This window comes from Thalia democratica, chromosome 4 (genome assembly GCF_965202585.1).
Source record: "Thalia democratica chromosome 4, ktThaDemo2.hap1.1, whole genome shotgun sequence".
Lineage (NCBI taxonomy): Eukaryota > Metazoa > Chordata > Thaliacea > Salpida > Salpidae > Thalia > Thalia democratica.
In genome coordinates this window covers 56,094,463-56,166,551 of record NC_139168.1, presented here as the reverse complement: position 1 = coordinate 56,166,551, position 72,089 = coordinate 56,094,463, and the positions used below count along the sequence as shown (strand labels likewise).

Here is a 72,089-nt window from a genome sequence, read left to right as displayed (position 1 = left end):
TTTTAATTTTTGTCAAGATTCGCAGAATTTATTTTGTTAATATTCCTCTACGACTACATTGTATTGCAATACTAACACTAAAAAATTAAATATGGTTCATAATTTTAAGGTTTTCAAAAACGCAATCGAAGACCAACAAACTATAGGAGGAGTAGGTCGAAATTGACGAAATCCACCTTACCTCTAAAGCTAAGTACTATGTTGGAAGAGATGTAGTGAGGGAGCACATGTTGGCGTTCGGGGGCATCGAGAGACACACGAGCCGAAAGTTTTGTGTGTCTCTCGGGCCTGGCGGTAGCCGAAGCATGCCAAGACAATAGTAGCTCATTAAAAAACATATTAGAAGAGGATCTATTATAATGAGTGACTGCTGGCCCGCCTACAACAATATAAGTAATCTTGTCGACGCAAACGGGGCGTCGATTGATTACTGCCATTATACGTTAACCATAGCGTCAGTTTCGTCAAACCTTTAAACCGTAGGGTTCATACCCAAACGGTAAGAAGGTTGTGGGGAGATCTGAAGGATCGCATAAGTGGTTGCGGCAAAGGGTTGAAAATTGAACAAAATGTATTTAGATACTTGTTTTTGAAAAAGAACAAAATAAACAAGTTTCATTATTTGTTACTTGAGTGCGGGAAGTCATTCCCGTACGAAGAAGAAGAAGACTAATTTTTCAGATAACTATAATTAATATATTTATAGTACTTAAAAGGTTTTAGTTTATTATTCGTTTTTTAATTACATTGCTAGTTGAGTGCGGAAGTCACTCCTGTACGAACAGAATGATGTTTTTAGTAGTTAATTTAAAGTAGTTACTTAAAAGTATTAAAGTTTTTCGTTATTGTTCATTTAAAGATATTTTTCTATAGTTAAGTTGTTGGTATTATTGAAATGGTTTTTGTAAGTAATAAAAAGCGTTGATACAACAGCAGCATAATTATTTTTATAAATATATATATATGTTTAATCAATAAAAAAGTAGATTTCTATATAACAGTTTATGCAATAATTTATGTTTTATAGGATTTCTTAACTATATTAGAAAAAATATTATGTTTTGCTAAAGTCAAGTCAGTCATACAATGTAGTAGTTACGCTTAAAAGATAATCTTTAGTTTCCAAAACTAGTATGAGTTATAGGTAGAAACTTTTTTTAAACAAAAAAGGTTAAAATTAAAGTATTTTTGAGGCTAAGTGTCTTATACAAATAGTAGTTCTTTTTGAAATAAATTAAAATTTATATTTAAGATTGTTTGTTAGTTTTTTATTTTAAACTAATTTAAACTTATTATTAAACTTTTTTTTTTGATTTTATTTGGTTTTAATTTAATCAAATGCATGTTTCATAAAAAAAATAACTTTTAAGTTTTACACACGAATCGGGGCACACCCTTTTCAACATTTTTGCAGGAACTTTTTACTATTTTACATGATATTCAATATATATTTACTAACAGGTCCAAATTTCTGTGATTTCAAAAAGTAAAGACGTCGTAAGGTAAGAACTTTAAGAGGTACGCACCCGCGTAAGGTACGCACTATTTGTTATAATTTTTTTTAAACTGTTTATAATTTGGACCTGGTAGTAAATATATATTGAATATAAATAAAAAATAGGAAAATGTTCCTTCAAATATTGTTAAATGTAGTGTGCCCCAATTCTTGCGTATAACAACAGATATATAGTTTATTTTTTTATGTCTTTTTTTTAAAGTTACTTAAGTATATTCTTATTTAGTTGGTTTTAAATTTAAGGATTTTATATTAAATAGTTTGGGTAGTTTTTTATTAAACTAATTGAACAATTAATATAAGTAAAACTGATTTAGAAAAGTCAGGAAAATTTTGGTAAAAAGTCAGGAAATTTTTCTCAGCTTGATCAGTGGCAACCATGAATGATAAAGTTTATTTTTTTGGTTAAAGTGGGTTAGAGTTAGGGTTGAAAAAAATAAATAATAAAAATTGCTGACTCAGCCAATATGCAAATGATTTAATGATTTTTGAGCTATTCATAAACAGTAGTGGAAATCTGAAGCTACCCAGTAGTTTGAACATGAGGCAAATTTTTTTTTTTTTAATTTAAAAATTAAACTCATGATGACTCGTGGCAGATTAAGGTTCATCAGAATAGTTTTTTTGACTCAAAGAGTAGTAACCCTGAGTATAGTTTATATGACTTTAAGGGCATAGGGGGGTTCCACCTTTTTCACAATTCAGTCTTATTTTATTGAATTTCAAGTAAGCTACAAGATGCTTTTTACAGATTTAAAAAGTTCAAAATAATTTTTGAAGTTTAGCTGGTCAAAGCTAACAGTAGGTTCCTTATGGGAGGCGCAAACTAAAACAGCATTAAATTAGAAATCACTAAAAATCTAATTCCTCCTACGTTTTTTGAGATAAATACCTCAAACTTACAGGAAATGTTCCGTGGAATATTTAGAAAATTCTTTTAGAACTAAATTAAAAAAATGAATAAATAAAAGTTTTCTGACAAAATCACTAAAAAAAACAGTTTGATAGATAGTGCTGGCATCAGCAGGGTTGCCACTCGGTCAGGAAATCAGGAAAAGTCAGGAAAAATTTAAAAAAATGACAAAAGTCAGAAAAAAATGGGGGGTTTTGAAAAAAGTCAGGAAAAGTCAGGAATTTGATAAAATTAAAAAAAAATCAGTTTAAACTTACAAAATTCCTTGTTTTCCAAAGCCTTTAATAAATGGTAAAAATTAATTAGAAGTCTATTAATTAATTAGAAGTTTATAATTTGGATTAACAGTGTTTTTAAATTTATTCACACTCTTTAAACATATTAAAAAAAGCTTAAGTTAACCTCAGGCTGGCTCTTATGATTCAAAGAGTAGTAACTCTGTTAAAACATGATTAGACAATAAATTTACAAAGTATTATGTCTTTAATCACATTAACTAGGAGTTTTTATCCAAAAAATAACTATTTTGGCTCTTTGCAATAAAACTATTTAGCTGAAGGCATTCAATAATATCAGTTTAGCTAACAGAGCTAGGAGTGACAGATTGAAATAAAAAACCTAGTTAGGATATTCTTTTGTGAAGTCAAGTACATTTTTAATTTATTTTTAAGTTATTCTGGTGTATTTAGATTATAAATACTAATATTGTGAGAGTTTGTAAAGATGAAATTAGTGAACAGTACTGCTACTCTTATAATTGCTTATTTAATAAGTAAATTTAATATTTCAATACTGATTTCTTTTTTATATAATTTTTAAAACCCTTCTCCTATTTATTTTAAATCAAAGAACTAAAGTTAGAGGTAAAGACATAACAGTTCATTGTAATCAGTTGCAATTTTATCATAGGTAGTTTTTAAAGTTTGAAATAATTGAAAGATTTTATTGCAATTTATGATAATAAAAAGCTAATATTTGTACTTTATAGCTATTTTTTTCTAAAATGATTAACCTGCTTTAGAGTTCCTCAAAAAGATAAAAAAGGTTTAGTTGGCAAATCAAAAACTTAAGTATAGATATTGCATACATATAAAAATTAAGTAGTAAGAATTATATAAACAACATGCCACTAAATGTTTTAATGAATTTGTGTAGAAAAAATAATTAAAAAATTAAATGTTCATTATGTTATACTAATATATTTAAATGAGTATAATACATTTTCAAAGATATTAATGCAGGGTTGCCACTTGGTCAGGAAATCAGGAAAAATTTAAAAAAATGACAAAAGTCAGGAAAAATGGGGGGTGTTGAAAAAAAGTCAGGAAAAGTCAGGAAATTTTATAAAATTAAAAAAAAAGTCAGATTTTGTCAGTTTAAATTTCCAAAGCCTTCAAATGGTAAAAATTAATTAAAAGTCCTTTAAAGTCAGAAAAAAATTCCAAAATTTTTCTAGAAATTTACAAACATATTTAATTTCATTTCCGATGCCTTCACCTGGTATAAATTAATAAAATATCCTTTATAAAACTGCAAAAATTTTCTATTAACATATTGAACAAGTACCCTACTTGAACAAGTAGATTTTGTAAGCTTCTTAGTATTGATTATCTGTAGCAAGGACACTTCCATAGTGAAACTCTGATATTTACACAAAAGTTTATCTAGCATAATTTTAGAATGAAAGTGTTTTTTGTTTAAATAATTGAGTTCTTTATAACTAAGCAGTTAGTTTAGTATTTTATGTAACAAGTTGCTGTGTATACTTTACCTCTTTATAATTTTTTCAAAGTTGTTTAAATTTATAAAATAAGTTATAAGAGAGGTATATGCCAAGATTACTTATTCTTTGTATTTTTTGTAGAGTAACTTAAGTTTTTAAAGTAAATAAGAGTATATTTATTTGATAAAAGTTTTATACTAAATGACTAGAGGAAATATTTTATACAACAGATATATAGTTTACTTTTTTATGTCTTTTTTTTACACTTACTTAAGAATATTCTTTTTTAATTGTTTTTTAATTTAAGGAATTTATACTAAATAGTTTGGGTAGTATTTTATTAAACTAAGTGAACAATTTCTATAAGTAAAACTGATTTAGAAAATTCAGGAAAATTTTGGTAAAAAGTCAGGAAATTTTTCTCAGCTTGATCAGTGGCAACCATGCATCAGGGTTACCACACTCTCAGGATAACTCACAATATTTTGAAATTTTAAAAATCTTATGATGATTCAAGACAGTGCAGGTTATTTCAATTAGTTTTTTTTTTACTCAGGCTAACTCAGGATATTTTTGTTTTTTTATATACTAAAAATTGATAAACAAACTTGTGCTTTCAAAAACCTGCCAGAAACTTAAAATAAATTACATTTAGTGACTCTGCTATAGGTAGTTACAGTCAAGTTAAGTTACAAAAATGATAGAATAAGGTCAAAAGTCCTAAAACTAATGATAAAATCTGGAATTAAATCTGATTAAAAAAGTTTTGAACTCTCTAGTTCTATAGTAATTTTATTTATCCTTATCACAGGGTTGCCACTTTACCTGGAAACCTGGAATTTGACAATTTTTTGAACAAAAGACCTGGAATTTTTAATTAACAATTTTAACATTTTCAGTAGTAACATTTTTAAATAAGTAAATTAAGAACTTAAATTCTAATATTTATAGTTTTTAGAGTATAAAACGTAGTATGTTTAAAGAGTTGAATAGACTAATTAAATCAGCATCAAGTCCATGTGTAAATGAAAAAGTTAAAGAAGAGTCTGTTTTATTAACTGATACAGATGGTGCAGACTGTAGTTTTCTTCTGCATCATTTTATTTCAGATTACGTAAATAGACGAAAGCAAGTAATACTTGTTACTCTTGCTCAGTCTTATCAGCACTATCTTGTGGCTAGTTCAAAAATGTTTTCATCTTCGAAACTAATTGATTCATCATTTATAAACTACATAGATATTTTATCAAAAGGTCCTACTGAGTACTTGTTTGGAAAAGATGGTCATATTCTAGCAAAAGATTTGTACACAGATGTTTTAAACTGTGCTACCAAACTAACAAAAGATAGCTTAGAAGGTGGTGTTATTATAATTGATGATCTTACAAACTTACTGTGTGTAGGTTGCCCTAGAGCTGAAGTTGCTCACTTAGTTAGATATTTATCTGCTTTGTGCAAAAGATTTAAGTGTAGTTTAGTTACAGTTATTCATAGAGAAATAAGTGATGATGCTGATACTAATGATGACATAAGTTTGTTTGACTGTTGTCGCTTGTATTTTAACTATGAAATTATGGTTCAGGGCTTGGAATCTGGTCATAGTAAAGATGTAAATGGTCATATACTATTGACTAACAAGGAAGTTTCCCCATTTGGCCGTACTACCTATGTTTGTGCTCCTTTGCAACACTATAAAGTAACTGATAGAAAGCTTTATTTATTTGCACCTGGTACATCAAGTGCTGTACTCTGAAATTTAGTGTGTTTTTTTTTGGAAGTAGAATTGTATTGTCTAATAGTAAATAGTAAAAATTAACTTAAAATTTCAAACAGTAAATGATATTTGTTTCTTTAACATTGTACTTATTTAATACATTTTTATGTCAGTTTTAGACGGAATTTTGATTTTTCTGTTCATTTTTTGAACAATATCAAGTTCAAGTTTTATTCTATCTTTTCATTTAGACAGTTTAAAAAAACTAACTATACTATTAAAGTTGAAAAAAATTGAAAAATCCGTGCTTTTACTAACACACAACTATTTATCTTAAACTTATGAAATTAAATTTTGAATGTTAATTTAAAAATTCAGCTTGGTATTAAACCATTAAATGTTTTATAATAGCATTTATAATTTAATTAAGTATATTTGTTTGAGATTATTTTTTATTATCTAAAAAAAATAAAAAGTGTATATATTAAATATATATTTTTTTGAGTTAGGTGTTTAGATATTGACTGTTTAGTACAGTATTTTCTATTACTAAAAAAGTTGATGATTTTTGCGAAATTGTGCCAAATTTTGTATGTTTGAAAATATAATAATATTTTATTATAGGTATTCAAATTGATTTATGCTACAAATAAAAAGTTATATAATGTTCTTATGAAATTAATTAACTTTAGTGGAAATTTTTTGTATTTCTTTAGAGTTTTGTAGTTATATAGAGATTATAGATACAATAAACTTTTTTTCAATTTTATTTTTTTATATAGTTTAAACATTAACAATATTATAATATTGAAAATTCTCAAATCGTTAATAAGTATATCAATTATTCTTAGTTATTTTTTGACTTTATTTAGTATTATATATAAAAACTATTTTAGTTAAAAAATATCGTCTAGCTTTTATTTTACACTTATTATCTTGTTTGAAGTACTTTCAAAATTTTTCTTCAGCAAACAAGTTGAATATATAGTTTATAGTTTAAAGAAAGTCAAGCAGCAAATATCTACCTATCTTCAGATAGTTTATATATCTACCTAATTTTGACCGAAAAAAACTAAAAAACGAATCTTTTGTATTGGTTTTGAAGCAAAAATTTTAGCTAAATCATCATAAATGAAAAATACAATTAAGTGTTAATAACTGTTATTCTCAAGCATTTTTGACACAAATGCTGAAGTTTAGTTTTTGTCAAAGTAATGGATTTTCTTAAATTTATAAAATTTCCTCCTCTCCTAGATTTCTATAATTTTTATGAATTAAACTTGAGTTTTGTAATTTAAAAAAAAGAATTGTATTTTCCTGGAAAAAACTGAATAAAAAAAAAAACTGGAATTTTTGTACGTTTTCCTTTTTTTTTGTCTAGTTCTAGACTAAGTTTTAATAACTTATACAGTTTTGTTTGTTGATTTTTATTTATTTTTTAATGAAGTGTACTAATTTAAAGACTATGAGTTTAAAATCAAAACAAATCATGTGAGAAAATGAATAAAATTAATGAAATAGAGTAAAAACACTAGTTTTTTTAGGGTCTAATATAATATCAACTACCAAGTTTCGTTAGGGTATTAAATACTTGAAAAAATTTCAATTTGAAAAAAAAAGAACATAGTATGGCAATTTTAGTTCTAGTTTTAAAAGTTCTACTAAAATATTTTACTTAAAAAACTTGATATGTAACAATAGCACACGTTTTTGATTATTAGTTTTAAACATCATTTATATAACCTATTTTTAGACGTTTTGTTTAATTTTGTACTTAAGGAAAAGTGTTTATAAGAAACACCTTAATTTTTATTTAATTTATCTCCAATTTTAGTTCTAATAAAAAAGCAAAGCTAAAAATATTGTCCTGTTTAATTAAGCATTTATACTATCATACATTCAGTATACTCTTAGCTCTAAACAAATTCGATTAAGAGTTTTTGGTTGATTTCGATAAAAGTTTATTGTTTTAAGATTTTAAAGACTATGCGTAAATAAACATTCGATTAAAGATAATAAAACCAATAAGTCAATGTATAAATATACTATGACAAAACAAGTATAAATATGTTTCAAATACTATAAGTGGATGCTTATTCGTCGCTTAATGTGTTTAACAGTTTCCTCCAACCTGCTTTCATAGTCCCAAGCACGTCGACATTTTTTAAGCTCTCTAACATTTTAGCCCCTGAACTTTCTTGCTGTATTAATTGAGAATATATTTCTATGTAATGTACAGAAAACTGTTTAAAAAGTTTTTTTTTTATGAAGTAAGTTACTATTGGGTGAACGACTATTCAATTTTTAGTAATTTGAGTCTTATATAAATATCTCTTTTTAATTAAAGTTCTTAAACTAAATATATAATTTTATAAATAGTAGTAAAACTCCGAGAAAAAATAAACTCACCCAAGTCGTTTTTAATCACAAAGTAACATATCCAGCTAAGAACTTGAAAATCATTAGAAACCGTTAACTTTAAAGAGTATTTTTCTAAGGTATTTGCCAAAAAACCTTGTAGCTTGGTACTATTATTGTTTATTGAACGATAAAAATAGCGATCAAAAAGTTTGGTCTAAGGACCTGGTGTACAAAGGAACCTTTCGGTTATCGAGTAGTACACCACAACTATTTACTTTGAAAATTAAATATACAAAACACAGTTTAATTAAACAAAAAAGTTGTGTTTGTCATACTAATTTTTTATTTGATACGTGTATTTTTAAGTACCCTAAAGTAATAATTTTCAAGTAGACTTTTATCTTAAATTTGTTTTAAAGAATATTTAAATGCAAACAACTTTTGTTTGAATTATAACAACCAAAACCAATAAACATAGCCCGTTTTAAGTTTAGGTACTAAAACAGAAGTCTTACGTTTAATTAACCAATTATTTTTGTTACACTCACATAAAGTTTAACAAAAGTTTTAGAACTTTTAGTTTTTAATTAGTATTCTAGAACAAATTTAGTAATTTTTAAATTAGTAAAAATAATAAATTAGAATAAAAATAAGAACAAAAGTTTACATTTATATATTTAAAAAATTTACATAAGAAAAAGACAAACGATTGTATACAAAATAAGTACTTGTATTTAATATATGAAGTGAGTATTAAATTTCTTTTTAAGTGACAACCTAAAAATTCTTAACGATTAACTACTTATGAAAATTTTTAGAAATTATTTAAATGTACTAGAAATCTATTTTGTAATTACTTTTTTTGAAGTTGAGTTTAAAATAAAACAGAGGACCTCTACTGCTTTCTAACTGTAGTTATGCATTAGAGCAGATTTTTTTTTAATTTTAAAAGCACAAAAAGTTACAATAGAAAAAGCTTTAATCACGCAAGTCAATTTAGTTTATACATTTTACTACTTAAAATAAGTCTAATATGGTTTAATGTTTATTATTAGTACAAACTGTGCTTAAACTAGTTATAAGAAAAAATACATTTCACAGACTTGTTTATAAATTTTATTAAGTACGCCTGTCAAAAATTATAATCCACCGGATACTGACCGTAGCAAAAAAGGACAGGTGCTAGATTTTGGACCCTGTTGATTCACACATTTGAACAGTTTATTAGTAAAAAATAATAAGAACCAGAGAACTACTCGTAAAACAAGAGTAGAACTTTATATTATTTGTTGAATTGTACTAGAATTAAACGTATAACTTTAGTATAACGTGCTATTTTAATCGGGTATGTTTCAAAAATGCACGAAGGGTCACTTGTGCAAGTAGGTTAATTTTTGCAAGGATTAAACCTTTTTCAACTATGATATTTTATTTTTTCTTTTATTTTTAATACTTTTACTGTTACCCTTAACTGTTATCCTTGATCGGTAACTTACTTATTCTTAAAATTTATTATTATTATTGGTTTTTTATCTAACTACCACTGTTACCCTTACCCTTGGTCAGTAGTTTTTTTCTCTTTCTTATTTATTTAATTTTCTGTTAGTTTTTTTTTTACTATCACTGTTACCCCTTACCTTTTATTCGGTCTATTAAGACTAATTTATTTTTGTTTTTGTTTTTTTTTGTTTTTTCTAACTCTCGTTCAAAATTGTTACTCGTACAAGTTTGAATCTTCTTTAAAAAGTGACCTTTCGTGCATATTTTTGACCCGTCCCCATTTTATTTAGTTGTTCTACTAACTATTTTCAAAAACCTGACCGTTAGTTATTTTATTGTATAGTTTAAAACAAAAGTTTACTAAACAGAAGTAAATTAGTTTAGTATAAGTTAACATAAAGGTTTGATCATACCAATTCGATCATCAAACCACAAGCTTTTGGTTTCGTTCTTATTAAAACTTGTCAGTCAGCCACAACCGAAAAACTTGCAGTTGTCAATCTACAAACGGTTTGTGATCTTTCACCATGAAGTTTTTTGGTTGCAGCTGACTGACGAGTTTCAAAAAGAACGAAACTCGGGTGTCAATCTACTGAAGGCTTATGGTCTGATGATCAAATCTGTATGCTAACTTGAGCTTGTCTCACGGCTTACGAAAGTTCAGGCTTAGACTCTGTAGACTTTTGCCGATGAAATTCTTATTTTAGTGTAGGAAGACCTTTATTTTACAATTACCATTCTATTGCACGGCCGAACATTTTATCCATTGTAAAACTTTATTACAATTAGTGCTAGCTTACGGAATTAACATATTCTATTTTTAAATAACAACTTAAAAACTCATAGAATAACTAAAATAACATAATCAGAGTAAGACTAAACTTTTAATAAAATATACAAAAATAATAAACAGGGCAAGTAGTAAACACAAAGCGAGTTGTTTAAACAAAAACAAATCAAAACAAAATAGATTATTTAAATATGTACAATTAAATTATGTATATGAAAGTTGTGTTGTCTATAAATTCACGTATCCAGGCTAAAACAACAGATCAGAATAAGTGTAAAATTGGTTAGCTAAAAATGTCAATAGTAACTCTTGATCCTTTATCAGGACCAAGTTGATTATTTTAACTTGATTAAAGTTTTTTATCAAAAGGGCTTTTGTAGATTATAAAATACTATAAGAGTTTTAAATTTTTATAATTCTAAAATAGTTGTAAATGTTTTTACAATTTATATAATATGCACATTTTTCAATGTGTTTAAACACTGCACTATTAGTTGGAATTTCATGCTCTTTTATTCTTACAAACAATTGTCATTCAGTCTCACCAATACACTTGTGGTTTAGATCGCCTCAAGACGTGAATTTTACAACGACTTTCTAAAACTTCCATTTTGTGTCTATTATTTTCCCTGATTATTGATTATGTATTTTTGATTAAGTGTTTAGTCTTACTCTGATTATGTTGTTTCTGTTATTTCATAAGTTTTTAAGTTGTTTTTGACTGGGGAATTCCGAAAACTAGCATAAATTGTAATAAAATATCATAGTGAAAAAAGTGTTTTATCTTGCATTAGAGTTGTACTTACAAGTAGAACCATACCAATTTTTGTGAATAAATAAAATAAGTGAAAAAAGCATACTATTTCGACATTATTTTATTTTACGACTACAACCGATTCTCATCCAATTATTTTCCATCCGAGTTAGTTCTTTTTCGATAAATTTTAATATGTTTTTATTACCTCAGTTTCGATCGTTTTTCCAAATTTATCGATCACAATCCAATTCGACTTTAAACAAATCAATTTCTATCCAAATCATTTCCGTTTTATTTAGTTTTAATTGAAATAGATTTTTTATTAGTTATTATTTCAAAATACAAATAAACCAGTCATAAAATCAATTTTAGAAAATAAATACAACATTACAAAAAAGTTTACGGTTTGATAAACTTATTTATATTTAGTTTTAAACATTATTAACTTATACTATCTAATGACTTATTTATACTTATACAAAACTTCTATACCTTATTAATTGATATTACTAACAACTTTTTGCTCAATAAAATGGATAGCATGAATAGACTGAAACAAACACACACACACATTGAAGTCATAAAGAAGATAATATTGCAAGACATTAAAATAATAGGCTAAAATAAGGAAATAAAACAAAAACGGTTATTAATTAAGAAGAATAGTTTAAAAGTCTAAAAAACTTATACTTGTTAAACTTGTATAGCTAACATTAGCTAAAAAATTAAAAACACATTTAAAGATTCCAGATATTTTTTTGTAAAATTACCTCTTAAACACAATAAGTAAGTCTTTATCTTAAGCATAATTATTTTTATTAATATTATAAACTAGAGTAACTTAGACAAGCAAAGTAACAATATCTAGACTTTATTGATTTTTTTTTCATATTGAACAAGTATTATTAAACAAGAGTTTAGGGTTTAGCGTATTTTTAAATTTAGATAATAAACGATTTTGAAGGTAACTTTTTTAAGTATTTTACTTTTTTTAGATTAATAATAATAATTAATAAAAAAACTGTAAACAGTACTACATGTCATCTATTATAAATGACTAAACTTATTATATATCTTTAACGTAAACATTAAAACTATTAAGATAACAAACCAGGGTTTCCCAAAGGGGCAACGTCGGTCATTGTGGGCGACCTTAGTTAGTCGGGAGTAAAAACTAGAAAGGGGGGATAACTAGTTACGCGGCAACAACTTACACTAGATATTCTTGGGTTTGTAATGAAGAGGGGTGATATATATTTTTAATTTTTAAAAAAGGGGCGATTATGAAAATTTTTTAGAAGACCCTGCTCTAAACGCTTAAAGCATTATATTTTTTATTTAAAAAAACCTTGTTGTTTTTTTCATCATTTCTACAAAACACCTCTTTGTAACTGCTTGATAGCTCTCTATCTCTTTCGCACAAGTCTAAATTGTGTTTTCTTCTTATTTCTTGTCTTAGTGTAGCACGTTCACCTCTTCTTTGTTCTTGCATAAGCCGAATTTTTTCCCTGGCAAATAATTTCTGAGTTATAAAAATTATAACAGGAAAAACACTAAAACGTTTATAATCTTACTATCAGTTAATTGAACACGATCAAGAAATTGCAGTAAATAATATGGTCAATAGACCTAAAGTATTATGAAAAGATCTTTCTACCATCGAGCTACAAACCACTTATTCAATTTAAAGACTTTGAGCAATAAGAAACTTAAAGTCTAATAAAAAAACTAGCCTAATTTAAGAATAAGTACTAAGAATTAAACAGTATTTAAATTGGAAAAATCCTGTTTAAATAATAAACTCAGGGTTATTTGCTTACTTTAAACTGTAAAATTAGATAAAACTGTAAACGTTTAAATCTATGTGCCTCTAGAAATTATAATTCTTTTATAATTTATATATTATGTTTTTATAACTGAATTTAAAATAGAAAAAACTTATAGAGAAAACATACTTATAAAAAATATTAAATTAATGAGTACCAAAACAAAAAGAATATCTGTACAATGAAAAAAAAAAACATCTACATAAAGATTAAAAAAAAAAGTAAATGTCAAAGTAATAAAATTCACGCAGCCTTGAAAAACTTTAAAAAATACTTTAGAAGTAAAACTTAAAAAGTCAGCATAGTTTTAAAGATTAAACAGTAATTTTTTTTGTTCATTATGTTTACGTGATTATTATTGGTTTGCAGTTTTATAAAGCTTAAAAAAAATTAACAATAAAAAAAAACAATGTTTTTTTTTTAATTTGTCAGAAATTGTAGTTTAAAGAAACAAATAGATAGTTTGCGATCAATGTATATTAATATACAAAATACCAACTTTACTAAGAAAATCTGTCTTTAGCCACTAAAGAAATCTTTAGAACTAATTTATGATTATGAAACAGTTTAAAAAACCTAAAAGTGCGTATCCCTATCTAATTCTAATTTGAAATTATAACGACTTACGAGTCTTTTGAAATCAATCAATGCTTACAACAACGAAACATTTTTTTTAAGATTTGAAAAATGTCCTTTAAAACTTAAAACTGTAAGTTAACTCTTAATTAATATTTACGAATAGAGGTTAAACGTATTATTTGTTACAAAGGTAAACAACAAACTAATAAATTTAATTTTATATCTTCGTCTTTTTGATACTTTTTACTTAACTTTGTTTAAATTTTATACAAATCATACTAAATAATACGGTTAACATATAAAAAGGCAGTTCAATTAATGGAGATACAGACATCTTGTTTTTAATTCGATAATACAATACAATTAAGAAATTATTGATGCTTACTGTGCTTTAAACAGTCTTTTTTGTAAAAATAAACGTTTATGTTTAATACCAAACAAAAATAAGATTTGTATATTGTTTTACTTAATTTTACTATCGTATTTCTGGTATATAGTTTACAGTTATAATGAGAAGTTGGTAAGCTTTGAAATTTTTCTGTTTTTGACTATCACTATTTCAAAGATTTAAGAAAATAAATGAAATAATAAAGTGAAAAAAGATCTATAAAAAAATTATTTTTATGAAAAAAGTTAAAAAAATCACTTATACCTTAAAAGTATAGAAAATTTACTTCAAGCAATTAAAAAAAATATGTTTTAAGTAACTTGTTTAGCTCTAGATTAGCCAATGTTTAAAAAAAATAAAAAATAAATAGACACATAGTTTTATATTGTTTTCTAATGAAAAAAAATTGTAAATTTCTAACTAATTTACGTTATAAACTTTTCACAGACTTTAAAACACAGATTCGTTGTAAAACTACTATAAATAAAGTTTATATAATAAAAAATCACACCCAAATAAAAAAAAACAATAAATTAAAACACATTACGAAAAACATTAAAATATTATGGTATTTTAAATTATAGTTAAATTTATAGACATTACGTTCTTTATAAAACAGATTTTAATGAATTGAAAATTAAAACTGAATTACATTGGATATAAGTCAATCTGCTATTATTATAATTATTTTCACAATTTATACTTTTAATAGAAATTAATGCTTTCTTATAAATTTGTTATACAACAAAAAGGGAGCTTCCTTAGTTTTTTTATAGCAAATTTTTTTTGTCTAGGTCGTTAATAGTATATTTATTTACGCAGTATGGCAATTAGATACGTATACAACACTGTTTAACTCTTGTTAAGGTGTAGCAAACATATAAATATCATAAAACGGCCGGTTTTTGCAACACACAGCTCGTAACACATCATAAACTTGTAAACAAAACAAGTTATGATAGATTTTTTTACTCAGTTAAAAAAGACGGAGATAAACTCGTTTAGGATTCGGAAAAAAAGTACGTAAACTGTTTATCATAGTCTTAGTATTTTTAACGTCGCCTAAGAAATTTTTCGTTTTACCCAGGAGATAAGAGTACTTTGAAAATGCTTTCATTTTTTATCCATGCAGTCGACAAAGCAGATCTTAAATGTTGTTCAAAGAGTTAAAAGCAGAGAAATTAACTATATTTAATGGAATTGATAAAACAAACTTTTGACATTAAACGAGACAGTAAAGCTGTTTGTTTGATTAAGATTATTTATAAAATAACTTTTTTCAAAAACGGGAAACAATTAAGTTCGGTTTTTTTAAAGTCGACTTGTTTCGTACTTATTGTAATGTGGAAGCTAAAAAGGTAGATGAGTTTAGTCAAGTATAAAATAGAACGTAGTAAAATTTTTTTCTTATATGTCTTTAGTATGCTATACAACTAAGAGGGCAATGTAAGCCTGTAAGTCTAGTTAATTTGGAAACTTCTTTAAATTTAAACTGATTTTTGAATACTGATTTTAATTACGCTTGTGTCATCTAATTCTCTATTTTTCCTAGTTCACAGTAATTTTAAACTACCATCATTTAAAAAAAACATATTCAGTCTTATTCCAAAGGAAATCATATGTTTCACACAAACTTATGTTTTATCACCTTCTTAACGTTTTATAACTTCATCATACTTTTTACGCATTTCAATAAGAAGATTAAATTCAAAAAAATTTTGAGAAAGATTAGTTATTTAGAACATGCATCGTACTAGTTTTATTTTCTTAATAGTTTGTCGTGCTTTATTTCAAAAATTAGTTTACATTCGCATTTATTGGGGTACAGTAAAAACTTTTAATTTGTTTTGAAATGAAAGTTTTCAACACTTAAAACATAACTATACTTTAAAAAAAATTGTTGAAAACTATATTTTGAATATCTGCATTGCACTTACATTGAGTAATTAATTAATTAAGATTGTTGTGGTTTTATAGTTTTTAAATCTTAAATGTTTTAGATTTCTTATAATCTTATATCTTAATTTTTTACGCTTCAAAGTTTCACGCAGAAGTTTACTTTCCGAATACCAGAAATAATAAAAGGTACAATTTTTTTTTTTTTTCTGTTTTTTTGTTTAACTTAGTTTAACAACTGTTACGTGACGTACAGTATTTAAGTTTTATGCACAAAAACATTCACTCATTATTTTGTCTAACAGGAGTCGGCAAACTGCGGCCCGAAGGTCAGCCTGTTTAGCAGAAATATGTTGGCCGCCATGTATTCTTTAGTTTAAAAACAACACGTGCAAAATAAGTAAGTTTAGGTTTTATATTAGAACTTTTAAGCGTACTCTTTATTAGTATTGTATTAAATAGTAGGATTTGTTTATGTACACTTCAATAAAAATTTGCGTTAAAACAGTTTTTATACTTTTTTGTATAACCTCAAAAATTAAGGTTGCTTACAAAGACTTTTTTATAGATATGTTGTCCGCGAAGAACTGTTTCTAGTAAATTGGGAACAGGTCAGAAAAGCACGGAGTGACACTTTAGCACGGTGTGACAATTTAGCACGGAGTAACACTTTAGCACGGAATGACACTTTAGCACAGAGTGTCAATTTAGCACAGCGCCATTTTAGTACGGAGTGACACTTTAGCATAGAGTGCAACTTTAGCACGGAGTGTCATTTTGGCACAGAATTTATTTTGCATTTTTTTTTCTTTGCTTAAATCACATTAGGTACTGCATTGTTTAAAAATCTAAAAACAAACTATGCAACATGTAAACTAAAATTTAACAAGCTTTAAATAAAAAGTAAGAAATATAAAGATCAAAAACTTTCTTATTTCGTTTTAAGCCCATAGTAAAAACTTTATTTATAAATTTTTTTAGGCCAATTTTTTGAAAAGTATTAAAACTAATTTTCATAATTGTTTGTTTGTTAAGTTAATTATTTGAGATTATTAAACATTATTTAAATAAACATTTTAAAAGATTTAAAGTTTTTACGTGCAAAAGTGTCACTCCGTGCTAAAGTGACGCCGTGCTAAAGTGACACACTGTGCTAAAGTGAGCCTGTTCGTACTAAAGTGACGCCGTGCTAAAGAGTCACTCCGTGCTAAAGTGTCATCCCGTGCTAAAGTGTCACCCCGTACTAAAGTGACGCTGTGCTTTTCTGACACTTACCCAGTAAAATGGCCCGTTGCTTGTAAAAGGCTGCCGACCACTGGTTTAAAGCTATATTGCGGGTGTTTATTTATTTGTATGTGTGTCGGCCATATTATTGTAGATTTATATTCTAGAAAATCAAAAAAATTAGCTTTAAAAGAATTAAATAGCTATTTTTAAGTTATGGTTACTAAGATAATCTTTTTAAACTGATACATCATTACACTAAAAGTAAAAATAAATAGTAGTTGTTTAAATACACTTTAATACATACTTAGAAAAAGTTCAAACATTTTTATTTTAAAGATAAAACTTAATTTTATTCACTTGATATTAAATAAAACAAAAGTTTAAATAGTTATAATTTAAGAAGATGATATTGAATATAACTTTTAAACTAAATAGCTAAAAGAAATAAACAAACAACAACGTATAACAAAACAATTTAAACAAAACATGAACTTGAAAGATCAATTTTACAAAACAGTAAGCACACACTGTGAGGTTAGGTATTTAAAAAAATCGAAATTCGCTTTAATCGAGCGAACTACACGCAATCAATGTCAAGCGTTTACAAAAAGCAAAGTTTCAAAGTGCATCTTAAAATAACGGAGTTAAATCACGATCGTTAAAATAAGATGAAAAATTGCGACTTTTTACGTCTATTATCCACTTTATACAAAACATCTAACACAAACTTGTGTTAGAATTTTTTATCCTGCTTTTTGCAGTTTACAGCATTTTTCTCAGATGTTAAATTGTAAAATTATAATAAAAATCTAAGGTTTATTGTTAAATAAACATTAAGTTGCTTAGTAGTTTAAACTTTATAATAAATGTAATTAAAATGTTTTTAAAACAAGTGCAGTTTCAAAACATAAAACGAAAAATTTATATTTTTGCTAGAGCAAAAGTTTTGCCCTTTAAAATTTATAAAAGTTTTACCATCTCTCAAAAAAAGTTTAAATTACTATTATGCTGAATTTTAATACGTAATATCATTAGCTTTAAATATTTAAAGTTTTATATCATAACTAAAACAAAAATGAACAGACTAAAAGTTTTTAAACTAGCGTAAAAAATTATAGGTAGCTTTTTGCATATTTTTACTATTTTAAGCTGAACACTCAACTCTAACAAATTTTTAGTTATTTTATTCCTAGTTATGTTATGTAGATGTAAAACTTTTCTTATAAAGAGCATTTATAGCAGGTAAATATAATCAATTTTTTGAAAGTTATCATTGTTTTGTTGATAAGTTTTTTTTTTGCCAATTTAATACAACAACATATTCGTGTTTTACTAAATTTGCCAACTTAGGACTACATATTTTGTAGAACTTGTAAAAAACAGTTGTGTAGGAAGATTAATAAGGTAATTCTATAAATACCGACTTCAAGTTCAAAAAAAAAAACTTTGCAACGTTTTATTTTAAATACTTACAATGTCTTTATCGCTATTATAAAAAAATTCAGTAAAAAAATCTAGTTGTCAAAAAACTTCAAAATATTTAGTATAAAGGAATAACAATTTAAAACTAATCACAACAACTGAGATCTTTATGATAGCTAATGGTAAAATTTTCATTGAACTAAACCAACCAAAGCCAATAAAGAATGTCTAAGTTTTTATGTAAGAAACTAAAAATAAGTTATACACCAAAACTAAAGCAACTAATACTTTTAGTTCTGTATCTGTCAAAAGTATTTTAAAGCTAATTATTTGATTATGCTTTTTTTACTAATGTTTTTTTATTTGAGCTAAAACTGACTAAACATCATTATACTTCAGTTGGATTAAAGAAAAAAATGTTAGTATTATGCAAAAAAATAAAAATTTTTTTTAGTTCTTTCAGCACATATTCTTTTTAAACTTAGATACCACAGTCTGGTTAAAAAAAAATATAAAATATGATCCATAGCTTTCTAACTGCTATAAAAAGCTAAATTTAACCAAAATTATCTAATTGAAGATTTTTTTTTTAACCCTCGTCATAGAATTTTTTCAATTTATATAAGTTCAAAACTTTTTAAACACAAAATTTTAAACAAACAGTTAAAAACATTCTAGTTAGCTATATAAAATTGTCCTTAGTAGTTAACTACTTGCTTAAAAAGTAAAAAGTCGAGTAAGTTTACGGTTTTTTATTTATTTTAGTAATAACAAAATAAAAAATTTAAAATATTATAATTACTATAAATAAAAGATGTTAATAATTAACAAAACTTTAAACTGACTATATAAAAGATTCCAACATTTTAAACTTGAAATTTTAAAAACAAAAGATAGGATGCAAAACCGACTAGCATTGTAAAATCCGAGGGTTTATTGCCAACATCTACCACATAAGTTTTTTTTTTACTTTTTGTAAGAACTTATGAACTGTAATGTTCAAGCTCAAATATTTTTTGAAACTCAATTAAATAAAAACTTATATTTAGATAAATATTATTTAGTTTCTTAAGAGTTTTGGTTCCAATTTTTACTTCACGATCTTTTCTTTTCTAGCTAACTGGTTTAATTAACACTATATTGTTGTTTACAATGACAGTTTTTAATTTTAAGTAAGAAAAACATATTTAACTACTTAAGAAAATTAAGAGCAACTATTTTTTAAGAAATCTAATTTATTAAAAATAGTTTTTATAAAAAAGGTATTTATTTTAAGTACTAATCACTTTGTTTAAGTTTATTTAAAACCAGTTTGTACCATACCTCAAACAAACAAAAATTTAAGTTTTATTTATATCTTTTGTAAGTCAAAATCTTGTTAATTAAAATAAGAATTATATGAATGGTTATAACAGCATTTCTATACTTTTTTTACGGTTTTTATATTTAAGGAAAACCAAAGAGTGTAAGTTTTAGTTGCTTAGTTTTTTACTACATATTTTGTAGTTTTTTTATAAGATGCTATATAAAAGGTACAAATAATTATTATTTAGTTTCACTTATAATTTTGTAACGTACTGATTTGATATCTATCTTAAAAAGATGGAGTATAAAACATTAAACTAAAGTAGCCTTTTTCTTACAAACTATGAATTAAATTAAATTAATTACCCTGAGTTTTTTTCAAAGCAGTATTTTGATGAAACTGTTGTGTACTATACATCAACCGAATGATATTACACTAAATAGTAATAAGGATATGTTATTATGAAAAGTAACTAACATTTCCTGTTTTAATTGTTGCTTACGCTGAGAAGCTTCTTCATTGTTTTCTTCGACTGTTTGACTCACAGATTCTTGATTGAGAGCTTCTTCTTTACCCGTAAGCTTTTTAATTTGACGTTCACACTAAGCAAAAAATAAGTTACAGTGTTTGTAATTTATAATTTTAAGAAAGTTGTTTTATTTATTTTTAAAACATGTTGTATATAGAAGGTTGTTAATTCGCGTAATGTAGCAAGGTTTGTCGTCTAAATTTTAATCGATTATGTTGTTTTTGCATAAAATTTTATAAAAAAATAAGTTCAACATTTTATATAAATGTAGATACTACTATTAATAAATAAGACGATAACAATAACTTTTGCTACTGTTTATACGACTAAATAACATATCTAAAATTTATCGAGTAGAGCTAAAGCAAGTATAGGTATAGATAAGTTATTTAAAAATAGTGTTTGTTGACTACTTTTTCAAAAGCTTTAAAAAAAAAATTACTAACCTTTTGACTTAAATTTAGAGTAATAGCTTTTTCCATTATTAAAATAATCTTGATAATACTTTTGGTTTGGATACTTATTTTTAGAGCTTCACAATGAGTCTAAAACTTAGCTTATAAGTATTTATTTTGCTTTTTACAAGTATTGAAGTTTGAAAAATTTTTGATTAAAAAGGCATTGATATAACTTATCATTATTTCGAAAAATAAATTATCAATACTTTAATAAATGATCTTACATCGTAAAAGTACAAAACATAATTTCTTTTGTTCTAGTTTTTATTCTGTTAGTGTAAAATAAAATTCAGACTTCTTTTAATGCATCTAACTAGTATTAAACTAACAAACTAAAATTTATTGCATGTATCAATAAAATATTACAATGTATATCTTTACCAATATTAGTATTTAGCTTAAAAATAATGTTTTCTTGTCTTTAAAAAAGTTGATTATAGTTAAAACTTTAAATTATAGTACTTCTTTGTTAAACAAGTTGTTAACGAATATTGTACTTAACAACAACACATCTACTTTGAGGACTAAAACTATAACATTTATTTAACTTATGAGTGTTAAAATAAGATTTTATTTTAAATGGTACAGGTTTTGTAAAGTATCAGCTCTTAAAAATCGAGAAAATTACAACCCATTACAAACTTAAGCACATCTTTTGAATAAAATAAACAGTATGTACTTTAGTGAACATACTAAAAATATATATTTAATGGTACAATTAATTTTAGATTACAAAAGTAAAGTTATCAGGATCAATAAAGTTTAGTAACATGCTTTATAACCTCTCTAGCTCTAAAATATTAAAGTGTATAAAATTATCTTTAGACTTTTTAAACACGAGATAAAAAATTATATGTTGCTCTAGTACACTTTGAATTAAGGTACACAGTTATTAGAAAACTAATCAAAAATTATAAAACTGTATAAATTATTTTAATATCATTGTTCAAAACAACCTACTACAAAAACAAATAATCTTCTTTTATATTACTGTATTTATTAAGTAGACTTTTTTATGCGATTTTCTTTAGTAGTAGTTAGGCTTATCGCAAAACAAAAACAAATCATAATAGTCTTCATAGTAAATTTCTACTAATTTAAAACGTTTTGAAATACTTTTTCTCTTAGAAATCAAAAAAAAAAAAATCAAAAGCATAACGATAAAAAGCTGTCTCGTTTACTTTTTTGTGCTAGTTCAGACAGCAAAATGTTTCGTTGTTATTTTTGATATGTTTCCATTACAAATTTTAAACTTTTAGCAAAAAACTTATATTTAAATTTCCAACTTGGGAAGATGATTAATTGTAATAAAAACTATTAAAATTAGATTTTTTCTTTGTAATAAAACATTTCGTAAGGGAATTAGTGCCAAAATTTTAGACTGTAAAGTTTAAAAAATTAGGGCTGAATTACAGTTTGATATAATGCATTTTAGTAAGCATACGTGCTAATAGTACGTACATATGTGCTAATAAGCACGAAAAATTCAATTTTGAACAAATATTTTGCATGTTAGTTTGAAATTTTATAGTTTTAGAATTATTTTGAATTAATTTATAAGTAAGACATATTTTAAGACAGTTATTTTACATTTGGCATTAACCTATACATTAAGTAATAATTTTTCAAAAAGTTTTCAAGTAGGGTTTTTAATTAAAAACTTTTAAATTCATTTTATCCTAAACAAGAAACTCAGACAACAAAGATTTGTTACAATCTAACGTTAAAATTGTATTTAATTTTTAGTTTAAATTTAAACTCAATTTTAATCATAAGTTTAACATCTAATACATACTAAAAATATTAGTACATTTTAAAAAAAAAAGAACTATTAGCGAAGAAAAGTATTTGGATGTAAAACTTTTCACAAAATTTATTTTATTTCAACACACAGTGTTTTTAAACAATTGTAATTAAAAATTTTAAGCCTGCTAGTAAATACTAATCACTAGATAGACAATATGGTCAAGTTATCAAACCTTAAAATTATATATTACACACTGTTACAAAACCTTTAATCAACCGTATACACTTAATCTAAATATTCAAAATTTCAAGCTAATAGTTTGTTGTTAATATATATATCATAAAGAAGCAACTTCCGTTAAAATATTCATTTTATGATATAACACTTAATCTAACATTAAAATTAGTTTCATATAACTTTATTCATTAAGTTTTATCTCAATTTTATTTTAATTTGTCCATTTCAAAGTCAAATACTTTGTTGTGACTTTTTTCCTTCATTACATAGTAAGTAAGTAATCATAAGATAGTTTTAAATAAATTCAACTATACTTTATTGCTTAGTTTAATTATGGAACATTTTCAAATTGTTCAAAATTAAATAAATTATAACGGAGCCGATTTGTAGTCTATATGAATATAATTTCTTATATTAAAACATTCTAGCTTTTGTTTAATTAAAGCAAATGTTTATAAATAAAAACATAGCTTAAAAATATAAAAGATATAGTTTATTGTCCTTTCCTGTCGAAAACCGTATTACTGACAACAAAAGCTTAATTACTTCTAAATTGTTCTATAAATCTAAATAAATTGCTTGCATTCTTTTGCTTAAACTATAGTTTGCTGGAGTTATCTATACTTTTAAAATTAGTAAGAGTAACTAGACTGATTTTGGTCAAAAGTAGGGTATAGAAATTAAATCGTAGTGAAAAAATTTTTACAAATTAAAAACAAATAAATTTGTCCGAAAATATTTTGGAAACAACCTGAAAACGGTAAAAAAGTTGAGAAAACTTACTGATTATACGCTTTCACGACTTTTATGAACGCTTTATATTAACAAAAAAAAAACAATTTCAATAAGTTTTAACTTAGAACTTCCTTTTTAAAATTATTTTTTACATTACATAATATTTTTTTACTAAAATGTAGTATCCTGCTCTAGGAAAGTAGCCTTTTAAGTAGTTGAAATTCTTAATATTAATTAAGCTCTTAAGTTTTGAACATTTGTATAGCTGTAATTTGTTCTTATGAGATTATGAAAGCAATTTAAAAAAATATAAAAAAGTAAAAGTAAGGTAAAAGGGCTTCAAATAAAACGAAAACTACGTAGAAAACTTATAATAAAGATTTACAATTTGGTCAGCGACAGTAAATAAATCATTTAATGAGACTTTAACACAGCAATTCTTAACCTGAGGTAAATTCTTTTGTTTTAGGGGGTAAATTTTCTTGATTATGAATTATGTAAATTAATGTTAAACAATTGTCTTTTTCATTCATAACTAAGAATTTAAGTATAATTTTTTTCGTTAAGTAAACTCTTTAATTTTTTTTTTAATGTTTAATGAGCTTAATGTTCAAAAAAATTAGTTTTTTCCTCAAAACTAATTAAATTTTTAGATAGTGAGGGTAAGTTTGGTAGGTAGGTGTCAAATATGCACGAAAGGACACTTTTGCACAAAGGGTCACTTTTGAAGGAAGACAATTTTGCACAAATGGTCAGTTTTGAACGAAGACATTTTTGCACGGGTTGAAATTTTCTTTAGTTTTTTTAGTTTTTTGTTATTTTTACTGTTACCCCTAACCCTTACTATCGGTTGGTAACTTTTGTTTTCTTTGTTATTACATACATGATTTTTTTTTCAGCTGTTTTTTTTTTTGCTATGTATGTTACCCCTAACCCTTACCCTCGTTCAGTAACTTTTTTTTTATTTATTAGTGTATTTCATATCTATTTATTTTTATTTTATTTATTTAATATATAAATATTATTAGTTATTTTTTATTTTTACTATTACTTATACCCCTAACCCTTACCCTCGGTCGATATTTTATTCTTTTAAATTTTTAACTAATTTTTTCTATCTTGTTATGTTTTTATAATATTTTTTTTTTACTCTCGTGCAAAAATGACCCTCCATACAAAATATCTTTGTGCAAAATTGTCTTATCGTGCATATTTGACCCTTCGTGCAAAAATGTCTTTTGCTTATTCGACCCGTTCCCAAATTTGATAACTAAAAAACATAGAAGGGTAGAATATGGAAAAAAAAGTTAAGAACTGCTGTCTCTAGAACTAAAGATTCTTAACTTATGTTCTAGAACCAATGTTATTCAATCAATGTTCTTAAAACCAATAATCTAGACTAATGTTCTCGAAAAAATGTATCTGAACAAATATTCTATAACCAATGACATTAAATCGATTTTATAAACCAGTGTTCTACAATCAATGTTCTTTGACCGATGTTCTTAAACTAATGTTCTAGAACCAGTATTCTTAAATTATTGTTATAGAACCAATGTTCCCCTGCCAATGTTTTTGGACAAATATTCTAAAACCAGTTTTCCTGAACTAATATTCTTTTCTTCAACTAATGTTCTTGAACTAAGGTTGCTAAAACAATATTGTAGAACCAATGTAATTGAATTAATAAACTAGAACCAATGTATTAGAACCAATGTTCCTGAACTAATGTTCCTGAACCAATGTTAATAAATCAATTTTATTGAACTTATGTTTTGGAATAATGTTCCTATATCAACATTCCTGCACAAATGTTCTGAAACCAACGTTATTGAACATATGTTCTAGAACCAATATTGTTCTTTTTTGTAAGCAATTTTTTTAAATTTTTCTGTTGAACTATAAAACTTTGTATCAATATAAATTTTGAATTAAATTATTTTATCAGTTTTATGTTTTTCAAAATAAGTTAAGCACCTGTTAAATACTTTTTGGTAAAAATTTTTGAAAATTTTTATAAGTTTTGGACTTAATTTTTAAGCTACTTTCTTAAAACTTTAATTTCTAATTTTTATAAAAGTTGATCTAATATTTTCAAGAAAAGTACATAGGAATGAATAACTTTTTATGGTCTCTAGTAATAAAAATGATCAATCAATGTCCTTTTAGTGTTTTTCAAATAAGCTATAATTATAAACAAAAAAGTAGCTTTTTTTAAACTATAGTGTATTTGATAACTTTTAAAAATTACATTTAATGTTTTTTAGTTTTATTACCTTGAAATAGTTCACTATTAAGTATATTTTTTCATAAATAATTAGTGATGTACCGGACTCACTATCCGGGTCCGGGTCCGGCCGGATATTGCCATTTTTGTCTGATATCCGGATCCGGCCGGACTCTAGTTTGAAAAAAAAGTCCGGATCCGGTTCCGGCCGGATTCTAATTTGAAAAAAAAGTCCGGATCCGGCTCCGGCCGGATTCTAAATTGAAAAAAAAGTCCGGATCCGGGTCCGGCCGGATCCTAACAGAGATCCGGCCGGACCCGGATCTAGTTAGTAAAAAAGAGCATACTGAAAAGTATTTTTTCAAAAGTAAATTAATAAGAGTCATTTTCGTCAGTTAAAATTAAACACCTACCGTGATTGGCTCATTTTGTACACGTGACTAATTTACATTTGTTTACATTTAAACTATGAAATAAACATTTCAGAAATGCAACTCTTTACATATGTTGTAAAATTAAAAACTTTGGAATGAATACTTGCATTATTTATTGTTTAAAGTTGAGCTCAGAGAATATTTAGAGTTAATACGGTTAAATGTACGAGCCAATTAAAATCATATGACGAAATGTTTCAAACTAAATACTGATGCAACAAAACATCAGAACATGACAGGCAGTTTATATGTAAGCAGTTAGTTAGTTTGGTGTGCAGCTTGAAGCAACAAAATATCTTGAACTTTTTTGTGAATGCTTATTGTAACTAGCGTTTTGTTTTAAAAGTGAATATTTCAACTGGTATTTAGTTGTTTAAATATTTAAGCCAGGTTTATAGTTTAATAGTTTATTAAAAATTTTACAGTTTATTTTTTACTAAAAGTTTTATTTATTTTTTAGTTTATTGTTTTAATTCTTTTGATATAGATTTAAATAGCTGCCAGTTTTTAAAGTGTTACCAAAGTAATTAATAATTTTGTATATGCTAGTATTTCTTGTTGTGTTTTATATAAAAGATTCATTACTCATAACTGTCGTGTCTGATTATAGAAAGTAGTCTCAGTTAGAATTTATTATTTGTTAGATATTAATTAAATAAGGTAGGATTTAATTATGATGGGTAGTACTAATAATTTAAGTGTAACACAATCAGTCCACAACTTTACTACCAAATTGTAAACCTTTGCTAGCTGTTCTACTGATTATTAGATTAAAGTAATTTTTTCAGTTTTTAAAAACCTCATTCTGACTCAGGCTTGTTTATACTCACTCTAGCTAGTTTTATTGACTTAAACAGTGGCAACCCTGCTAGTTCGAAAATTTTTGGGAATTTTAGAAAATCTTGAACTGCCTCAGGCTAGTTTAGTTTTTTATAAAAACTCGGGCTAGTTTTCTTTTAAATTTTGAATGAGTTTGAGCTGATCCAGTTTTTAATGTTTGGTAATTTTCTAGTGTATTTTGTTCAAGAACTTGTTTTCAGATTTTTAATTGTAAATAACACCTAAATTTGTAAACCTTGTGACTAGCTGTTCTACTTATTATTAGATTAAAGTTCTTTTTTTTCAGTTTTTAAAAAACTCATTCTGACTCAGGCTAGTTTATACTATAGATTCTCACTATCCGGGTCCGGGTCCGGCCGGATATTGCCATTTTTGTCTGATATCCGGATCCGGCCGGATTCTAATTTGAAAAAAAGTCCGGATCAGGTTCCGGCCGGATTCTAATTTGAAAAAAAAGTCCGGGTCCGGTTCCGGCCGGATTCTAACTTGAAAAAAAAGTCCGGGTCCGGTTCCGGCCGGATTTTAATTTGAAAAAAAAGTCCGGGTCCGGGTCCGGCCGGACCCGAAATTGTGGGTCCGGTACATCACTATAAATAATACTAAAATCAATGCTTATATTATTTTTTTGACAGCTAATTTAAAATGTTTATTGGTTTATATCCTTAATTTTCTTTTTAAGCTAAATAGTAAAAGAAAACCAAAAGTTATCTAAATAGATATTAATAAACTTAAGTAAAACATAAGAAAACGTTTTTATTCTTGAAATAGAATTGAAATGAATGTTAGATGTTATACACAAAATTTAGGGTACAAAAAAAACATGCTTCTAATTTTCACTATTTTGTTTATATAAATTTTCTAATTTTCTAATTTTTACTCTTAGCTGTAAACCCGCTTCACCTAAACATACAACAACAACAACAAAAAAAACTAAAATTAAAATTTTTATTAAAAAAAATTGTAATAATATATGCAAATTAGATACATGTTTTACTATGTACTACCCCTTAATTTTGTTTAAAAATCAAGTTTATTTTTACTAAGTTTATGTATCTAAATTACAGAACTTTAAGTTAATTCGATTAAAAAAAATATAGTTAAAATATCTTGCTTTTTTCTTAAAAACTTTTTTATTTTAAATGTCAACTATTTTTTTTTAGTTAAACAGTACCATCTTCTTAAAAATTTTACTTAGTAAAACATTAAAACAACGTAAGGGATTCCCCTTTGTTGTTTTTTATTTTGATGGCATCAAACTTTTTCAAAACATCACTACTTACTATCTGATATCAAACATATCATTAAGTCATTCTTTTATAAATAGCAACTTAATTTTGATAAATTATAAAATCCTATGGTGAAAGATGCAAGGTGAACTGTAACTTAGTTCAGTCGTTTTATCCTTTAAAAATTGTGTAAAATAGATAAGAAAAAGTTTTTTGCACACTAGATTGTTAAGTAATTAAACATTAACCTTTTTTTTTTAATGGTAAAAAAACATCAGACTTCCATTTCTCTCTACACTGATAAACGTTTTTTGAGGTCAAGCAAGCAAGTGTCTTTGCATATTATTCTACCTTCCCCTTAAAAACTAGCATTAGTTTAATAAAAAATAAAAACTATCTTTTCAACTGAAAAAAATCCCTTGTTGACACCTCATTTGGCAAACACTCACAAGGTTAAAATCTCAAAAACAACAAAATGAGAGAAAATCATAAAGCTCAAATCCAAAGCAAGTATTTGCTAACAATTTTATATGTAGTAGTATACATACTAAGTTAAATACACTTTTAGAAAATTTCCTAAAAGAAAATCAGCAATAAAAAAACATATGATTTTTTAAACCCAGTCCTTCTAGCAAGTAAATTTATCTAAAAAAAATACTATTTTTTTCCTTATCTTTTTTAAATCTTGGTGGTAATTTTAAACTATTTTTTATTTATTTATTATTTTTAAATTATTATCTGTCATGGGTGTTGGTTAGTTTTCTCTTTTAATAAATTTATTTTTGATTGGAGTTTGTCAATTGTTTCTTTCTTTCAATTGGTTTTTTTATATTGCACATTTTCTGTTTTCAGATCAGGCTTGAACAAACATAATTTTACAAAGTAATGGGTAATCAACATTAAGTTTGCCAACGACATCATTATTCATCCTCAAAACATAAACAAGCCTGTGCTGGCTTAATGTACAGAACATAGTGGTTAGACTAGCTTGTTACTAATCATACTTTGCCATTAATTAATAGAATACCACAGAGACATTAGTGGTTGAGTTGCTGATTTTATTCTGTTTAACATTTGACAGAGTAATAGTTAATTTAAGGTAACTAATTGGACTTAAAAACTCTTTATTCATACTCAACTGTTAGTATTTTAGTTGTATATTTTTTTATATGCACAGATTAGTGAGCAAAAAAAAACTATACTTAAAATCTATAATGTTTATAACATAGTGTATTTGTTTTACTTAGTAGATCTTGATTGATATCACTTTGAAGACAGTAATATATAGTTTACAGATCTCTGTTTATAAAAAGAATCCATTTTAAATGACAAAATGAATGAACAAAAAAAAATTGAAAATCAAAATTTTTTTTACAAATCTACAATTAACTTAGCCTCTTTATTAAATGATCCACGAAAAATTAAACGGGATTATGATTTGTTTACAAAAGATTGGGGTGATACTTTTAAAGACCTTCCGAAAGGTAAGTTGTGTTAAACAATACATCACTAAAAGCCTATTTTTATGAAAAAATTATTAAGCTTAGTAGGTTTTACTATTTTAGTTCATAAGGTTTTAAAGATATTTTTTGCTGCAGATCTTATAAATTGATATAAAAATCTCTATATGTTGTATGTTAAAAGCTATAATAAAAAAGTAAGGTGTATTACACTTAAGTAACAATTAAGGCCATAAGGGGTCTATCTTAATATTTACAACTTAATCTTCTTTTGTAGAATTTAGTCTGAGCTATTAGACATTTTTAACTGCTTAACTAAATTCAAAGTTTTTTTCAAGGTATAAGTGATCAAATTTTACTTCAAAAATTCAGTAAAGCTTTAGTGACTAAACATTTTTGTATTGTTAATAATAGCAATTCTATTTTTAATTTAGTAAAATTAAGTGTTTGTTTTACATATTTTACAGTGTTCGTGCGCGTCAGGCTAAATCAGTTTTTTTGTTTAAAAACTTGAGAATCTCAGTTTTTCTCAGTTCAAATGCTTGAAAATTTTTGATTGTAAACAATTAAGAAATCTTTTTAAAATCAAATTGGGATGTGAATTTATTCCTAAATAAAGATTTAGTTATTAAAGACAAACCAGTCAGTATTTGTAAAAATATATGCTTAAAACCTTTTGTTGAATATCTAAAAAAATTTAAAGAATCTTCATTATTTTGTTTAGAGTAGATTATATGCGTCATAATTATGAAAATTCATCGAAAAAAAAAAAAACAGTTTGAACATTACAGTTCAGTTCAACAACTTAGCTGTTTGTTTAAATTTGTTTACATCAGCTATGTTTTTCAGAGCTTAGTTGGTTGAACTGTTTTAATTTCTAATTTAAAGGCTTTACACCAAATACTTTTTAGATTAAAACTCTTAGCAGTTTAATCATATATTTTACTGTTTGTTCAAAGTTATTAGAGATATATACGACACTAAAACTTTGCTTTAAGATACAAGTAATAAGTTTTGTGGGAGTACAAATTTTAAGTACAATTCATTTTTCTTTACAAGTACAAAATATTAAAGGTTTTTTTTAAATTTAAGTGTGAGTTTTTTAAATCTGATATGCCATCAACAATCACTGTATTTATTTAGAGTTTAGGATTTATAATTATGTATCAATTTAAGTATTAGTTAAAATACTATAATAAACATTTTTTAGTTATTTTAATACCTGTGTAAGCGTTTCATTTTAAATTTTAATAAAACACGACAATGCACGTTGTTTTATTATAAATCTTCTGGTTATAATGTTTATACTTAGTGCTTAATTAAATTGAACAATTGTGTTTAGTAATATATATTAAATTTTTACACTAGTAATAGATTAGATATAACACTTATTTTAAAACTTATCACTGAATTTGTTATGTTAAGGGCATAGGGGGGAAAATCACCTTTTCACAATTTAGTCTTATTTATTGAGTTGTAACTAAGCTATGAGTTGTTTTTTGCAGATTTTTAAAGCTCAAAATATTTTTGAGATAAAGCTGGTTGAAGTCAGAGATTACAATAGTACTAATCAAGAGTCAAGACCCCCTAATACCTAAAATTACTTCTAAAAGGGATTTTTCTTACTTTAAAAAAATGTCAAGCTAAATTGGTCTCAGTCAGGCTAAATGAAAAAAAAATTGCGCACAAGCCCTGATTTTAATATTTTAGTTTAACTATCATGATAGTTAGTGCAAAGTGAACATAATATTTGTTATCTTTTATTAAAAAATATTGTTAAAAGCTTGAAAAGTTGTTATATTTATAAGTTATATTAATAATTTTTAATTAGCCACTAATTATATTAGTTAAGGCCAATAGGGGGTACAAAGCTTTCATAGTATTTTTTTTACATTTAACAACTAAACTACCAAAACCTACAGCTGCTGGTGCCCAGCTTCTGCAAGGCCGGTTACATTAGAAGGATATTAGTTGTTTTTTTATTAAGAGACTCCTTTTTGGAGACACGCTCATAATCTCTTAGTATATGATAAATAAATAAGTTAAATAACAACTTTGATAATAACTAAAATTAAAAAATACTTGTTATAGTTTACAACAACAAGTTTAATATAGCAGTATTTAATAAAAAATGTCATTTAAAAGATGTATTAAGGGCATAGGGGGGGATAAACACCCTTTTTTGAAATTTTATGTTATTTTATAATAGTTTTTACTAAGCTACAAGATGCTTTTTACAGATTTAAAAAATTCAAAATAATATTTGAGTTATAGCCGGCCAAAGTCGGAGGCAACAATAGGTTCCTTATGGAAGGAGCAAACTAAAACGGAAAAAAAAAGACTATTTCACTAAAAATCTATCTTCTCCTACGTTTTTTGAGATAACTACCTCAAACATTCAGGAAATGTTCCTTAATATATTTAGAAAATTCTGTTGGAAAAAAATTTTTATGGTCATTTTTTGATAGATTTGAATCTTATACTAGATATTTGCACATTGGGGTAAATAGAATTTTAGTTTTGCAATTAAGGGTGCACAGGTTTTGATTAGCTTAAAGACCACTGACCTATTTCACTCTTTTATTTTAAGCAGCTGTATCTTGAAAATTAGTTTGAACTCTTAAAAGCTGTAAACATCAACTTTTAATTAAGTTAAAATTGTACCTAATAGCACCAAGTTGTAAATAAAGTGATTTACTCATCTATAGCCTTATCACCTTTTTTACAAAGTTAGCAAAGTTAAGTAAGTAATGCTCATAAGTTTGTATGTTATATAGTTAGACAATTAGTTGAGAAATATAATGTAGTTCTTTTATTAAGCTAGAATAAAATAAAATTCCAATGATTTTTAATATTCTGTACAAAATTAAGAAAATTACTAGTAGTTAAAATTAAATAAATACTAACCTATTTGTTTAGGTATGACATATTTACAAAAATAAGAAAATAGTTAAGGCCATAGGGGGGGGGGGGGGGGGTCCACTTTGTTTTTTACAACTTGATCTTATTTTGTAGAATTTAATCTGAGCTATCAGACACTTTTAACCGCTTAAAAAAACTCAAAGTAACTTTTGAGATATAAGCGATCAAAGAAAGGGCGTTCAATAGGTTCCTTATGGAAGGCGAAAACTAAAAATGCAAAAAAAGACTATTTCACTAAAAATCTATCTCCTCCTTCATTTTTTGAGTAATCTTTCTCAAACTTTTACAGATGTATGATTTATGTGTATCATGAAACTTTAAAGAGATCTATTGTAGGAATTTTTTTAATTTTGAGTAAAAAAAAATTATTGTCAAAAAAATACCTTTTTTTTTAGTTTTTTGTGGATAAAATTTTTATTTTTCAAAATTTCAAAAATTCCAATATTCAGATTCTTCAAAATATTAAAAGGAACATTTCCTGAAAATTTGAAGTCTCTAGGTCAAAAAATAAAGGAGGAAATAAGTTTTTAGTGAATTTTTAAATTTCCAAGAAAATTGACCCCAAAAAATTTGTGGTCCATACGTTTATATCGGAAATTTTTTACAAAAACTTAAATATCTCAAAAGTTAAAGGATGTTTTTGAATTCTATAAAAACTGGCTTGTAGTTTGAACTTAAAGCTTTCATATAAAAGCCAAAGTTAATTTTTGTAAAAAAAAATGTTGGACCCCATATGGCCTTAATTTGTTAAGTACAAATTTTTAAATACTGACCTTTTTATTTTGGCAGCTATTTTTCTAGTATGCATCTTGACTTGTTGTACATATATTTTACACTTAGTTCTTTTATTTTTTTAAGTGTTTTATAATTCATAAAATTCATCTTATATCCTTTTAAAGGTTACTCTAATGTTTTTAACTATTGTGGTAGCTTGTTATACAAACAAAAAAACCTGTTTAAAAATTTATAAACAAATGTATTACAAAAATCAAAATAAAATAGTTGATGCGTTGTGTAACTTTAGCTTTTTATAATGTAATTTTATTTAAGTTTATTTCAGTTTTATAAAATATTATTAACAATTTATATTCAAGTGTTAACTTAAAATAAATTTAATTAGCATTACTTTTTTATTGTATAATACATCTAGTTTTTATTGAAGAAAATCTATAGGTTCTAAAAGAAAAAATTTAAGTGTCAAAAATTTATTGAGTAACTGTACTAGAAGTTAAACTTAATGATACAATTTCACATATCTTCATACAAAAGCAAAAACATAAATATTTTTTTTTACAAAACTAATTATTATTTGTTTAGTTATTACCATACTTTTTCGTTTTCTAAATCTATATATTTGAAATGAACAACCAAAACAAACTTGATCAGTTTAAAAATTACAGGAGCTGTCATTAAGAAGTCTAAGTATGTCAGTGATATTAGTTTAAATGAGTTTACTAAATACATCAGTTCTACTAAAGATAGACTTGTACAACATCAAAATCTAACTAAAAAGTCATTGTTGGATGAAATGTCAATCTCATCTACTTCTTCTTCTAACTGTTTGTTACTGCCTCAATGTGTTGAGTTAGTTAGTTTATTATATTGTACTTAAAGCTAAAACAGCTACCAATAGCTGTTTACCTTATCAATTTTTATGAAAAAAAGATATTGCAAAATTTTAAAAAAGTTTATGTTTTAAAATAGAATAAATGGTACATCCATGAAACTTTTTTTTTTCATATTTTAACAGAAACTAAGTACAGGGTTCCCACTTCCCTATAAATCCCTAGAAATTTGCAATATTCTGAAAAATCCCTAGAAAAATTAAAAATATGTGAAAATTGCTAAAAATCCCCATAAATTACTTTTTTTTTGGTTGGTGATTAAAATTTGAAAGCCCAAACAGTGACACCGCGAGGTATAAAACACGTAAATTTTTTTTAATTTTATTTTTAATCTAAATCTTTGCAATCTCAGTACAAAACTGTGACTCTATGGCACCACCTAGCGGGTAATTTTTTTCCTTATTTATATTAAAAACAATTTATTATAGTCTGCTAATTTAACTAAAATTAGAGCTCAAAAACCCTCGAATTTTTGTAAATTTCTTATTAAGACTGTGCTTATGTACTTTATATACTTTAAAAATATGTTCGTAACATTTAATATTCATTGTTTTATTTTTGATTACTTTCCTATAAGTTTGCTATATTTTATGGATTTCTCTATATTTTTTTTTTTGAAATTTTAGTGTGAACCCTGTATCAGTCTGACATTTAAAACTTAAAGTTCTAACTTTTTTAGCTGAAGTATTAAAATTCTAAACAGTTGTACAAATGTTATTTGCAAAAATACCACCAATGATGCAATTAAAAAAACTAGAAAAGCACTTCAGTCTATTCCAGAAATTTTTGTGTCTTCTGCTTTTACCATAGAGAATCCCAAAGTTTTTCATACTATTATGAGTCTTGACAACAGCATAAACAAAACTACAGAAATCAGGTTTTTATGTTATGTAAATTATAAATATTTTAAGCATTTTAAAATTATATGTTTATTTACTTATATTTTAATTTAAATAAAAATTATTATGTTTCAATACATGAATTTAGATAATAATTTAAATTCATCGACTTTAAAATATGTACAATAACACACTTAATTTTCACAAGTACATTTGTTTTATAAAAAAAATATTATCAATACTTACAAATAAAGAAGTACTAGTAAGTTATAATTTCAATTTTCAATACAAGTAGCTAGGTCCCAGAAAAATTTGTTTGGCCAAAAAAAAATTTCTTATAACCATGGCACATTACATAAAGATTAATTTTGGTTACTCAACAACAAAAATTGTATCTGCAACAAAAATGAGCATAAGCTAATAAAAATAAATTTAGTAGTTTTTGTAGAAGAGTAAGACTGATAGAAATCATCACACATGTTTTAAAAACATTTAAGATTCAAAGCTATAAAGTATTTTTTTATCAGCTTTGGTTTTATAATTCGAGTTAAAGATGTTGAAATTTTCTAGTCTTAAGTTTAAAAAATTCATAGAACGTTAAAGGTAAATTATAAAAAGAATAAGTAAGCTGAATAAGAAACTAATGTTTATAAAAGTAATCATGCATAGATTTTAATCTAGTTATAATCTAGTAGTAGTTTTAAAGTAGTTATTATTGTTTTGTGTTTTTTATTGGTGTTACGCTAAATCCTAAAAGCCTGATACTTATGGTTGATTTCAGCTGCAAGTAGGCCATAACATTATTGTTATTATAACTTTTAGATAAAATTAAGAAATGAAAAATAACTTTTTGATTTTATTATCAGTATTTCAGCAATATGTACATGGCCCTTTCCAAACAATAACATAAAAGTGGATAATATTTTAACATTGACAATTATATAACTTTAAAGTTATTTAAATGTGAAAACAAAAAATAAATTACATATTGCTTATCTAAAACTTGAAAAATTATAAATGAATAGTTGAAGAAAATTTGAAAATTAAAGTTACAGAATTGTAATTATTACTTCTAAGAATTTCGACATAAAATGTCTATTTTCAAGTCAAAAATAAAATACTACAATAAAACTTTGCTAGAATCAAAAGTGTGAAAAAATATTTAAATACTTTAATAATTAGTATTTCTTACTTATAAATCAATAATTTTATAAGCTGGCATATAGTTAAAGTATTAATACTAATATAATTAAAGTTTTAGTCTAATTTGTTTTTAATTTAATTTTTTTGATCTTATATTTTTACTAGCACATTAGGTAGTAATTTTTGTTTGATAATAACTACTTTTCAGTACAGTTCACAGTCGTCTATACACTTCACTTTCACTTCAGGAAAAATTAAGTCACTACTTAGACATGGTAGAAATTGCTCTTGTCAAGCAGATATCTCTTCAATCCGAAGCCTTTTTTAAAGCAATGACTTCACATGAACTGTTACATGTTTTTTGTTTTATGTATCCATCAGAATGCTTGAAATTTTTCTTTTGTAGAACTCATAAGATGTTATTTATCTCACACTGGGCCCGCAACTGGAAATAGCAAAAAATAAATAAAAAAATCTCTTAAAATTTGTAGGTTGAGAGCCAAGATTCTAGCGCATTTATTGCTTTAAACTAAAAAAAATCCATCTATAACAAAAGTTATGTCAGTTGGCACAAGGCGGTTTAAATTAAAGGGTTTTTGCTTAGTTAGAGTTATGGTTTTATTAGAAATCGAAAATCAATAAAATTAAAAACTATTAAAAAAGTACTTAAACATAAAACCTTTTTGTTACATTTTTAGAGTTAAGAAAAAAAATTTTAATTTCAAAATTTCATGATTAAAAACATTTGATTTTTTTAGTTTAATTTTTTTGTTAAAAAAAAATACAAAATAGATATATTATGTGTTTTTATCAACATTCTGGTACATATTTTAAAGTTACAAATTTCTGGTTAACTTTGACCATATATATGTATAATTTTTTAAAATCCTCGGATTTAGAATATAAAATATCAACTAACAAAATGGTCCATACCGACTAAATTCTTATTAATTTGTTCAGAGTTATAAAATGATGTTTTTAAAAGTGTTTATTAATTATATAACAAACTCTTCATCTAAATAAACACTTCAGTCTATTTTTTTAGTTAAAATAAATTAAAAAACAAAAAAAAAGTATTTATCATATATTTATATTGACACTCTGGTAAACTTTTTAAAGTAAGAAAATTCTGCCAACATAGACCATATGTATGTATATATTTTTAATATTAATTGATTTAGAAGATAATAAGACCACTAACAAAAAATGGTCCATACTTACTACATTTTTAATTTATAAAGAATTAGCCTATGTTTTTTTGGAACCAACCTGTAGAAAACAACCTATGTATGAGATTTCATCAAATGTTGTAAGTATAAATAATTGGTTTTTATTGTTAAACTTTGTGTTTGATATCTACTAAACATCTACAAGCTTTTAAAAAACAAAATTATTTAAGATATGAGTTTAATTTGCTTTATTTTTATTAATAAAACAAAGATATTTTTAATATTTTTTATAATGCATACAGCAAAAACATTTTATGAGAGCCCTTACTTAAAGTCCAATAACTTTTGGTCTATAGTTTTTTAGGAATTTTTTCAATTAACTTTAAAATTTAGTAGATACAACCTTAGACTTAGTTAAAATTAAATATTTGTAAAGATTTAAAAATGTTGATTTTATAAGAAAACACATTCCCTATTTCTAATTAAACGCGATTTGGGCCCACTGTTTATCATTAACATCACCTTTTTTATAAATTAACTTTAGATAAATAAAAGATAATGTTTTTAAGTAACTTGACTTATTATCAGATATTATTAATTAAGATAGTTGCTTACTTTTAAATTCTTAAACAAGCTAACATTTTCTATTAGTCTATGTAATTTGAAAAAATTCTAAATCTATACGAAGTTATATTATAATCAAACCAAATGCAAAGTTTTACTTTGTAAATTTAATGATTCTATCGAGTATTTCAAAAAAAATGTTTATTAAATTAGTTTACATTTAAATATAATTTAAGTTATTATTTCTATTTTATAAAGTAAAAAAAAATTTTAGGATGACCTAGAAATCACTTTGAAAAAAGTCCAAAATATTTTGAGTCAAATTCGATGTATTGACAGAAATGTAGTAAAAAGTTTACTAAAGGTAAAGTTTCGAACGAATTTTTAATTTAAAATTAAGATATATTTTCTAGGTATGATTTTTATTTCCAATTATGCAATATGTATATAAGAATAAGAAGTAAAATTTATTATCTTTTCCTAATGCATTATAAATTAAGAGTCATAGTTGTTTTTCAAATTTCCCAAATAAAGCTTAGTATAATATTAGTTTAAAGTTGTTTTGAATTTTACAAAAGTAGTCTGCAGTTATAAGTTTGAAATGCACTGCACTAGTACTTATTTATTACAAAATAGGTAACCAAATCTCATAGGCTGCGAACTAATTCGTGGAAATTAGTGGAAAAACTACAAATGATGGCTACTGTCAGACAAACTCAACCTACTATTCAACTTTTGTTAAGTACTAACGAGTATGCAGGAGCTTTAGATTTGATTCATACAACTCAAGATATACTACTGCAAGAACTATCTGGACTAAATTGCTTTAGGTTATTTTAAAACACTGTTTTTATATTAAGTATAAATTTATTTGTTAAGACTTTTTTATTTATAGATTTTGTTTCAAATGTTTCCAGAAGTTACTCTGAATATTAGTTGTTGTCTGTAAATAATTTGTTTAAATTTTTTTTAGCGTAATTTTGAAATATTTATATAAAGTATATGATTCTAAATTTACACATTTAAGAAATATGTAAATGTTTAAAATGCTATTTATTAATATTAATTTATAATTAAGGTATAAACGAAAGAAGTATGTTAGTACAAAAAAAAATTGATCTTTTTTTTTTTTTAGTTCACACTTGACATAAAAAAACTGTTTGTTAGAATCTGTTGTTAGTTCTAATTCTTATTTTATATAGTTTCTACATCTTTGGGCTAGTATACTTAAAGGTCAGTCTGATTTGCATATTTGCTAAGTCAACAAAAAAATGTTTTTGTTATTTTTAATTTTAATTATCAAAACACAATTTTCTTATTAATTTTTAATATGTTTGAGTAAGGTCGGTTTGGTAGAAGGGTATAAATTAAAGATTTTTTTTTTTTTTACTGACTCAGCAAATATTCAAATCAGACTGACCTTTAATATAGTTTTCCGTCTTTTTAGTTATATTCATAAACCAACAACTGTACATAACTTCTCCATAAACAGAATGGTAATAAAACACATAACATAGAAAAACCTGGAAAGTAATAAAATTTATACTTTTTGGAAAACACAAGGAAAGTTCATGAACTTTAATCAGTTGTTTACAGTTTTACTTGAAAAAATAATTGAAGATCCTCGAATATTATTAACAAAATGTCCTTTAATTTTTAATTTAGTTTTATAACTTACTTTGGTAGAATGTGTTAGATATTAATAATGGAATTATGGAAAAAATTTTGTTAAAAATTGAATGAGATATATTTTTAGTAAAATTATCTTTTTTTTCCATTGAGTTTGCGCATTCCAGAAACAACCTATTGAATTTAACAACTTTGATCTCTTACATCTCAAAATTGTTTTAAATTTTATTTTAATAAAAAATAACTATGATAAGACTACAAAATAAGATCGAGTTGTAAAATAAAGTTAAACTTATTATTGTTTGAACACTTAAAGTACTTTCAAAATTATTGTTAACTTATAAAATTTTTATTTAGTTTTATTTTTATACAAACATAGTTTTAATAAGCAAAAAAAACAAGGAACTCAAAGGAAATTACTGACAAAATTTATTTTACACTTTAGTTATGTTAATTTTGTTATTTATCAAGTTTGTTACTATCTATGTTATTTGATTGGCATATAACGTTACAGGGATTTAAATTAGTTTCTAGTAAAGTCTATACTATAAGCTATAAAAGTATTGGACTAGTAAGGCCTGCGACCCAGATCAGGCCTGCTAATAGAATTTTCTGGCCCGCGACGTACTATTTAGCTTGCAGTTTGTGTAAATCAAACAAAATTGAGTTTTGGTAACAAATATTTTAAAACAATCTTTTAATTTTTTTTTTTGTACACAGTATTGCTTATTAAGTGATTACTTTATATTAATTTTGCTTGTAAAGAGTTTTATTATTTTTATAGTATAATTTATAAAAGTAAAGCTGTTCGGTAAGTCTTTTATTAACTAGACTGGCTTGCAATTTTTTTTAAAGTAATTCTTGCCCCTAGCTTAAAAGTTTTTTTTTTAATTTAGAGACTTTCTTATTTATAGTGTAACCAGGAATATTAGAATCTAAATTTTTTTGTTCAAAGAAACCAATCAAGTTTTTAAAAAATTAGATAAGACACAGTTTGTGTGTAAACACGTAAAACCTTCACATGTGTGCTTGAAGAAACGTTGAAAAATCAAGTTAAGGTTGATTAAGTTTTAAACTAGCTGTCCAAAAGCTTTCTTAACAATCTTAATGAGCACCGCCTACTTTTTATTTATTAAAATTTTTAATCAACTTCAAAAATATTTAACGTTTGACTTGGAGTAGTTTGAGTAAAAATCTTTTTTTCTACTTTTTATCTATCCTAATACTCTTTTCAATACAGGTTGTTTTACATAAAACTAACATACTCTTGGTTTGTTGTATTTTTATTTACAGGTCATCAGCTTTTTAGCAAGTTGTTTGTTTATTTTTTCAGACATGTAAGTTTGTAGGTTATAATTGTTAGATAAAAATTATTACTTTTGTTAAGTTTAGAACTAAAAACTAAATCAACAAAACAGGCACTTAAGTTCGCAATTAAAAGAGATGGAACGAGTGATTGGTATGATGATGCGTAAAGATATGGAGCAGCTTATTAAAGAAGAGTTAAACCAATCTTTATGCAACACGAATAATGAAACTTGTAGGAATCCTCATCGTGTTACCGCTGTAACTCTTGGATTACTAAAGCACGGCCAATTTGATTTTCTTCAAGGCTTCAGGTTGAAATTTTTTAAAAACTTGATTGTATAGTTTCTTATTTATAAGATAACCTTAAATCCAAAGAGATTTGTTAACAGTTTGTATAAAATTGTGTTTTAGTTTTTAATTTTTTTTATTTTTAAGTTTAAAGATTTATTCTACTTTTTTGAAAGTTTATTTTGGTATAAAGGCTTTAGGGGATTCTTTTTTTTACAAAAATTAATTTTGGTCTGTATTTGAAAAATCTAGTTGTTTATTAGAAAAAAGTTTCTATTAAAAAGAAAAAGAAATTTTAAGGCTATAAGAAGTCTACCCTTTTTTACAAGTTGGTTATACTTTGAAGAGTTTTATCTTAGCTATCAGATGTTTTTTACCATTTAACCAAACTTAAAGTAACTTTTAAGAAGTAAGGTAACAAATTAGATGGTTTAAATAGGTTCTTAATAGCACAACTAGTAGTAATGTGAAAACAACAATATACTTAAAGCTAACTAAAAAAAAAACTTAATATACATGAATAATTATTGTAATTCTTTATACTAAAACATTAAAATTACACTTATTTTAATAAATTTATATGCAGTTTTTATTGATATTAAGGTCTAGTGCTTTTACTCTTAGACAGGTGCTCTCAATAGTTATAATTTCTAATAACGCAAAGTGATTTAAAATGTTATTTTTATCTATATCAACATGTAATTGAAATGGCATTACATCAGTTATATCTTTCTGGCTAACTGACTCCACACATTTCACATTCAAAATCAAAAAAACTTTGCTATTTATAGAAATAAATACAATTTTATAGACAAAGTTTGCATATTTTGTGTAATAATGACGTCATAGTTTATAAAAAGCAGTTGAAATGTCTTTAATGTATGCCTATAAATATAAGCTTTCATTTAAGATATAAATTATAACTCTAGGACATGTATAAGTGACTTTATTACTTTAAGTCAAAAAATATGCGATTTTTTGGGTTAAAACCAGTTTTTTTGGGCAGCAATTTCTATTTTGCAATTTTTTTTTTATTGTTCTTAATGAAGCGAAAACAAATCCGAATCATATGGCCCAATAAGTTCAGCAAACATCACTCAAGTACTCTCTACCCCTCTTAAATAGGTCAAAAGGAAAAAACCAAAAAAGTTAAAATAGACTTTTTCAAAAAAATTCTATCTCCTTTATTTCTAGCCATATTTTTTTCAATTTTTTACAAGTCTGTTACTAATATTGAAATCTTTTAATATTTGAAATTTATTTTAATTTCGAAAAAAAAATGTTAAAAAAGACCACAGTTTTTATTTTTTGTGTATAATTTTTTTTTCAGTGTTTTCCAAATTCTAAAACTAGTTTTTTTTAACTACATATATAAATATTTAAACTTATATGTATTTAATATATATTTAAACTACATATAACATTAAACTTCATATATTTAAACTACATATGTAATGCTTCTTAAAAACTCGGGGCTAAATTTTTAAAAAATAAAGGAGAAGCTAGGTTTTTAAGAATTTTTTAATTTCCAAGAAAACTGATGATGAAAAAGTTGCAGTTCATACGTTTGTAGTGAAAGGTTTATAAAAATGAACTCTAAAAAGTCTAAAGATTTTTTAAATTTTATAAAAACTGACTAATGATTATACTTTAAACTTTTATATAAGACCCAATATTAGCTTTTGTAAAAAAAAACCTTCTTTTGAGGCCTTAACTTTTGAGATATTTTCAGTTTAGTAAAAAGTTTTAGATACGAACGTATAAAAAATGAAATATTTATTGCCGGTTTTATCAGAATTTAAGAAAAATTCTAACAATCTATCTTCTTCAATTCTTAATCAATTGACCATAACCTAATGTTTTTTCATTAGAAAAAAAAACGTTGTAATGATTTAAAATTAAACTAAAATGAACATTTTTTTACCAAAAGTGAAATAAAAAAACAATTTTAAGAATATTTCTTTACTTAAACTTAAAGTAAACTACAATTTTTTTTCCTTTACAAGGTAAGACTTAAAATATTTGAGGACGAGTGCTTAAAAATGTAGGAGAAGATAGACTTTTGATTATTTTTTTTTTGCATTTTTAAATAGTCCTTCCACAATGAACCTATTAAACTGTCATACTATGTACCCTTATGTTATAAAACCTAGTTTGAATTAAAAAAACACGGTAAAAAGCAACTGCTAGCCAAGTTAAATATCTTTAAAATGTGATCAAATTGTAAAGAATTTTTAACCTCTCTATGGCCTTGACATATACCGAAAAAGGTGTAAGATAATTTTATAGACTTTTTTATACTTAGGAAAAAAACGAAATTAATAGCTATAACTAATTGTAATCTATTATATTAAAAAATGTAATTTGACATTTAACTTTTAGAGAAGAAGTAAAAGAGGTTATAAAACAAGCAATCGCATCAACAATAAACACTTCATTATCAATCTCTACTAAGAATGATGTTGTAAGTGATATTGATGATGATAGTTTAACATCTCAGCAACATTCTCATGTATATCGGATAAGAAGTTTGCCTTTTGCTGATTGGTTGCATTTGTTAGGGCTGATTTTTGAAAATCTTATCAAAGTTGTTAAGTAAGTTTTTTGGAGTTTCAAAAAATACTTTTTTTTTGTTAGAAGACGAGCAGTGAACAAAATAAAAGTAGTTTTAATAAAACAAAATTATTTCACTTCTAAGGTACAAAATATTTCTGTTCAGATAAACAATTTTTTTATTTCACTTAAAAGTTTTTCTATAATAATTTATTAATAATTAATTCATCAAATAGCAATAGATGTAGTTTAATGATTTAACCTATAGATGTAGGTTATTTAAATATTAAACTTGTGTGGATTTAGTGTAGTATACAACAACGGTACAAACAAATAATTATATTTTAGACTTAACTTATACTGAATCCTGATATTAAATAATACTTGGGCTATTATATATAAAACTAGGCATGACATGAATGAACATATTGTATTAAAGAACAATTGCAAACACTAACAGATATATAAAGAACATCATACTTTAGAAAATACTTTAAATGTAATCAAAATTTTTACCCAATATTTAATCTAACAGGAATATACTTAAAAATGTAAAAAACTAAATAAGATTTAACTACTCAGAATGTAAATTAAAAAATACTTATAAAAAGTAACATAACTAAAAAAATACTTTATATAACACAAGAAAACAATATAAATGTCTATTCTGAAATATCATGTTTACTGCAGCAGGCTGTGGCTAGAATGCCCCCACAACTCTCTAGGGCTGGTTTATAATGCAATGTTCTTAACATTAACATTACTTCGGGAATTTCTTATCTGCTCTTTATTTTCTCCTTATCTTAACTGAACTAAAAATTCATCAGTATTTTCAAGCGTTTATTTCTTGGTTTTCCCCTTAAATACAAAACGGTTTCGAATACAATTTGATGTACTGTTACAATGAGTTACAAAATATAAACTGTTGATATTAATACTTAGTTTCCTTATTCAATAATGTTTCCTTATTTATTAGTTTTAGGCTAGTTTTTTTGAACTAGAATGATTTCTACTTTTTGAAGCTTTCAAAAGTGATTTGAAAGATTAAACAAATAAAACTGCAATGCTCTTTTTTTTGGTATTTAATTTTTTTTAATAATCTACACTAAATCATTTTGTCATTTCTCAGAATTCTAATGAACTAAGCTAATTCTAGTTTGATTAGATTTTTTTTAAAGAACTTTCTTTAATTAGAAATGTTTATAATTTAGTCTTTTTTTTTCATCAAAATGAAAAAAAATGAAACATTGTTTTCTTATGTTTACTAACATAGTATGTTTAATATACATATGTAAATTTCCTCTACTATTGTAAACTCTGTTATATATAAAAAGTGAAAGTATTTTGTCCTTGAATTATAAAAAATAATAATTTGTAAAGTATTAAACTTATTTTAATTTTTTAGGTCAAAGTGATGCAATCATACTAAAAAAATATCAAAATTTTTAATAGGTATTATTTTCAATTCTAAGTTATAAAGTATACAATATAAACTACCATTTTCATCTATAAAAAACATATTTTGTAGTATATGTTTAAAATTTAAAAGTTTAGTTCACTATTGATATACTGATCAAAGCTTTTACGTTTCTTAAATAAAAAAAAAACAATGTATATCTAAAAAAGATTCGTTAAAATTTTCGATGAATTATACTTATAAAACAGAGCTCTATTTTAAACTTAGATTTTGTCCCATCATGCTTTAACATTTTACAATCTACTAAAAACTATTAGAAATTGGTAAAACTTATTCTGAAGTTGTTTGAAAAAAAACCAATAGTTTCAAACTATAATAATTTTATGATTGATGCTTCGTTAAGTACGTGAAATATACATTGAATTGTTTCTTTTTTTGATTGTATTCAATACAAGCGTACCAGCTGTCTTGCCAAGTGCACAATGTTTTAAACGCTGCACGGTAACTAGACAATACTGACATTACTGATCATGCCAGCAAACGATTGCTTCATGGTAAAACATGGTAAACTGTTTGTAGATTGACGACTGCAGGCTCTTAGGTTGCAACTGACTGACGAGTTTTGATAAAAACGAAACCTGAGTATCAGTCTACCGAAAGCTTGTGGTCTGATGATCAAAGTGGTATGTGAAACCTTTATATTAACTTAAATTGTTTATGGATGAAGTTTTATACTATGCCTCCTTCAAATTAAAGTGTACTATTTCATAATTTTAGAACTTCAAAAATTTCTGATTTTATTTCACTTTTACTATAAATTAATTAAAGTTATTATTATCTTTTTTAAATCTTGTATAAAAATTTACTATGTTTGTTTTAAATTTTTTTTATGTTTGTTTTAAAAAGGATTAAAACTAAGGTTGAATTTTAAAGTGGCCTTAATTTGAAACTTACACTAGATATTCTGGAGTTAATGATGGAAGCAAGGGTAGTTTTTTTAGAAGTTTTGTCGAAGGGGGGCATTGCTCTTTTATTTTCTCAAAGGGGTCTTATGAGAAAAAATTACGGAAACCCTGGTTTAGATAGTTATAGTAATTGTTAACTTTAAGTATATCCTAAGCTTTTGTTACATGGAGAAACATTTTTACTAACGTGGTCTTTGGCTAATAAATTTCTTTTCCTTGTTTAGTTAGACAAAATACTAAAATTTAGGTGGAAAGTACAATTGTTAATATGTATACAATATATTTAAAAAAAATGTTTATAAAATTATTTTATTTTTTGTTTACGTAGGTAATTCTAAATGTCTTTAGTTGATAAAAGCATTGTAAGTCTTTTATAAAATCTAATTTTTGATGTAAAAGTATATTTTAAAAATTGAAAATCAAATATTGTTTTCTACAATATTAGTAAAACTTTTTTTTTATCGTATTTCAATGTAATATTTATTTTAAACTTTTTTTGACAGTTTTGTTAGATCGGTTCTTCAACTTATACTAAATCTAACAATAGAACACTGCAATATACTTCGTCGAATGAATAGCATAAAAAGTTGTTCAAGAAAAAAATCTAATAATAAAAAGTGTCGAAAAAGAAACCCACAGTTAAATAAACATTTAAATGGCTCGTGTAAAGTTTCTGAAAAGAAGGATGCATGTTTAAATCCGTTTGGTGATATAGAAGAAATAACTGGTAGGAAAATTTTGAATTTTTTTAAATACTTTAAGTATACAATTATCGGCACTTGTATTTCACAAACCATTTTTCCCAATGATTCGGTGTGAATTGGCTTACTTAAACCAAGTACTTTACATGACTTACTTTTTCATAAAACTTGACATACTGTTTTAGTTATAATAATATCGTTAACTTAAATTAACTGAAGTCTTAATGAATAAATTTAACACAACAGGACTGATATTATTAGTTTACATAAATTTTAGATTTTTTTTTTTGGCTTTCAGTTTCTACCTACTGTTTTTTTGAAATAGTTGTTAAAATAAAAGGGTAAAAAGTTTAAGAGTTTACTAGGTTAGTTATTCAAAAATCATTGAATTTTGTAATTCCATGAAATGTCATGAATCTTAAAATTTATGGAAAATTCTGAAATTTTGAAAAAATAAATATTAAAAAGTATTTGAACTTTTCTTTTGTTAGGATTAGCATTGTGTAGCATATGATTTTATTAAATATGTAGTTGTTTTAATTTATTAATTTAATGAATCGTTAGCAATTGATGGAGTTTAACTTGAACTTTTTAATTGGTCTTATCATGTAGACTTTAATTTTAGCTATCAAATACTTTTTAAAGTTAAGAAAATGTTTTTAAATAATTTTTTGAAATAGAAGAGATAAAAATTTATGATATTAAGGGCATAGGGGGTCCAACATTTTTTCAAACTAAATTTAACATTAGTTCTCATATTAAATCTAAAAGTATAAACTATAGGTCAGTTTTTATAGAATATAAAGATTTTTATTATTTTTAATATATATATATATAAGTTTTTGTAAAAATAATTCTTGTACGATCGTATGAGCCAAAATTTGTTCATCGTTAATTGTCTCGGGAATTAAAAAAAATACTGAAAATCTATCTTCCCCTTCATTTTTTGAGCTAGAGACTTCAAATTTTCAGAAACCTTCTTTTTATAGTTTAAAAGTCTTTGAACGTTGCGATTTTAATAATAATAATAAACTTTAGATTAAAAAAATACAACAAAATAGGTGTTTTTTTTAAAGGATTTATTTTTCAAATTAAAAAATCTTGCATTCAATCGATTAAAATATTAGTAATGGATTTTCTGTAAGAATTTTAAGAAAATTAATTGAAAATCTAAAGAGAAGATAGATTATACGTGAAATAGTCTTTTTTCGTGTTTTTTTTTGTTTACTACTTCCATTAGAAACCTACTGAGCATACCGACTTTTATCGCTTTTATCTCAAAAGCTACTTTGAATTTTGTGCCCTCATGCAAGTTTGTCTACGTGCAAAAGTATCTTCGTGCAATTTTGTTCTCGTGCAATTTTGTTCTCGTGCAATTTAGTGACCTCGTACAATTTTGTCTTCGCGCAATTTTGACACGTTCCCCATGTATATATATATATATATATGTATATAAAACAAGGTTCTTATTCAAACTTGAACACCTTCTACTGAGCCCACTTGAAGGGCTATTAAATAATTTATTGAAATGTACGACTTTAAAAATACTGGAACATATGTTTCATAAAGACAAAAAAGACTGTCTTTAATCTTCAGCCAAAATACATCAAATTTTGAAGTATTTTATAGTCACTTAACTTTTGTTTTTGTAAATTTTAGTTGTTTGATTAGTTAGATGGTAGATCGATTTTTGTACTGAATATTTGTAATGTACAATGTATAATTCTTACGTCATATTGTTTTTGTGTTTTTGTAAACTTTTGCATCTTTGTTTACCAAAGTGCTTTTTATTTTAAATTTGAACTGGCTGAGGATTAAAGACAATCTTTTTGTCTTTTTGAAACATATGTTCCAGTATTTTTAAAATCGTCCATTTCAATAAATTATATATATATAAAATAAGGTTAATGTTCAAACTTGAGCACCTTCTACTGAGCCCACTTGAAGGGCTTTTAAATAATTTATTGAAATGACAATTTTTAAAATGCTGGAACATATGTTTCATAAAGACAAAAAAGATTGTCTCTAATCTTTTTTGTCTTTATGAAACATATGTTCCAGCATTTTTAAAACCGTCATTTCAATAAATTATACATATATATATACTAGCGTACCTACTGAAGACTTAAGTCTAATAAAAAACGCATGTAAATAAATCAGTACTTTATGAACAAGGAAACCTGTGGCAAAAGAAGAGAGCAAATAATACCAGCTCTCTTTTTGATGTAGCGCAGGGATCGTTCATGGGTGCAGAGTTATGTGAATTAGTAGGTTTTTTTTTGTTAGATGGGTTGAAGAATATCTTTGGTTTAGAAAGAGCTGGGTTGTACAGGGACGATGGTCTAGCTGTACTGCCCAATTCTTCTGGCTTTATAGTTGAAAGGCTAAAAAAACAAACGCAAGCCTTCTTCAAGTCTATGGGGTTAAGAGTCACTATTGAATCACCAATGTTGACGACTGACTACCTGGATGTGAAGCTCAACTTGTATGATCTCTCCTATATGCCTTATAAAAAGCAAAACGCAAAAATTATTTATATAAATAAATGTTCTAGCCACCTAAAAAATATTATAAACCAAATACCAAAAATAATTAATCAACGTTTAAATATAAGATCAAGCAACGAAGAAAACTTTTTAAAGACAAAGCAAGATTACGAACTAATAATGAAAAAATGCGGTTACAATGATAAACTAAATTTTGAAACAACGGAGCAAAAAAACAAAACGACAAATAAAAGTAAAAGAAAGCGAAATATAATTTGGTATAATCCCCCATTCTGTACTTCAGTTAAAACAAACATCGGCAGAGAATTTATAAATCTAGTAAAAATACATTTCAACAAAAATAACCCATTATCAAAGATATTTAACAAACATAATATGCGAATCAGTTATTCATGTATGGCGAATTTGGAGAGATTAATTAAGTCACATAATCAAAGGATTTTAAACAAAAGTAATTTAATCAAAAATCAGTGTAATTGCGCCGGTGGCTGTAAATATAATTTGAAGGGGGGCAATTGCCGGTCAGAGAACATTATTTACAAGGCAACAGTTAACTCTGACCTTGAAAAGAAGTTTTACATCGGCTTATGCTCCACTCAATTCAGATTTTGGTATGCCAACCATAAAAAATCCTTTAAAGGTGGTGTATACGAAAATGAAACTAAGCTTTCGAAGTATGTTTGCGGCCTTAAGCGCTAAAACATTGATTTTAAATTAACTTGGGAGGTGATAAAAAGAGCACAGCCAATAGCAGATGGTAACAACCCTGTTTGTGGGCTGTGCTTAAAAGAATCAACAGCCGTTATGTATGCCTTAAAAAAGGAAGGTTGTTTAAATAAGAGGAGCGAATTTATATCGTCTTGTCGACATATGAAAAAGCTTCTTATAAAATACAACAAATTTTGAAGTATTTCATAGTCAATTAACTGTTGTTTTCGTTAATTTTAGTTGTTTGATTAGTTAGATGGTAGATCGATTTTTGTATTGAATATTTGTAATGTACAATATTACGTCATACTGTTTTTTGTTTTTTTGCATAACTTTTGTATCTTTGTTTAGTACAGTGCTTTTTATTTTGAATTTAACTGGCTGATGATTAAAGCTTTATGAAAAATTAAAGCTTTATGAAACATATGTACCAGAATTTTTAAAATCGCCATTTCAATAAATTATATATATATATATATATTCCATATTTTTAACAAATATTATTCAAAATTTCATTTTATTTTTAACTTAATCAGATGGTTTGTAATTTTGCAAAAAAGTCTTTTTTTAGATGATTATTTTTGGAATAAAAAAAAAAAGTTTTATGATCCAGAGTTTCAAACTTTTAAGTCTTAAACACAAACAAGGACAAAAAGTATTTTTAAATTTGGAAAAACATGATTAAAATTAATGCTTTATATATTGACGAGACATTTTGATAGTCAAAAAGTTATTATTTTATTTTTTTGAGTTTACTATATCCCATAAAACTTATAAAACTAAAGTTATGCTGCAAGATGTTGATTGTCAGTTATGAATTTTCACATAAGTTTTTAGGTTGAACCACACATTTGAAAAGTTAAAGTTTTTTTTGATTTTTTTAGTACACTGGATCTAATAAAATCTTTAAAACAAAAATAAATTACAAGCGTTGATTGTTAAACTATGAAGTTTCGCACACAGTTTCAGATTGTACCAGACGTTTTGAAAATTAAAACTCTATAGCAGAAATTAATTTTATAATTTTCTTTGTTTTTATACTTTCTTATTTATTCACAAAAAGTTTAATATTAAAAGTTTTAGCTCTAGTTTATAATTATATTTTTTATGTTGTTGAAACGAATCGAAAATGTTTTTTGAAATATTTTCAATTTACTTTTGCATAAATGCTTTTAAAATTTGTTAATAAATACTATTTTAGTTATTTATAGAATTTTTGATAAATTAGTTATAAAAAAAATAACGTTTTCAGTATTAAAAAAAAATTAAGTACGCACAACTTTAAAAACACTTGTTACACAAACTTTTTATGTATACACTGTTTTTATTTAGAATTTCCTACTTCCTTAAATCCATTTGGTGATGTTGAAGAAGAAAGTATAAACTCAGCTGAATATGTTATGGAAGGATTAGCATCATATGAAGATGAGTTACTTACTAACTTAAATGTTCTTCCACGAAATTACAGCATAAATAGTTTGTCTTCTTCTAATGGTCACGAACTAAACGATACTGTAAAATTTGATATACGTTCTAGTGAAAGTGAAGACTACTCTGATGTAGAAACTGAAAAAGAAGTATGTTTTTAACCATTTTAACAAATTTAGTTATTAAAAAAAATCAGATTTGATTTTTTGTTCAAAACAATACAACTAAAAGATAATTCTGTTTTAAGTTGTTAATTTTACATTTTTAATTGGTACGTTTCTAACATTTCAACTATGTACGTTTTATTAAACCTCTTTCATTTATACTTTTACAATAATAAAAAAAAAATTGATATGCCTTTAGTAATTTTTTCAAAATTTCCAGAAACATAGATATGAATATTTTTTTCTTTCGTTAGTATTGAAAAACTTATTACAAAACTAATTATGTCTCAAACTTTAACTGAACTTTTTGTTCTATAGAATGTATCTTGTAATGTACACCTTCAGCTTTAAAAAAATTACAAATGTTAACTTTTCTAAGAAATCTTTGACATGTTTAAAGATGTCTCAACAGTTGAACGTGCACGGCTATTCGAACTCGGACAACTAAAGTTCTTAAATTGTTATAATTATTAATGTTTAAAGGGCCACCACTCAAGTATTAAAAAAATAAGAAATGTGTATGTAGGGCTAAATGTTAAGTAAACATTATTTTTTTGCAAAACTTTATATGTTTGCTGAAATATGGCTGAAATAAGTAACTTTGAAAGTTATCTTTTAATAAACATTTTTTGAAACTTTTATAACTATAATAATCTTATTAATTAGACCTACAAAAGTTTTTTATATATATTTCAAATATACTTTACTTTTAAAGTTGTTGCACTTAAAAAAAAATTTAAGAGTTTGAATTGTCCGAATTTGAATTGTCATGTAAACATAAAAAATAGAAAGAAATAGATTTTAAGTTAAGTAGTAATTTTAGACTTTTAGTTTTCGCTTTTCGAAGTAACCTACTAAGCTCTTTAACTTTGATCACTTGTATCTCAAAAGTTACATTAAGTTTAAAAAACAGGGAAATGCAACTATCAGTTAGTATTAGTTTTTAATGTAAAAAGTAAGACTAATGCTAAAAACTTATTTACCCCCCTATGATTTTGTATTACTGATGTTTTTTTTTTAGTTAAAAATCCTATAATTTTAATTCTAGAAGTTCTAAAATAAAAAAAATTAAATAAGAAAAAAACATGGTTAAACTAATATTTTTTATTTAACACTTTAGGAAGACATAGAATCTCACCACTATGATATGAAACAACTTGAAAACCTTATTAATCTTATCTACGAATTATTTATTTGGACATGTGAATTTCAACAAGACAGGTTGTCTAAAGTACATTTTTAAATTATTGATTTACAGGATCCGGATAATATTCGAGTCCCCCAGATACTAATTAAGAAAATACCTGGATCGGCCGGATCTAGTTATGGATCTGATGAATCACTAAATTTGCTTTACTCGTTTCAGCTCCTTCTAATTATTATTTTAGAAAGTTTTAGAGCAGCACTCTTCACGAGGCGCTTGAAAAAAGGGTCTTAAGCATGTTTTTAGGAGACTTTTGATAATTGCACTAGATATTACGGGAAAGTTTTTAACATTATAGTAAGATTGTAGAAAAACTTGATACTTACACTAGACATTCTGGAGTTTATGATGAAGAGAAAAAATAACAAAGTATTGGGCGTATTTGAGGAAAGTTCTGAAATTTACTCTAGATATTACAGAAAAAATTTTAAACTTTTTTTGCAATTTTGAGAAAATTTGATGCTTACACTAGACATTCCGGAGTTTATTATAAAGAGCAAAAAAAAAGAAGTTTCAAAAATTACACTAGATTTTCCAAAGTTTACGATAGAGAGCAAAAAAAGTCTTAAACGTATTTGAAGGGAGTTTTAAAACTTATACTAGATATTTATGATGAAGAGCAAAAAAGAGGTCTTTGGCGTGTTTGAGAGAAGATTTAAAACTTACACTGATAACTTTTGAAATTTGCAAAGGATCCGACTGGATTCTTACTTGAATATAAAATCCAAATCCAAATTTTTTATAATACCCGGATCTAGATCCGGTAGATCACTGTTTTTAATCATATAGTTTTTTTATTACGCCTATAATAAAAAAAATTATGTAGTCTTGGTTTACAATTTAATTTCCAATTAGTAATAAAAAAAAAAAAAAAATTTTTATATATATTTTTTAGCAACTTAGATAATTTACTTGTCTTCGCAGGTGCGTCAAATTAATTTTAGCAAAAAATAAAAATGGATCTGTTGATAAAATAACATCAAATGAGTTTATGTCACTTGCAAAACTTGTTAACTGGTACACACATAATCTTGAAAACATGGTCAATAGTATGTATAAATATGATAAAGGTATTTGTTTTATTTTAGTCTTATTTAAACTAACTTGATTTACAAATGACAGCTTGTTTTCACTAGAGTTTTATATATTATTGAAGGTACATATAACTTTTTATTCAGAACATAAATTTCTCAACCATGTTTTTAAAAAGAAAAAAATTACGAGTTCTCTAAGAGGAACTTTAAAAACCCAGGCCGGTAGATTTGTAAGTAGATTTCATGAAGACAAAATGGCTAACCTTACGGATCTTCTGAAAACTGAGATGTGGAAACAAGTAATTTATTGATAGAATAATCGTTTTCTAATTAAAATGTGAAAACTTTATTGTTATATTTATTAAAAAAAAAATTTATTACTAATTTAACGTTTAGAAATTGACAATTTTTCTGTAAACGTTAATCTATAGTTTAGATTTTTTTTACACTATTTGAAGTTGCTATGATCTTTATTAAGTGTAATTTTTAAAAGCAGTATACAATAACAGTAATAATGTGGAAATATAGTTTTTTTGGTATTTTAAATTATGTTAAAAACTATATAAATTTCACAAGTCATTAATTTATTAAGTTTACAATTATATTTTGTTATAAAACTTTCATTTGTTAGAGTATTTTTTAAACCCATTATTTTTACCTTTATACGTAAAATATTTAATGAAGTGAAATTTTTGTTTTCAAACCGTTTTCACTATACTAAATTAAAAATTTTTAAGAAGTACTCGTGTTGTTTTAGCAGTCATTTTAGGATTTCAAAATTTAACCATACGGTTAAGCCTGCTAAAAAATATTAAAGCTTTTTTTTGTAGAGTTATTTATTAAATACTATAAATTGTATATTTGTGTATTATTATTTTTATTAATATTTTATTTATTCTTAAAAATTAGTATTCCTTTATTCCCTTAAGTCCTGAAACGTCACTAAAAGTTACACTTTACATACTGATGTTTAAAAAAAAGTCATAAAAATGTTTGAAAGAAAGCCTTAAAATAAGTTTCGACCAGTTACGATATTATACTTTTTTTTTATAGGTGTTGATTTAAATATGCTTTTTTATAGAAAAAAAATTTTACTAAAATATTTTTACAATTGTATTTTTGTTTATTTTTTTTTATATTAGTAATAAGGTTATGGAAATAAAATTTTAAAGGAATCTTTGTATATAATAGTTGTTTTTTTTTTTTGTTTTCTATTTTAATGTAAGGGACTTAGTTCAGTAAATTACGCTATTCAAGTTATATCTCGAAATTACTATTTAACTATTAGATAACATTCACAGTTATTCATGCAAATGTAAATTTAAAAGTAATTACTTTGACATTAATAAAGTTTACAAAGATAAATTTTTATTTGTTTTAGTTTTTATTCAAGTGTTTTAATGTTTACAATAAGCATTATAAATTTTATTTTCTAATAGTGATTAACTACTACATAAGTTATAATGAAAATTGTCTGTATAATAAAGTATGAAGTAATGCTTAATATTTTTAAAATAGGCAGATGTTTCTACTTATTTTCAAAATATTTTGCAATGTATTGTCGAAAAAAAAGAAATTCAACAAAAAACTACTAAGTATGTTGTTATAATTTATTTATATATTGTACTTCAATCAATATAATTTTAGTTGATTTAAAATTTATTTTTCATTGTGTAAGTGCTCTAGAAGTCTATAAACTTACTTAGTAGTCTGGAAGAAAAATATTTAGTTTTTTATTTAGACCATTTTATAAATATGTTTAAAATAAAATTATCTAGAATTCTAAAAGTTAAACTTCTCATTTTAGTATTTTTTATTTTTATCAAAATATACCTAATGTTCTTTTTAATTAAAATGTTAAAAATACTACATCTACGTTATAGTGAAAAGCATTCAACATGAGATAGCTGTTCTTATGGTTTTAAAACAACATCATTAATTTTCTTAGTAATTTTTTCCGGGAACGGGTCAAAATTGCACGAGGTTACTAATTTGCACGAGAGGACTAAATTGCACGAAGACAAATTGTACCAAGGGTAATTTTTGCATGAGAGTAAAAAAAATCCTAAGAAAACAGAAAATAAAAACTCAAAAAAAAAGAAAAAATATACTAAACGATAAATTAAGTTTAAAAAAACTTACCGACTTATGGTAATGGTTAGGGGTAAAAGTGAAGTAAAGATAAAAGTAACGAAGTAACTAATGAAAATTATTATTCAAAAAAAATATTTATGTAAAAAAAAATTACGGACCGAGGTTAAGGGTAACAGTGATAGTAAAAAAATAAAAATTATTAAAAAAATTATAAAAATAAAATCAACCGTGCAAAAGTGACCCTTCATGCAAAAGTATCTTCGTGCAGTTTTGTGCCCTCGTGCATTTTTGTACGCTCGTGCAAATTTGACAGCTACCCAATTTTTCCTTTTATATCTTAACTGGTTAATTGCTTTTTGTCATAAACAAACACTTTTAAAATTAAAAAAAAATATCACTTTGAAAATTACATAACTACTAAAGTTTTTCTAGACTTTGTTAGCTGGCTTCTCATTTTTAAAATTTGTTTAAAAATAACGGTTGTAGTTTTATATTAGGAACATATTAATTCTACATTAATTTTGAAATTATAATAACAATTGTTACATTATGTTTAGGGTGGCCATTAAACCTGGATGTTTGAAATAGATTATCCTGAAATTTTGAACAATTTTCTACATAAGATAAAAAATTTTAAGTTATATAAGAAATGCACAAAAGCTTCATATAATATTTAAATTTTTACTACCATACAACACAGTTAAAGTACCATAACAGTATTATTGCAGTAACCTAAATACATTTTTAACCTTAAATTTTTATCAGTCGTAATCCAGATCACTTAAACTTTAAAAGTTAAGTTTAAGGATTGAATTATAATTATTAAATAACAACATTGACACAGTTCAGTATCAGATGAAGTTTCTAAGCATATCATTGTTGATCGAGAAAAATTTCCTGTTGCCAGCGTTACACTTATGCTACTGAAAATGATTTATGAATACTGCAAGTAAGCTAATTATTGTACTTTAATAATTGAAACTATTAAAACTTACATTAGTCTCATGTTCTTGATTTTATACAAGTTTGCTTTTTTTGAATATTTTTTATTTACTTGCAAGATGTATTTTTTCCAACTTGGCAATGTTTATAGTATTTTTTGAGATTTAATGAGTAACACTTAATAAATTAAATAATTTTAATTACTTTTTTCCATTTAATAAATTTATATTATTTAATAATAGTAATCTCAAATAATTTGTCATTTAAATCAATTTTAAAGTATTTTATTGTTTCTCTTTTCTAGAAATTTTGATTGTAATTTTTTTTCTTTTTTTGTCATTTATTTAAGACTTAAATACGGTTATAACCTCAAATCAAATTCATATGAATTCGTATTTTGAACGTTGGCAACGCGTTAAAAATACTTGTTTTTTAGAAAAAAATAAAATAACGTAATTTAATATTGCACATCTTTCATTGTAAAATGATGTCGTTTCACAGTGCAAACTTAATAATACAACCCTATAGAACTTTAAGTTGATGTAAAAGAATAAAATTAGTATAATTAAAAAAATTGTTTTAACTATTTCATTAAATTAGCACAGCAGATCGATGTTAGATCGGTAAACTGATGTACTTGAAAAAGTTATTAATAATTTGCACCGAACTTATCTTGAGTGTTTTAAATTACACTAAGTTTTTGAACATAAAAGCCAAACATTGTTATAACTTTTTTAGTCACTACTTGTGAAGAATTTGTTAGTGTTATTTATTTAGTTATTTTTTAACTATGAATAATCAATAACAAAAACGAGTATAAATACAAATACCTTTTGATCACTTACGTGTAACAGTGTAACATAGTTCTACATCCCCACCAGCTCAGTTAAGGCATAAATAAATGTTAATCTAGAGGAGGGTATTGAAACAAGTAAAAATAAGTTACTAAGACGAAATGGAACTAGAGAAACTTTAAACAAGTAAACTAATTTAAAAACAAAACTATAAAGTACAGCATAAATAAAACCTAAAATTTCTCGAACGTACTACATGGTTCACTCTGAATCCCTCCTGGCTTGTCATTAATTATCATCAACACCAGCAGCAATTGAAGATACCGCAGCAGACATTCAGGCTTATTAATATAAGCATTCCATTCATCAGTAGCAAATATAACATAACGAACTGATTTAAAAATAAAAACTATCGACTATTGCTTCTCATCATTTTTCAAAGAAAGTACTTTACTTCCAAGCTTTATTGGCACATTTAATCTTGTAACCTACATAGACAGGTAGAAAAATTTATCTAGTTGATACCATAGATGTGGGAATGTTTTTTTACCTACCTTATCTTAGTTCACTATTGACACCGATGAATGTTCAGTAACATCGTCAACAGACATTTGGAATCCACGCTGTCCTCACGTTCACTGGTTATATTTCCGCACTAGCTATGGAACGTTTTGTGTCCAATGTTTTTGACATAAGGTTGTAAGTAAACCATTAAAAACGTCCTGTTTTCTAAGTGAGTCCCAGTGAACCTTCTATTTTTACTACGAACTGATCATGTGGAAACGCCTTCATCACCATTCCACCTCTGTCGTATTTACGTAGATTTTATTTTTTAGTTTTGTTAAGTGGTTAGAAGTTTCAGATAGTTAAAATAGAATAAAGTTGTGTAAACAACTTTGACACCCCATGCCTTTGATAGCAACTCAATTTTACCAACTATTTATCTCTAAGGTTCAACAGTTTTTAATATATGACACAACGGTTATAGTTTTTAAGAAAAGTGTGTAATGATTTCGAACTGCTTTTTGTTTTAACTTTTATTTTAACTAGGTGTAGCGATGAATTTCCAAATTCAATGTTCATAGTTATAACAAACTTGTGTGAGCTTTTGAAATATTTTAATGACACAACTGGTAGTTTACTTTTAATGGCCAAAATTCTTGACCAGAAACAGCAACTAGGGTTAAGAAAAATAAATGCTGCTCACCTAGCATTAGCCAGTAGAAGTCTACAGGTTACTTTTTTTTATAATTTATACTTAACTGATATTTATTTTAGCTATACTTAAGTTCTAACTGTAAATTATTTTTTATTACAAACGCTTTTTATGTGTTTAAGTGGAAATTAGATGCTGAAATAAATATGTTTTTCTTTTTAGTTTATATGTTTAAACATATTGTAATAATTTCTTTATTAGCTACATAAAATCAGTTTAAATTTTTTGTTTAAAATTTTTATTACAACAGTTTAAATTTATTTAAACTAATTTATATTTGTTTATAGTTTTTAGATTAATTAACAGTTTAATTTTGGCGAACGATATAACTATTAAATATTTTAACAGCTTTTTTTCGGTGCATAACTTATTTTAAAAATATAACAGAATACATTTCATTTTCTTTAAATTTATTGTAGTACTTTTGTAGTATGGCTCATCAGAAATAGTTTCTTACTAAATTGGAATGAATACAAATTGAAATAAAATTATAGTGAAGTTTTAAGTTTAAAGATACAAAATGACGTAATAATCAAATGTTAAAAGTTCGTATACCAAACTAGACTTTTTAAATCCTTATATTAGTAACTTTTAAGTAATTAGTTTCTTGTTTAATTTTATTTTTAAGTATAGTTTTAATTTTTATCGCTTGATTATCTAGATTGTTTTAATTCTAACGAGTTTTATTAGTATACCAAATGTGTTTAGCATAAGCACTTATTTAATTTTCAACATTTGATTATTACGTCATTTTGTATTTTAAAACTTAAAACTTCAGTATAATTTTATTTCAATTTGTATTCATTCCAATTTAGTAAGAAACTATTTCTGATGAGCCTTACTACGAAAGTACTAAAATAAATTTAAAGAAAATGAAATGTATTCTGTTATAATTTTTAAATATTGAATATTTAGTAGTATGAATAGGTTTAGATCGCAAGAAGGCTTAAGTAATAAAATGAAATTAATTTATAGCTTATACTAAGATGTTTGCCATATGTGCGTGAAAATTTTGAGAAAAAATTGTTACAAAGTTATAATCGAGAAGCTGAAGAAAAGCACAAAAACACTCGAATACTTCTTCAGTTTGATGTAGTCAAACAAAAATATGAAGTAAGTCTTTATTGAGTACTTGTAATAAACCTGACCTTTAAGTTTTTTTTTTATGTACCTAACAAATATCACAAAAAAAAAAGAGCAAAATTATAGCTTATTCAGTAAAAATTTTACAGTGGCAATTTTTTATTTCTGAAAACAACCCAAAATCGGATCTTTAAAATGCGACGTTACCGTTTTTGGTGTAAAACTGTTTTACATTTGGAAATTATCACAAAAACACATTAGGCATAATTTAAGGCAATTTGAAGAAAGTTTCATGGTGGCATTTATTGATTTTATTTAATTTTTGTCGTTTTTTGTAATTATTATTGTATTTTAACCTATTTAAAAAAAAACAAGTGTGCCTACATAAGACTTTCTTTGAATCGTCTTAAATTTTGCACAATGTGTTTTTGATGTACTTGCCACATGCAAAATTTTTTCCAGCTGATAACTCAAGGGTTGCATTTATTTTAAGCGCCCTAGTCTATATAGTTTTCATAGTTAAAAACGTTTGTATTAGCTGAATGTGTATAATTTTTGTTACTTCTTTAACAATCATTAAAATACTTCAAAATTAGATTATCAAAATATCTATGTTTTAATGAAAAATACTGTGTTTAATCAGGATCATGTTCAGAAAATTGAATCTAAGCTAGTAGATATTGCACAAAATATGGTAAATTCCAAATTATCTTCATGGAAAGCAGTAGCTCCAGTGCCTTCTCAACAAATTAAGTCAATGGTTGAACAACTAAAAGTTTTGTATAAATTACTTTCTCCTTTATTACCCGATGTTAGTTATAACTTTTTCTACTTAAAAAATTATTTCAATTAAAAAACTTTTATAAAAATGAAAGTAAATTATTTTTATACAATTTAAGTATAATTTTGTTGCCAAAAACTATTTTTTAGATATGTTTTTGATATTATAATAATAATCATTTAAAACTTTTTATTTTCTTTTTATAGATATAAATACAAAAGTTAGAAAAGCTTCCTGTGTTTTTTTCAGCTTTTTTACACATGGTCAGGCGCATAGCACCAAAACTTAGTCTATAATAAGTCTTTTTGACCATTTTTACGCCTTATCCAGCTGTTTGATAGTTTATTAATCTTTAAAAAATTACAACTAATTTTAGTTATTTGCTTAAAATCAGGGAATCCAAAACAAATTTTCATAATCTCCCCTTACTTTATTAGAAATTGCCCATACACTACTTAATTACCCATTTACTTTTTTGCCGCCTTACTAGTTATATTTTTTGCCAATATCGTCCCCTTTAGAAAGGCCTGCTTTTAATATTAGTTTTGTTAAAGGTTAAATTTTATGGGTCAATAAAACAGCAAAAAATTCATCGTGTAACAAACATTGCTTACAATTGTTGTTTTAGTTTCATAAAGTTTAAGTTAAATTAAGAATTTTTAAATTTTAATTATCATTTTATTCTGTCAGAATTTGACATGTTGGAAAATAAATTTTTGTTTTTCAACCATTTTTGTTAACTTTTAAGACTTAATTTTTAAGTTTTTTTGTTTATATCAAATAAATTCTCTGAAAAAACTATAAATGATTGTCACAACTCGGTTCGAATCGTATACATTTTCCTATTTTGTTAGTTAGTTTTTTTGTATTGTTCTTAGTTTTTAGTTTCGTTGTTGTATTCTTTTTTGAGATAAATCTTTGTTTTTTCTAATTATAAACAGTGTTTTAAATATATACATTTAAACTAATTTTATATATCTATAGTATTATGCAATTTCAATTAAATTTTTTAACCCAAGTGTAAACTTTAAATTTATGAAATAAATATATATTACTTAAAAATTTTATCTAACTTTTTTTCTCTACCTATACCTCTTAAAAAGTATGATTTTATCTGACTAAATAGTTCTAATATATCGAAAGAAGCAATGTTAAAACAGGTTCAGTTGTGCATGTTGTTTGAACGATTAAATTCAATAATTAAGTGTTGTATCAGTAAAAAAATAAACTTACTTGGGATATCAAACAATGGAGGTCCGCAGCATGGTCTTGTAAATGCTGATCTCGCTCATTACGCAACAAATATCAATGTTAGTATTTTAATTTAACGTTACAGTTTGAGTTCGCTTATGCCAATTTTATTTTTACAAAACATTTTAGAGTCAATTTTTATATGCATTTAATTTCACTGCTAATTTTATAAATAACAACTTTAAAGTATTTTATATCTAAGCACTCCTAAAGCAAGTTTTATACAAATTGTTCAAAGTCTATTTATAAATAGTTATATTTATAATATAAAAAAACAACTAATTTTTAAATCGTTTACTTAGTTTCGATGCTTTATGCATCTCCTCAGAACGAAATAAAGAACAAAGTAAGATTTTTAAAGAATCACACAAAAAAACACATTGTGACGTTTCAACTAAAATTGAATAATTTTAATTAGCCTCTTTTAAAAACAACTTATGTACAAGTTAACTTATTTTTGCTTTGTTTGTTATTGTTTTTGGACTTATTTTGTTATTATTTAGTGGTTTTTGTTCTTTTAAAATACATGTTTTGATTATGTAGGCAGGGTTGCTGCCTTTCTTTTCTTTTATTTAATGATAAATCTTTTTTAATTTTTTCAATCTCGTACTTTTCCAAGCAACATAAATGGCATAAATTGTTACTTAATTAAATTAAATAACATAAATTAAATAGTTATAGATGTTTAAAAGTAAATGTTTTTTTTTTCCTTAACGTTTATTTTAACTACTTGTAAGTAAAATATATAATAACTTTCGTTCTGCAGAAATTAGGAGTCATAAAAACAGTAGACCTAGAGCTGAACACAGTATGGAATTTCTTGGTTTAAATTATTACCTAGTTTAAATCTGGAAATTTTTAACATATCAAAGTTCCATAGATGTTTTTTTTAATTAGTACATTGCTAATTATGTGTATATACATATATATAATCAATTTTAGTTTTAATAACTTACTTAATTTTTTTTTTACATTATTATTTTAGATTAAATTTGTACTCACATTTTTTTTGTCAAAAACTATTATTATTAAGTTCTAAGTTTTTGATTTCTTTACAAATAAAATGTGCCTTCTTCAAATCATGATTTTTTGTTACTTTTTTTAAGTTGAGTTCAAATATTTATAAGTTCAATGAACTTGTTAAAAGTCAATTTTTTTTCTAATTTTTATACTTACAAGATGTTTTTATTCCATTAAAGTGTAAAACTCTTGAATGTGTGTAAATACTGCTATATAAGTTCTAATAATATAATATTTTTAATTGATTGTTACTACATCTAGTATTTTTTTGTTTTTTATTCATATATAGGTGTACTTAATAAAATTAGTATAGAAGATTATTTTAAATAATTTATTTAAATAGTATAAACTGAAGTACGGAGAAAAAATAATTTTGATCAGAAATAATAATTAATGTGTAACATTTGTCCATATTCTAAAAGTACTTGTTTTATTTTTTACCAAACAGTTACTGTCCCACAAATAACTTTATTATGTGTCATTTGTATTTACGATTACTCATTGTAAACCTACCATTTAAGCGCCATTTTAATGCTGGCAGACTTTACATTAAAAAAAAGTTGTTAGATATAAGAGTTTAAATGCTGAGGAGTATTTCACAACTTTAAATGAAAGATATCTGCATTTGCTATATGTATGAAAAATTAAATTTCCTTATGCGTTTTTTCTCAACAACATAACCGTTTTAACAGTATACTAGGATTTGCCTTCAAATAAATTTACCATAGTACACATCTAATCCAAATAGGTAAAAACAATTCAATAAAAGAAATTAAGATTTAGTCGTTTTTAAAAAATCGATTCTTATCCAGTCAATTCACATTTAAATACTTTTAATATAACTACTTAAGTTTTTGGACAACGTTAGTCATTTTCAAGTAGAAATCTCAACTGTTTGTAGGCTAGTAATTATTTGAAAGTTTAATTTTTGTAAAGAAAATATGATTTGCATAAAATCACTATTTAAATTAATTTATGTTTTACGTTATATTAGTTATTTAAAAAAACTCAGTTTTAGGCTTTTTCGTTGTGAGTAAAACATGTAACAGGGTGGCCATTTAACCTATAGCTTTAAAATTTAGGCAAAACTAACCTGAAATTTATTACTTGTTGAAAAAAAACTGGAGTTATAAACATTTTTACATATGAAATTATGAATTTTAGATAAGAAATGTACAGGTAATATAAATTATTTCGAATTTTTATGAAACACATAAAAAGTAGTTTTAGATAATTTTTTAACCTTAAATTTAGTTTCTACCGAAAAGAAACATGGAAACTTTATAAACAATTATTTAAAATAATGAATTATTTTAATTTATAATGAATAATATTTATTTATTTTTAAAGTAGCTAACCTTGTGCAAGTGTCTCTATATAAACGCATAACCGATTATTAGAATTTCTAAATACATAAAATTAGCATTAATCTTGCTAAAAGTAATTTAAATTTCAAGACAAATTTAGAACACCAACATATTTCGATATATTCATAGTTAGACAGGCAGCAATAAACCGAGCACACTTCTTTAACTCACATTTGTACTAAGTAATTATTAAACAGCTAGTTAACTGTAGGGATCAAGTAATTAATTGTATGCACAATTAATATAATAAACAAATAAAGAATTATTTTACATAAACTTTCGTTTTAAAAATACAAGTTAAATTAAAAAACGACTGTAGTTAGTATTGTAATAAAAACTTCGAAATTTAACGTTTAAACTAACACAGAAAATTAAAAACTGGTATATAATGTTCATAAACTCGGAGATTTTTTTTTGAGTATTAATAAAACAAATGAAAACAAATAGTATTAAAAATACAACTAACAACTGCAAAAAATGTTTATCATAATGGTAAAAAACTGTTCATTCTACATTTATCATTTGATATCAAGGGCTAAAAACAAACTTTCATATTTAGGTTTATTTTTCTTCTTTATCCACAAACTTTCTTTTTAATAAAATTTATTTGATTCAAGTTGTTCAAAAAACAGAACTCTATAAGCATTAACAGTTCTTAAATTTTTAAGTCTAAATTATGATTTAGAAATAAATTCGAACTCTAAACCTTGGTTACTCAATTTAAAGATTATTGAAAAATTGTTTTGGTTATTTCTCTGAGCGTTTTATCCTGGGAACGGGTTTAAATTGCACGAGCGCACAAAGTTGCACGAGGGAACAAAACTGCTTGAAGACGATTTTGCACCAATGGTCAATTTTGCACGAGTTACATTTTTGAATGAGAGTAAAAAAATAACAGAAAAAAAACTAAAAATTCATTTAGTAAAAAAAAAAGTTACTTTTCGATGGTAAGGGTTAGGGGTAACAGTGATAATAAAAAAAATACAATTTATAAAAATTATTAAAAAAACTACCAACCGAGGGTAAGGGTTAGGGAAAACAGTGATAGTGAGTATATAAAAAAACTAATAAAAAAAGATAGAATTTGCAAATAGAATAGTGCAAAAATGTCTCCTTGCAAAGTTGTCTGCTCGTGCAATTTTATTCCCTCGTGCAATTAGACAGCTACCCTTTTCTCTTATGGTGAAGATACTTTTAATCTAATCTACATATAAGTCATTGCAATTTTGACATCGGACAGAATATATATCATTGTTTTACACATTAATCTCTTTATTTCCTTTAGTTACTACAATACTATTTTTATTTACCATTTTTTATACATCTTATAATAGGTAAGTTTTCAAAACAAAAAATGAACACTATCAAAAAAAATTACTAAAGACCTAAGGTAACGATCAGATCTCTCATTATCAAGTCGAACACCACAATTAATTTAAAATTTTAATGAGCTAAAAAAAAAAATTAACAATCAAAATTTAAATAAAGAAAAACTCAAAATATCTAATTGTAAAAAATAATTACCTGAAATTAAATTAAACATTACAGTTTATACATTTACATTACAAAAACAGTTTTAACTATAAACTCATCGAAAAGAGAAACTAACTAATGTCAACTCTTAATAGTTTTTTTTTTTAATGCAGCTATAGTATGTGATCAAGAAAAACAAATTGTCGTACACTCAGGGTCGATACTTGTCCAGTGGGACAAGACCTGCCACGGAGTGTAGAGCATTGCGGGTCAATAGGCCGGGGCTCGACGCTTTGCTCTAACAGTTGGTTACTGACTTGTCTTGTAAAGTTAAGCTCACTCTCATTGATAGTGGTATTACTAGCCATGATGTAAGTTATTTACGGAATAGGTGAGCTAAAGCCACGCTATTGAATTACACTGATGATATTATTTAAACAGGGTATAGGGGTACTAAGCCACACCCCTGAACCGCCGGTATCAAACCGATATAACTTAGTTTGATAGAAAAATGTTAATAAGTGAGAGAGACTGCTTTTAAATTATTTACTAAAATCACAATGATTTACACTTATGAATAATGGTAGCAATAACTAAAACTTATTTAATTATAGCAGCAACCAAATATAAATTAACTAACAGTTGGTTATGAGAATATTTTACTCAAAGAATTCAATTGTTTTAAAACTCTTAGAATTAATCTTGACTGAGATCACTTTTAAGAAAAGCAAAACTGTTTACAAATCTTATTAAATCTTTAGCAAAAACTTTTAACTAATACTGTGAATGTAGCAACCACCATATATAAACAAATCAAAAAACTTATTATAACTCGAAATTTACTGCAAAAACAATACCAAAACAATATTAAATATATGTACTCACTGTGTTTTATAGTCCATCTCTATATAAGATTCTATCAAAAAAAATCCAATTAAAAAAGCTCCAAGAGGAAAAATCACAATAGTCAGTAAGCTCATGGGGTGGCTTGGCGTTTAGCCAACAGATCCTTTGCTCTACTGAGCACAAAAGATAGCTTTTTTCAAGAAAGTGTTCAACGTTTAAAAAAGCCTACTGTTATCTAATATGAAAGTTCATTATCGTAAATAGTTAAATAGCGATGAAACCAATGCAAGTTGGATAAATCAAATTCAAATATCAGTTTTAAACAGGCATATTTTCATGTAGTTTTTACTGTATTCTTACACTATACTTTATCTATTTTTACTATTTCTACAAATTAGTTATGTTGTTTTGAGGTTAAAATATCTAATAAAATAATATTTTATTTAAAAATTACATGTAAAAATCAACCTTACCTATCCAAAAACTGTTTTATATATAAATTAAATATTAAGATAAAATGATTATTGTTTAATAAAACTTATAATAGTGATCTAAAAGTTTTAAACTAATACTTTTAAAATTTTTGTACATTTAACGTAAAATAATTTTAATAAAAGCATAAATTAATTTTTTTTTTTTAATTAATTTCTTACACAAAGGGATATTTTAATTTATATCAACTTATTAATTGTTTCTATTTTATATATAAACTAATAAAAAGTAGCATTTACTTACTTATAGTATAATAATAAATTGTATATTGAAAGGAATTTAGACTTTTACATATAAAAATGATTAAAACTGGTAGACGAATATACTTTTTCTCTTAAAACAAAAAAGAAATTGTTTAAACGTAATAAAACAAATTTATAGATTTAAAGGTTAGAATTTGATCAATTTGAAAAACAAAAAAAAATTATGTTTGAAATAAAAACAAACAAAAAAATTAACGTAATAACTAGAACTCATTTTTAGTAGTTATAAGTAATAGTTTTAAAAGTTTCAAATAAATGTTTTCATTAATTAGTCTTTCAGTTAAAATAAACACGAAAAACCGTTTAAACGTCCTTAGTAGAAGTGTAGAACCCTTTAGTATATATTTAAGATCAGTAATTGGACGAGGCATGGCTTTATAGGCAATTTAAGTAGAGAATAAATGTACTTTTAACGTTTAATAGACACGAAAACAAAGTTATAGTGTCCAAAATTCTAAAATGTTGTTTTAGTACATAAATTAGACAGTTTTAATATTAAGTTTACATTTTTATAAAAAATTTTAATGAATATACTTTTTAGTAACAAAAAACATAAAAACGCTTATAAAACTCTTATGTAGAAGTTTTTAGCACAAAAGTTACAAAAAGTAATAAAAATGTAGTTTAAGCAGGTAAAGTAAATAAACTTAAAATAAATAAACTTTTTAACAGAAACAAAAACACAATTAAAGCGTCCTTAAAAATATCTTAAACAAAGTTTTATGAAAAAAAAATCAATTATTGTACTTAACAAAGAAAATAAATTTTCATAAAAATTTCTACCTATTGGCTACAATCCTTATTGACAAGATATTTTACAATTCAGATAGTTCAATAATCCGTTCGGCAATTAAACTTTGTAACATTTTGTATAGGTAATATAATTTTCTATGACAATAATAAATTTAAAATGGTTTGGTAAGCAGTTATAAAAAAGATAATCTTACAAAGTACAAACTTTTTGGTAAAAAAAAATACAAAAAAACTTTTAAAACGTCCTAAGTAGAGGTTTTTATCACATAAATTAGAAAACTAGTTAAAAAATGTAAGTTGAGCATGTTTAATAAAAAAATTACAATAAATGAACTTTTAGGCTTAAACAACCACAAAAGAACCTTTTAAAGTCGTTGTAAGCAAATTATTTTAAAAATAAATAAGTTTGTATCTTATGTTTGTTTTATAAATTATTAATTTTTTTGTTTTTTTTTTGCTATATTAGCAAAATAGACATAAACTTAATAGGTTTAGCATATATTTCTTGAACTTACATCTAAGAATATAATTGCAGTGCAGAAATTTGTGAAAAATTTCCAAAGTTATAAAATTTATAATAGCTAAATATGAAATTTTTTTCAAGCCCCGACGGCCGAGCGGTTAAGTCGCATGGCTGTAAAACTGCATTATCTGACCTGTGCGGGTTCAAAACCCTGCAGGGCCATATTTTTCTAATTGGTGATCTGCCTGGCCCACTACTGCTGATACTCCTTTTGACTAAAAAAATTTTGAGTCTAAAATTTTTATTTCATTAAAAGTTGTTTTTTAAACAAGTCAGTAGAGGAATTAGATTAGCTCTGCTGATTTAAAACAGGGTTAATTGAAATTACTTTACTGAAATTTAAAATTAACTAAAAGTAGATATTCTCCATCTTTTTTAAAGCAATATACTTCAAATGATTTCATAAAAGCAAATTTAAATTGTATGAGCCAAGAAACAAACAAACTGTTACTAAGGCTATTATAGAGAGGGGTCAATCAATTTTGTAAAGAAAATTTAACACTAGGTGTTAAATGAAAACCTAAGTGTTACCTGTAAGTCTGTTGGAATAAATACAAAAATTTGAAACTTTGGCAGAACAGAGTTCATATTAAACTATTTAACTAATCACTATCAATAACTAAAATTGTTTACAATAAAAAACTTTTATGGTACATACCTTAAGCTTTTAAATGTTATGTATTAACTAAATTTATTAACTATATTTAAACTGGGATATATATTAACTAAATATCTATTATAAATAATGAGAACTTCAACTAAACAAATGGACTTAAAATACTATAATATTCACACTATTATCACATTCTTAGATTAGGTTAACATCAATTTTTTTTATCTATGTGCTGTTAACTGTGTTACCATTACTACTGTTTATAAATTCAAATATTATAAGATTTTATTATTTCACTCAAAAAATTTTATGTTGTGTTTTACTGTTTAGCTGTTAGCATCAATTTATACGGTTGAACGATTTTACCTCATTTAAAAAAGCTATCTTTCGTGCTTAGTAGAGCGAAGGATCTGTTGGCTAAACGCCAAGCCACCCAGCTCATGCACTAAAATCACTTTTGTTTGTTTGGCGGCAAAACAATATAAAAAACCCCTAATATTTGCAGTATTCGAAAGTTTATTTTATTTAGCCAGAGACGTTACAAAATATTAAAATGAATGAATAAAAATTTAAATAGCTTTTTCTTAACTGCAGATTTTACAACTGTAAGTTAATATATATTTTTTTAAGTTTACTTATTGCAAAATAAGTACTAATATAGACATTAAGAATGTCAATTAAACTACTTAAAATAAATTAAACTACTTTATATAAATCCAAAAATCTAAGAGTTTAATTATAATTAAAATAAAAATGTAAATGAGCACACAGTACACATGAAAAATTATTATATTTTTTTAAAATAAGGTAATAATTTTAATTTTATCAGTATTTTCAGGTTATTATTTATTATATATAATATTTTTTGATGGAGTATATACGGAGTTTAGTAAGTTTTTTTACATAAAAAGAAATGGTGGTTGTTTAGTTTTTTATTGATTATAAACTAAAAAATAATCACATATTACAATTTTCTACAATCTAGCTAGACTGAACTAATGCTAATGGAACCTAATTAATACATTCAAAAATGACTATACTCCAGGGGCGTGTCTAGACTTTTTTTAAAGGGGGTTTACTTTTTTTTTTGTTCTTAATTTTCCGCTTAAGTACGCATTTCTTAGGTATGCACTGCCAATTAAGTACTAAATATTTAGCCGAAAAACTCTGTGTTTAAAATGTATATACTCAGATATAAAATAATAATTAATCTACTTCTTACAAGTATAATAATATTTGGAAAGGGTCAAATATGCACGAAAACACTTTTGCACAAAGGGTCATTTTTGAACGAAAGTAAAAAAGCAAATAAATTTTTTTTTTAAAGTTTCCGACCGAGGGTAAGGGTTAGGGGTAACAGTGATATTAAACATTAAAAATAAAATAATAAAAACAAAATATATAAAATAAAAATAAACTAACAAAATATGAAAAAAAAATAGTTACTGACCAAGGGTAAGGTTTAGGGGTAACAGTGATAGAAAAAAAAACCTAACAAAAGTTAAAAATAAAAAACAAAAAAGAAAAAAAAACTACCGACCGAGGGTTAGGAGTAATAGTGGTAATAAAAAAACAAAAATTGTAAGTTAATAAAAAAAAAAGTTTAACTCGGGCAAAAATGACCCCTAGTGCAAAATTGATGCCGTGAAAAGTGTCTCCGAGCAAAAGTGTCTTTGTGCAAAAGTGACCTTTCGTGCAAAAGTGACCCTTCTTGCAAAAGCGTCTTTGTGCATATTTGATCCTCTAACAAAACTGTCCCTTTGTGCATTTTAGACTCCTACTCAATAATGGTATCCCTGTTCATCTTACATTTTACTTAATTTTTTAATCTTACAACAATCTATCCTTCAGTTCAAAATTGACGTCGTGCTATTTTGACACGTTCTTTAACCAAATAGGATATGTTTTAATGCTAGTTTATGTTTATGTCTTAACTACGTGGTCTCCAGTAACTTATAAACTGACTACTTTACTTGCGAGTAGCTTACAGTAATAAAGTTACAAAACTTATTCCTAAGTTATGAATAAAACACACTTTGAATAAATGCAATTTACTTTATTTAAAACAATAATTAATAATTCTCAAGAAAGAAACTATTAAATCACAACACAAATAAAATCTATAAAAAGTATTAACAATCGTAAAGTTCAACTAAACACTAACGATGTAGACGTTTTCTTGATTCTCAAAACTAGTTAATGAAACGTCTTGCAGTAAGTAAAACAACTAACTTTAACGCGTATTTGAAAGACAAACGCAAATATATACGCATTGGAATGAAATTAAGTCCTTTAAATAAACAATGTTGTTTTGGGATTAGGGAATATTGTTTTACGAAAGCTTATCAAATGTTTTTGTTGTTACAAAAAGTTCCGTATTTATTTCAGCTTTAAATTTATAAAATGAAATGTTAGTTTCATTACACTAGTTGACTTTAATTTATCAAGTTAGTGAATAAAGCCTGGTTTTAAATAATTTAAATCCTTAAAATCCTACTTAACTTTAAACTTTTACACAAGTGTTAAAAGCGGGGGCCAAAAAAAGTAAGAAACAGAAACTGTATTACTTGTTATCTCAAAAATTACGTAATTTACAAAA

At 25.1% G+C, this 72,089-nt stretch overlaps 2 protein-coding genes across 5 annotated transcripts; both read left to right on the top strand.

Annotated features, from left to right (window-relative positions):
• Window positions 1-5,107: 5,107 nt before the first annotated feature.
• Window positions 5,108-6,174, top strand: LOC145834467 (elongator complex protein 6-like). The gene has a single exon (XM_082941903.1). It carries the CDS (start codon window positions 5,126-5,128, stop codon window positions 5,903-5,905), a length of 780 nt encoding a protein of 259 aa, XP_082798029.1. The 5' UTR covers window positions 5,108-5,125; the 3' UTR covers window positions 5,906-6,174.
• Window positions 6,175-29,646: 23,472 nt separating this feature from the next.
• LOC145835250 (vacuolar protein sorting-associated protein 54-like) lies at window positions 29,647-63,193 on the top strand. 4 transcript variants are annotated; one of them, XM_082942815.1, is made up of 20 exons: window positions 29,647-29,835; window positions 34,134-34,317; window positions 35,062-35,235; window positions 36,549-36,696; window positions 38,348-38,437; window positions 38,710-38,903; window positions 41,121-41,321; window positions 43,681-43,893; window positions 46,737-46,960; window positions 51,482-51,726; window positions 52,862-52,962; window positions 53,870-54,015; window positions 54,124-54,278; window positions 55,498-55,574; window positions 56,918-57,022; window positions 58,860-59,043; window positions 60,001-60,138; window positions 60,752-60,919; window positions 62,050-62,199; window positions 62,907-63,193. In XM_082942815.1, the coding sequence occupies exons 1-20, from the start codon at window positions 29,685-29,687 to the stop codon at window positions 62,967-62,969; spliced, it is 3,111 nt and encodes a 1,036-aa protein (XP_082798941.1). In that variant the 5' UTR covers window positions 29,647-29,684; the 3' UTR covers window positions 62,970-63,193. The 4 variants fall into 4 exon arrangements, with proteins under 4 accessions (XP_082798941.1, XP_082798943.1, XP_082798942.1 ...); XM_082942817.1 differs by lacking the exons at window positions 29,647-29,835; window positions 34,134-34,317 and having other exon boundaries at window positions 35,115-35,235; window positions 36,554-36,696; XM_082942818.1 differs by lacking the exons at window positions 29,647-29,835; window positions 34,134-34,317; window positions 35,062-35,235 and adding an exon at window positions 37,582-37,649 and having other exon boundaries at window positions 36,596-36,696.
• Window positions 63,194-72,089: the final 8,896 nt, after the last annotated feature.

Coding starts and splice junctions, on each gene's coding strand:
- LOC145834467 (XM_082941903.1), top strand. CDS start 5,126: ATGTTTAAAGAGTTGAATAGACTAATTAAATCAGCATCAAGTCCATGT.
- LOC145835250 (XM_082942815.1), top strand. CDS start 29,685: ATGAATGAACAAAAAAAAATTGAAAATCAAAATTTTTTTTACAAATCT. Junction 41,322..43,680: donor GATTTTCTTCAAGGCTTCAG/GTTGAAATTTTT, acceptor TTTAACTTTTAG/AGAAGAAGTAAAAGAGGTTA. Junction 51,727..52,861: donor ATGTAGAAACTGAAAAAGAA/GTATGTTTTTAA, acceptor TTAACACTTTAG/GAAGACATAGAATCTCACCA.